The sequence below is a fragment of the Amblyomma maculatum genome, chromosome 1 (assembly GCF_055883805.1).
Source record: "Amblyomma maculatum isolate TAMU_Amacu chromosome 1, ASM5588380v1, whole genome shotgun sequence".
In the NCBI taxonomy this organism is placed as follows: Eukaryota; Metazoa; Arthropoda; class Arachnida; order Ixodida; family Ixodidae; genus Amblyomma; species Amblyomma maculatum.
The window spans coordinates 385602850-385674938 of record NC_139344.1 but is presented as its reverse complement, the minus strand read 5'-3'; the positions used below and the strand labels follow the sequence as shown (position 1 = coordinate 385674938).

The 72089-nt window shown below is 42.6% G+C and overlaps 1 protein-coding gene across 1 annotated transcript; it reads right to left on the bottom strand.

Annotated features, from left to right (window-relative positions):
• Positions 1-25196: 25196 nt before the first annotated feature.
• LOC146208428 (uncharacterized) lies at positions 25197-53852 on the bottom strand. The gene is made up of 12 exons (XM_084587271.1): positions 53774-53852; positions 51477-51583; positions 48243-48275; positions 47491-47511; positions 47369-47401; positions 46510-46650; positions 41924-42123; positions 40896-40972; positions 39925-40012; positions 36557-36721; positions 31388-31495; positions 25197-25446 (listed from the first exon to the last, which is right to left on the bottom strand). The coding sequence occupies exons 2-12, from the start codon at positions 51562-51564 to the stop codon at positions 25297-25299; spliced, it is 1104 nt and encodes a 367-aa protein (XP_084443397.1). The 5' UTR covers positions 51565-51583; positions 53774-53852; the 3' UTR covers positions 25197-25296.
• Between the last annotated feature and the right edge of the window lie 18237 nt (positions 53853-72089).

Below are 72089 nucleotides of genomic sequence, written 5' to 3'. Positions count from 1 at the left end.
GGTACGACTCCTACTCGTCCTTCCATATTGAAATTGATGAAGAATCCTACAGTAAGCTTGTTGAGCCTTCAATGTGGCCGATGGGCTGCATATACAAGGACTTTCGTGGGAAGCTTTACGACGATATGCTTCATCCCTCAGAACTGACGCAAAATTGCAGTGGCCCCTAATTTGGATATCTATTATCAAAACGCCCGAGGTCTTCGGACTAAGGGATCAGAATTTTTTTCTAGCGTCTTGTCCTCTTGTTATACCGCTGTTGTGGTTACCGAAACCTGGCTGTCAAGTGATATTCCTTCCAATGATTTCTTTCCAAATAATTACTCTGTTTTTCGTAGCGACCGCCCTGAAACAGGTCCCAAATCAAGAGGAGGTGGAGTGCTCATTGCTATTGACAGTTTTGTGAAGTGTGTTCGACGTTCCGATCCGGAAACTGTTGAAGAATGTGTGTAACTCGAGCTCACTTTAAATCGATATGAAAAACTTTTACTTGCAGCTTTCTACATTCCTCCGAATCTACCTCCTTCAGCCTATGATGATGTTCTGCTCTCAATCGAACATGTTATAACCCGTCATAGCAAACACAAACTTCTTATTTTAGGTGATTTTAATACTCCTGGTATCAACTGGAACCCACTTATTTCTTCTCACAACAATCATTACATATTAAGTAAGTGTAACGCTCTACTTGATTTTATAGCCTTTAACTCTTTGCAGCAACACAATTTCATTGAAAACTGTTGCGGTAATATTCTTGACATCTGTCTATCGAATTTTGAAAGTGTTCGAGTCTCGAGTTCAGACATACCGCTGTCTCGCTGTGACAAATTTCACCCTCCGCTTCTAGTTACTACTGCTGTCTCTGCCTCACCTTCTACTAATTCAGATCGGGTGGGGAATTCGCCCCGCTTCGCGTATGCACGTGGTGATTATGTCGGTCTTTTCAATTTCTTCTCTTCCGTCGACTGGTCCCATTTAAATGACAATAATGATTCAGATGGACAAGTCAGTCGCTTTACAGAAATAGTTCTTGATGGTATGCGTCGGTACATACCTTTGCATACTCCTATGCGTAGGAAGTTCCCTTCCTGGTTTTCAAGGGAACTAATAACGGCGTTAAAGCTCAAGGAACGGGCCCATCGAAAAGCGAAACGCCCTGGGTTTCACAATTGGGCAGATGAGTTTCGCCGTGTGCGTTCTCTTTGGAAACGCTTATACAAGCGGGACTACAATTCCTATCTTGAGTCTTTAGAGAGGAGTGCCTCAAATCGTCCTAGTCAGTTCTGGCGTTACGTTCGCAAGCGTTCCATTAAATCAGATTTAAGTATCAGCTTAGTTGACTCTCAGGGTTCGGAAATTCGGGATGTTGCCGACAGTTTTGCACAACATTTTTCCTCCGTTTACAAACATCCACATTGTGATTCCGTTTGCCTCCTATCTGGTGCACTATCTAATTCCATTCTCTTTGACGAGGAGTTGATAACTGAGAGTCTTAAGCGTCTGAGACCATCTTTGTCTCCTGGACCTGATGGCATTCCAGCTGCCATAATAAAAGCCTTCAGTTATATCTTCGTACCAGTACTGACTGCCATATTTAATAACTGTTTAAAAAATGCTGCCTTTCCTGGCATGTGGAAAATGGCACGCGTGTTTCCTGTCTTCAAGTCTGGAAACAAATCTGCAGTTTCCAATTATCGTCCGATTTCTCTTCTATGTGCAACCTCTAAGCTTTTCGAATCAGCTTTGCACAGCGTACTTTCCTTCCATCTCAAACATATCATAGTACCGAATCAACATGGCTTCATGTCGGGCCGCTCTACTTCTACCAACCTAGTCACGTTTATGACGTATGCCTCTGCAGCAGTCCTTCAGAGGGGTCAGGTTGACACTGTGTACTGTGATATGAGCAAAGCTTTCGACGTTGTTACTCACTCACTACTTCTTGAAAAACTTCTACTCTCTAGCGTTGAAGTCTCACTCGTAGCCCTCCTAGCAACTATCTCCTTGATCGCTTCCTCTTTGTCAGTGTCAATGGACAGACTTCTTTCGTTTACCCTGCAACGAGTGGAGTTCCTCAAGTTTGAGTACTAGGCCCGCTTCTCTTCTCCGTTTTTATTAATGATGTTTCGTCGGCGATAAAGAACTCCTCGTTTCTTCTTTATGCTGATGATATAAAAATATTCAAGGTAATACATTCTTTTCAAGATTGTGTGTTGTTGCAATCGGACATATCTGCTTTTTCTGATTGGTGTGCGATGAATCGACTTACCCTCAATTCTTCCAAAACTAGGGTTGTGTCCTTTACTCGTAAAACACATAGCTTTCTCTACCATTATTCTGTGAATTCTGTGCTGTTGGATAGGGTTGATGAAATTAATTACCTTGGTGTACTCTTTGACCGCACCCTCAGCTTCTCCTTTCACACTAACCGCATTGCTCAGCTGGCTATGCGCACACTCGGATTCGTTTGCAGACTTTCGAGAGAGTTCCATACTCCACTTCCGTTCCTAAAACTGTACCTGTCCATATGCCTGCCGGTCTTGGAGTATGCGTCGGTTGTTTGGAATGGCACTTGCAAATCGAACTTGGACAAGGTTGACAGAGTACAAAAAAAAATTTTACGGATATTTCATTATCGCTTTCCTTGCGCAACTTCCCCCTCTCGCTCCACCAGGAGCGCCCAACTGAATCTTCCTTCCCTTCACTGCCGTCGTATCAGACTTGATATCATATTTCTGTACAAACTCCTTCATGGCCACATTATGTGCCCTCAGCTCTTAGAGTACATCCTACTGCGCGTTCCGCGAAAGAGCATGAGGGAATTCAGACCATTTCAGGTTTCTCCTCTTCATTCCCACTCCCCTCTGGACAGGATGCAGTGGTTATTTAACTCTTTTTGTCCTCACCTTGACATCTTCCTAAACTCGCTCTGTTCATTTACATTGGATGTTCGTAGCGTTGTATTCTAAATAGTACTTTATCACATAAAACTCCCACTTTCTAGCCTTAAATTGTATTTACTTCACTTTTTGCTTTTTCTCCTGTTCAATGCTGTCTGTATCGTGAACTACTTTTTATCCGTTTCTTACTTATATTACTTTATATTCGAATCTTACTGTCCCTTGTTTAATTTTACTTCTTTATTGTATTATTCTGTATTTCTAGCCTGTGTTTTAAGTACCATGCACTTGTTGCGCCTGGAAGGGTTGTTTATTTTATGTATATTTCTATATTACTATAATCAATGTCAGTTATTTGTTGTTTTTTTTTTCTCTTCTATCTACCGTTCTTTTTTTTTTTTCTTTATTTCCTGGTGTGCTAAAAAATTCTCTCACTGTGTATATAAGTGATGCTACTCATTATTTGCTTACTTTCCGTGCTACTTTTCGTCTCAGTTTCATTTCATGTATTATTTATTTCTTTTTTTGTGTTCTCCCTGTGTGTGTAAACATGTTTGTGCTTTTTGATTTTTGTTTATTTTTTTATTTTTGCTGCAGCACAAAGACCACATGGTTGTTCCTGCGCACATTAAATAAAGGTTGATTGATTGATTGTTATTGTATTATTATTATTATTATTATTATTATTATTATTATTATTATTATTATTATTATTATTATTATTATTATTATTATTATTATTATTATTATTATTATTATTATTATTATTATTATTATTATTATTATTATTGAAGTGACGCAAAATTGCAGTGGTCCCTAATTTGTATATCTATTATCAAAACGCCCGAGGTCTTCGGACTAAGGGATCTGAACTTTTTTCTAGCGTCTTGTCCTCTTGTTATACCGCTGTTGTGGTTACCGAAACCTCGCTGTCAAGTGATATTCCTTCCAATGATTTCTGTCCAAATAATTACTCTGTTTTTCGTAGCGACCGCCCTGAAACAGGTCCCAAATCAAGAGGAGGTGGAGTGCTCATTGCTATTGACAGTTTTGTGAAGTGTGTTCGACGTTCCGATCTGGAAACTGTTGAAGAATGTGTGTGGCTCGAGCTCACTTTAAATCGACATGAAAAACTTTTACTTGCAGCTTTCTACATTCCTCCGAATCTTCCTCTTCCTGCCTATGATGATGTTCTGCTCTCAATCGAACATGTTATCACCCGTCATAGCAAACACAAACTTCTTATTTTAGGTGATTTTAATACTCCTGGTATCAACTGGAACTCATTTATTTCTTCTCACAACAATCATTACATATTAAGTAAGTGTAACGCTCTACTTGATTTTATAGCCTTTAACTCTTTGCAGCAACTCAATTGCATTGAAAACTGCTGTGGTAATATTCTTGACATCTGTCTATCGAATTTTGAAAGTGTTCGAGTCTCGTTTTCAGGCATACCGCTGACTCGCTGTGACAAATTTCACCCTCCGCTTCTAGTTACTACTGCTGTCTCTGCCTCACCTTCTACTAATTCAGATCGGGTGAGGAATTCGCCCCGTTTCGCATATGCACGTGGTGATTATGTCGGTCTTTTCAATTTCTTCTCTTCCGTCGACTGGTCCCTTATAAATGACATTAATGATTCAGATGGACAAGTCAGTCGCTTTACAGAAATAGTTCTTGATGGTATGCGTCGGTACATACCTTTACATACTCCTACGCGTAGGAAGTTCCCTTTCTGGTTTTCAATGGAACTAATAACGGCGTTAAAACTCAAGGAACTGGCCCATCGTAAAGCGAAACGCCCTTGGTTTCACAATTGGGCAGATGAGTTTCGCCGTGTGCGTTCTCTTTGCAAACGCTTATACAAGCGGGACTACGACTCCTATCTTGAGTATTTAGAGAGGAGTGCCTCAAATCGTCCTAGTCAGTTCTGGCGTTACGTTCGCAAGCGTTCAATTAAATCAGATTTAAGTATCAGCTTAGTTGACTCTCAGGGTTCGGAAATTCGGGATGTTGCCGACAGTTTTGCCCAACATTTTTCCTTCGTTTACAAACATTCACATTGTGATTCTGTCTGCCTCCCATCTGGTGCACTATCTAATTCCATTCTCTTTGACGAGGAGTTGATAACTGAGAGTCTTAAGCGTCTGAGACCATCTTTGTCTCCTGGACCTGATGGCATTCCAGCTGCCATAATAAAAGCCTTCAGTTATATCTTTGTACCAGTACTGACTGCCATATTTATTAACTGTTTAAAAAATGCTGCCTTTCCTCGCATGTGGAAAAGAGCACGCGTGTTTCCTGTCTTCAAGTCTGGAAACAAATCTGATGTTTCCAATTATCGTCCGGTTTCTCTTCTATGTGCAACCTCTAAGCTTTTCGAATTAGCTTTGCACAGCGTACTTTCCTTCCATCTCAAACATATCATAGTACCGAATCAACATGGCTTCATGTCGGGTCGCTTTTCTTCTACCAACCTAGTCACGTTTGTGACGTATGCCTCTGCAGCAGTCCTTCAGAGGGGTCTGTTTGACACTGTGTACTGTGATATGAGCAAAGCTTTCGACGTTGTTACTCTCTCACTACTTCTTGAAAAACTTCTACTCTCTGGCGTTGAAGTCTCACTTGTAGCCCTCCTAGCAACTATCTCCTTGATCGCTTCCTCTTTGTCAGTGTCAATGGATAGACTTCTTTCGTTTACCCTGCAACGAGTGGAGTTCCTCAAGTTTGAGTACTAGTCCCGCTTCTCTTCTCCGTTTTTATTAATGATGTTTCCTCGGCGATAAAGAACTCCTCGTTTCTTCTTTATGCTGATGATATAAAAATATTCAAGGTAATACATTCCTTTCAAGATTGCTTGTTGTTGCAATCGGACATATCTGCTTTTTCTGATTGATGTGCGAAGAATCGACTTACCCTCAATCCTTCCAAAACTAGGGTTGTGTCCTTTATTCGTAAAACACCTAGCTTTCTCTACCATTATTCTGTGAATTCTGTGCTGTTGGACAGGGTTGATGAAATTAATTACCTTGGTGTACTTTTTGACCGCACCCACAGCATCTCCTCTCACACTAAACACATTGCTCAGCGGGCTATGCGCACACTCGGATTCGTTTGCAGACTTTCGAGAGAGTTCCATACTTCACTTCCGTTCCTAAAACTGTACCTGTCCATATGCTTGCCGGTCTTGAAGTATGCGTCGGTTGTTTGGAATGGCACTTGCAAATCGAACTTGGACAAGGTTGACAGAGTACAAAAAAATTTTTACGGATATTTTATTATCGCTTTCCTTGCGCAACTTCCCCCTCTGGCTCCACCAGGAGCGCCCAACTGAATCTTCCTTCTCTTCACTGCCGTCGTATCAGACTTGATGTCATATTTCTGTACAAACTCCTTCATGGCCATATTATGTGCCCTCAGCTCTTAGAGTACATCCTACTGCGCGTTCCGCGAAAGAGCATGAGGGAATTCAGACCATTTCAGGTTTCTCCTCTTCATTCCCACTCCCCTCTGGACAGGATGCAGTGGTTATTTTACTCTTTTTGTCCTCACCTTGACATCTTCTAAAACTCGCTCTGTTCATTCACATTGGATGTTCGTAACGTTGTATTCTAAATAGTACTTTATCATGTATAACTCCCACTTTCTAGCCTTAATATTGCATTTACTTCACTTTTTGCTTTTTCTCCTGTTGAATGCTGTCTGTATCTTGAACTACCCGAGGTAGCACAAAGTGGGCTATGAAGGGCGGGCCCCGGTGGGTCCAATGTAGGCAATGCAGGACAGCCCCGGTGGGCTTAATGTGGGTGCTGCAAGAGGGGCCGACGTAGGCCTGAAGGGAGCTGTCGACAAAGCCCCGATGGGCCCTACTAGGGACAGATGCAGACAGCCCTTGCGGGGCTGCCCACATTTTTCCCGCAGTGCCAAAAGGGCACATCCCGCCAACTTCCCACGATGGTCCTACTTTGGACAGATTAGGGCCGCCGCTCTGGATGAACATTTTTTTATTTATTTCGGTTGGCCCCTCAGATAATGACATAGGACCGATGCGGGCTCTATAGCGCAAGCCGCACTTCGGCTTGCCCACATTATTCTCATAGGGGTCCGACGTAGGAAAATGATAAGCCCTTGTTCAAGTTTTCCCATTCATTATTTATGCATATAAATAAGTAATTATTTTATGCATGTCTGCCCTTTCTAAACAGCCACAATAATAAATTTTATAATAATTCTTAACATTAATCTAGCCTAAACGACTTCGTGTACATCTTACCCAGTCTATGGAGATGTCAGTTTTGAACGGTAATTTTGTGCCGAGTGCTGCAGGCTATCCTCAGCAACCACATTAGGAGCAACAGTTAGCAATCAGTATGTTTTCGTATCTTTAGCGAAATTTGCACGAGCGCGAGAACTAAAGCCACGTAATATTTCTAACCGACTAAACATGGCAACAACTGTTATACAAATCATCTATAATAGTAATATAAGGCAGCATCTAATACAGATAAAGGTTGGAAACAATGATTACGCAATTGCACGCACGCCTTCTAGCCCCATTACGGCCGATGTGGGACCTACAGCGGTTTTGTGTGGGCAGCCCCAATTGGGCTGGGAGTTGGTTTTGAACCTAAATCCCACTTGCTGTTGAGCGTGCCTTCCAGTTCCCCCAATATTGGTATCATGCGGGCCCTCCCGCCTTCCAGACCCATTACGGCCCATGTGGGATATAAAGTAGTTTTATGTGGGCAGCCCCAATTGGGCTGGACGTTGTTTTTGAACCTAGAGCCCACCTGCTGTTGCACGGGCCTTCAAAGTCCCCACAAAGGACCGATTTTGGTACCACGCGGGCACGCCCGCCTTCCAGTTCCATTACAGCCTATGTGGGACCTAAAGCGGTTTAGCTAAGGCTGCCTCATTTGGGCTTCACGAGAGCTTGTCCAAATTGAGCCCTTATTCGTATTTCACCTGCCCTCAAGTAACCTACAAGGGGCCGATTGGGGCAGCATGTGGGTATGTCTGTTTTCTTGCCCCACTACGGCCGATGTTGGTCCCACAAAGATTTAATGCGGGCGGCCTCATTTCAGTTCTATGAGGGCTTTCCCATAAAAAGCTCACATTTAGGTTGGATTGCCCTCAATTATCCGGCAAGGGACCCTTATGGTCTGGATGCAGAAATGTGCTCTGCATTAGCCCAAGAAACGCCGCTATGGGACCCATGCAGGAGGAGCAGGGGCAAGCCCAAACGGGGCTTGCCCACTTTTTCCCCATCGGGGACCGATGCAGGTTTTATGATGGTTGCCCCAGCCCCACTTGCCTACATCGGACCTACTGGGGCCCCACATTCTGTGCTACCTGAGACTTTTTATCCGTTTCTTACTTATATTACTTTATATTCGAATCTTACTGTCCCTTGTTCAATTTTACTTCTTTATTGTATTATTCTGTATTTCTAGCCTGTGTTTTAAGTACCATGCACTTGTTGCGCCTGGAATGGTTGTTTATTTTATGTATATTTCTATATTACTATAATCAATGTCAGTTATTTGTTTTTTTTTTTTTCTCTTCTATCTAGCGTTCTTTTTTTTTCTTTCCTGGTGTGCTCAAAAATTCTCTCACTGTTTATGTAAGTGATGCTACTCATTGATTCCTTACTTTACGTGATACTTTTCGTCTCAGTTTCATTTCATGTATTATTTATTTCTTTTTTTGTGTTCTCTCTGTGTGTGTAAACAAGTTTGTGCTTTTTCATTTTTATTTCTTTTTTTTTGTTTGTGCTGCCACACAAAGACCACATGGTTGTTCCTGCGCACATTAAAAAGATTGACTTATTGATTGATTAATTGATTGATGATTATTATTATTATTATCCCTTTGTTTGCACCATATTACATGACATGGGAGACCGGCAGTAAAAGCTGCCGCACTGGACAGATTGACAAGTCCGACGGCTCCCCTATACACTTCACAGCAAGGCATGGCACATCACCTAAAGATAAAGCAACTGCAGCAACCAACAAATAACTATATGAAAGAAATGAAAGTTTTTACACAAGAATACATCACTGAGTTCAATTTCTGATAATTTATCTTAACGTAACCTGTCTTTGAAACACCAAAAGGTCGCTCCAGGAGGATAAATAGCACCAAGCAGAAATGCAATGGTGATTTGTTAGATAATAGATAAAATAAATTATGCTCATTAATTTTCTTGGAATAATTCAAAGAAATGAGTAAATATAGAAAGAGAAACACAAAATGAAAACATGCAAATCACAGAGAGGCTTCGTACTGTGAAATCAAATAATTGCGAAGTTCTTTAAATGTAACCTTCTGAAACTGAATATGTGCGCGACATAACCTATTTAAAAATCTGGGTAGCTTATTTTGCAGTTTGTAGGGCACGTGTTGTTTTAAAGGCTCTGTCTTTCTAAATCGCAGTGTGGTGGCTCGGCGTGTGGCGTCATTTTTGTGTATCCTGGCTAGATGATGCGAGCGTGAAGAATATTTGCATTTTCATCTTTAAAAGCCTTGCAGAGAACTCAATCAAAAGCGAAGCAATGTAGCAATATAGAAGACCAGCTACTCCACACCGATTGTCGCAAACTAATCTGCATGGGGTTTGATTTGCCGGTACTGTTCTTGCATTCACTTACCATGCTTTAGCTTCTAAAACAATAGTCCATTTACGATGCCAGAAATTGTGGCACACATTTTAAAGTTGGTAACTGATATTCTGTAATAAATTATTTAGTAATAATAGGCGAATAAGCTTTCGTGATACACATATATGTGTCGAGTACAACTATAACGAATAAAAGATAAAATCGCGATCTCTCTTTACTTACTTGATTACATGCTTCACGCCGAGGAGAATGGCACAGTGCTAGCTGCATTCAAGGAGTGCCGCACTGATTACACCTTTGCTTGCGTTGTCTTATTGTCGGAAAATTTTAATGTTATGTCGATGTCTAGCAGTATATATAGGCGTCAGAGCCAATTTCTTCAGTGACATCTGGAGGCAAGCCAGATGAAATGTCTTTTAGTGTACTATCCTGATGGTCTTCCACCCGATCCAGAATTTCGAAACTTCATTCTAGGTGCATTCTCACCACCTCCGACGAAAGCGCAATAGCTTGGTTTTCTGCTTTGTTTCATAATTCAACAATTACCGCCAACAACTGCATTGCTTGTAAGCCAGTAACTGTACATTAACTATCCGGTAGTCGTAAGGAAACTGAAGTAGTTGAAACAAAATGTATCTGCAGTTTAGTATTACTAAATCGCACGTAAGAGACCTGTGAGATTATTCATATGTTGACAGCGTATGCTGGGAAAGACGTTTTGGAGATAATCATATAACGAGGACTTTAGGACATTTTGTGGCATGAATTTTAGAAATATCATCTGTCGGACTATACCGCCTGCAGAATGAAGGTCTCTCCAATTTTTTTTCCCATTAACCCGGTCTTGTCCTAGTTACATCCACTTGATCCCGTGAACTGTTAACCTCATACACCCATCTAATTATTTGCCGAATCCAGCTACGCTTACCTTCCCTTGGAATCCAATCGGTTTTTCTTAGAGACCATCGGTTATCCTCACATTGAAATACATGTCCTGCACAAGCCCAATCCTTCTGTTTATTTTTGTCAGTAACTTGAGTTATTTCTCCGGCCCTCTTTATACGCTTCAATTATATTAACGTTGCATCTACTAGTTTCTTTTCTATGGCTCGCAGCGTTGTCCTCAACTTAAGTAGAACCCTTTTCGTTAATCTCCATGTTTCAACCCCATAGGCGAGCACCCGTAGGATGCAACTGTTATACTTTCATTCATAAAAAGACTAGCGCATTTCACACGGACACAGACATAGAAGAAGACAGGACAAGCGCTAAACATAAACTGAACATTGACTTTAAAAAAAAAGTACATAAAGCACTTTTATAATAGAGGCACACACTATGTCAAAACCAACAAGCAAATACTAATCAAAAGGTGGCAAGCTGTTCTTTAGGTACACTTTTCCTTCCTGCACAAAGTGATTGAAGGCGCACTGACACAGTTATCGCCTTCCCTACTAATGTGATATGTTTCAGTAATTCACGCCCTAACCTTGTGCCTCCCCTAGCAAGCACACACGTGGCATTAAACCCCAGGTATCGCACCGGCTGAAAAAGGTTGCAGAGAAGTGTGGTGTGGACGTTTTGTTCACTGTCCCCGAAAAGCTGGTGCGCATGTGCAAAGCCGTTATTACATACATACATACATACATACATACATACATACATACATACATACATACATACATACATACATACATACATACATACATACATACATACATACATACATACATACATACATACATACATACATACATACATACATACATACATACATACATACATACATACATACATACATACATACATACATACATACATACATACATACATACATACATACATACATACATACATACATACATACATAATTTTATTACCATTCATCAATACAGATTACATTCTCGTGCCCGCAGAAGCGCAGGAGCGCTTGTGGGCGGGCGACGGAAGACGGTCTGCACCATAAAACACGAACGCAAGTGTATCCTGCATTGCCGGCGTCGTTTACTGCATACCTCTCTCCTGCGGTAGACGCTATGAGGGGCAGTCTGGTCGCTGCCTAAATGACCGACTACGAGAGCACTGTACGCCGGTAGATTCATCGGCGGGGGCAGGCCATTTGGACAATCATCCTAAGCGTTGCGGGTGTGTGCCGTCGTTTTTATGCCATATGTGTGCTTGGTAAGGGAGGAACCAGGTTAGGGCGTGAGTTAGTGATAAATATCACATTAGCAGGGAAGGCGATAAGTGTGTCAGTGCGCCTTCAATCACCTTGTCCAGGAAGGAACAGTGTACCTAAAAAACAGTTTGCCACATTTTGATTAGTATTTGCTTGTTGGTTTTGACATATTGTGGAAGAAGGCCTGGTCGAGACGGCAAGGTCGAGACGGCAAGGCAAGGGATGCCGTGCCTGGCCTTTATTCCGATGGACAAAACCCAAGCGCGTGCCGGAGCCGACGCCGCGGGACGATGATGATGGTATGTACAAGAGGAAGAAGAAGATCATGGTATGTACAAATGAAAGAAGATCCGCGGAGGGCTCACACAATCTGCCCGGGGGGTCTGAAGCGGCGAAGGCGTTTCGAAGGCGTCGTAACCACGGCGCTCGTTCTGAAGGCGGCGGCGACAGAAGCGGGATATGTGTCCTCTAATGCCACAGTAGTAGCAGACGTGTCGGGAGGGGCGCCAATGTGCGTAATAGGGGGATGCAGGTTGAGCCGTCGCCATTGCATTGATGTGATTGTAGGGCGGTGCAAGTTGGGGCGGCGGAACAAAAGGAGGGGGGATGCTGCGACGTGCGCGTAAGGCGGGGTGCAGGAGGGTCGGACGCCATAGGTCGGGTGATTGTTGCCAGCTCATCTTTAATTATGTTGCGGAGACCGGCGTCATTAGAAGGTACAGAAGAATGATCGCACCCGTGTCGACAGACAGGCTTGAGGGCTTGGAGCTCCTCCCGGATGATGGCTCGAATCAGTGCCCGCCGATCCAGGTCAGCAGAGGTCGGGCCAGTACCAATGCCGGGCTGCAATCGGGAGGACTGCTAATGATCGATGCGCTGGGAGGTCGCAATAATGGCGTCAACAGTAGAAGGTGTCTGGGAAATTAGGGTGTTATAAGCCACAGAATTAATTCCTTTCAAGATGTGGTGTACGCGTTCAGGTTCCGGCATAGTGGGACTAATACGCCGGCAAAGTGCAAGTATGGCCTCTGTGTAAGACGCGTACGACTCATCGGGACCTTGGAGGCGAGAGGCGAGCTTGTTCTTCGCGACCTCAGTCCGAACTGCTGGGTCCGCGAAATATTTGCGGAACTGCTGCTTGAATGTGGTCCAGTTAGTGGTGTGGGGTTCGCGGTTAATAAACCAGGTTCTGGCGACCTGAATGAGGTAGAAAGAAACATTTAGAAGTTTTAGAGCATCGTCCCACCGGTTGTAGCTACTGCAGCGTTCATAGGTGTCCAGCCAGTCATCGACGTCTTCATCGCGACGACCAGCGAACAGCGGCGGGTCGCGTTGTCGTGTGGGCACAGTCGGAGGGGGTGGTGCAGCTGAGGTAGAGGGTCCTGCCGATTCGTGGGTACTCTCGGTAGACATAACGATGGTGGCAGGCGGTAAACAGCGACCGGAACGTAGCTCCAGCGAGAGGCAGGGCACAAAACTGCAAGGGGATCAAGTCTCACCTTCACCACTTGCGGAAGAAGGCCAGGTCGAGACGGCAAGGTCGAGATGGCAAGGCAAGGGATGCCGTGTCTGGCGTTTATTCCGATGGACAAAACCCAAGCCCGTACCGGAGACGGTGCCGCGGGACGATGATGATGGTATGTACAAGAGGAAGAAGGTCATGGTATGTACAAATGAAAGAAGGGCTCACACTATAGTGTGTGCTTCCACCATAAAATGGCTTTTATGTACCTTTTTTTTAAGTAAATCCTCAATTGAAGTTTAGTGCTCGTCCTGTCTTCTTCTATGTCTGTGTCCGTGCTAAATGCGCTAGTCTTTTTATTAATGGTGACACGCGAACTAGCCCAGCTTTCTGCCTTGACTTCATTGGTTATATTTTTCTCCTGAGTATATTGGTAAGGTGCTAATCATAATGTTTGAACACCTTCCAAATGCGCTCCATCCCAATCTTATTCTCTTTTGTAAATCTCTTTCGTGGTCCGGATCTGCGGTCAGTATACCTGTCTTAAGTAGACATAATCGACTACCACTTCCAACGCTTCGCTACCTATTCTTAACTGCTGTTCCTTTACCAGGATATTCGCATCACCTTAGTCTTCTGCCTAATAATCTTTAGGCCTACCTTTTTGCTTCTCCTTTCTAGATCCTTTATCATTAGTTGCAGTTGGTCCCCTGGATTATTTAACAAGTTAATGTAATCAGCGAATCGCAGGCACCATCGATCCTGATTCCAAACTGCTTCCATTTTATGTCTTTGATCACACCATCTAGGCAAACATAAAATAGCCCTAGGAGAATTATGCCTCCTGGCTTAACACCTTTCTTAATAAGAATTTTAGGACTTTCTTTACACACATCTATGGTTCCTGTGCAGCCACTATAGATATATTTCAGTACCTTCACACATGGCTCACCTATAGCCTGATCTCGCAACTCCTGCATGACTGGCTGAGGTTTCGACCGAGTGAAATGCTTTCTCGTATGCAATGAATGCTATGTATACAGGCTGGTTATATTTCAAGCACTTTTCTATCCCCTAGATGAGAGTCTGGATACGATCGATAGTAGAGTACTCTTTTTGAAATCCTGATGTCCTTCGGTTGATAACGTATAAGGTTCTCCTGATCCTATTAGGGATTACCTTAGTAACTATCTTGTTCGTAACGGATAGCAAGCTGATTGGTCTGTACTTTCTCAGTCATTGGCGTCGCCTTTCTTATGAACTAAGGTTCCGATAATTTCGACTTCATCAGGCAGTATACAGAGTGGCCAATTTTTCTAGCACAATATCCCCTTCGTCCTTCAACAAATCTGTAGTTACCTTTTCTGCTTTCTTCCTTTTCATGGTATCTAAGGTTTTCTAAACTTTGTCTTTTGTTACTGGCGGAACGTTTGATTTCCCTTCACTACAGCCACTGTCATATTTATCATGACTACTTTGGTGACTGTAGATGCCTATATATGACTCCTAGGTTACGTTGATTATCTTGTCCAAGTAAGTATGACATTATTCGTCTTATCTCTCAGTGCATACGTCTGATTGTTGCGTATGCCTAATGTCCTTTTTACCGCTATTAGTCTACGACAGTACTTTAGAGCATGCTCAATTTTCTCCATGTTGTAATACCTTATGTCAGTCACTTAGCGCTTATTGATTAGCTTTTTTCATATCACTGCCAATTCTATCCTGTCTGTTCGGTTGGAGGCTTTCCTACATTGGCATTTCTTAATCAAAACTATCGCCTTCTTAGATAATTTGCCTGTATTCTCTCTAACTATTTCCCCGACTACTTCTAGAGCGTACTTAGTAATGATGTCTAAAATTAATATTCGTTGCTTTTAGGCTAAGGTCGTCTTCCTCGGTTAGCTGCGAATATCTATTCTTGCGGTGAGAGCCTGATTTCTTCTATGTTTCCCTTCATCGTTAATTATCTGATGGACTTTTTCCTAGCTAATCTGTTCCGTTCCCCCTTGAAATCTAGATTAACTCAAGACCTTATCATTCTGTAGTCACTGTATCGAACAATTCTTTTTACCTCTACATCCTGCACAATTCCAGGATTACAACACCATATGAAGTCAATTTCATTCTTAGTCTCCTTGTTAGGCTTTTTCATCCTTCGGGTTTTTCCATTTGCTTCAGAAGAGGTTCATGATTCGGAAGGTATTGCTTTCCTCAAAGTCAACTAATCCCTTCCCTTTCTATTCCTTACACTACAGCCATAGTTTCCCACTGCTTGGTCTACTTAGTTTCTGCTTAATCTGACAGTGAAGTTGCCCATCAGTACAGTATACTGTGTTTTTACTTTCTCCATTGGCGATTCTAAGCCTTCGTTGAAGCTTTAGACTGCCTGATCATCGGGACTACGAGTAGGCGTGTATGCCTGTACAACCAACAGTTTATACTGCTTTTTAAGCTTAACTACAATGCCCGCCACCCTCTTATTAATGTTATAGAATTCATCTATATTACCACCTACATGCTCATTGACAAGGAAACCTACTCCTAGGTTTGTCGCTCTGGTAAACGGCATAATATATGCCCCATGCAGCATCCTAACCTCACTAAGCTCTATATCATCCTAATTCATATTTTGCACTACATCTAACAGCCTTAGGACCTGGTTTCTAGTATTAAACGTTGTCAGTGTCAGTTTACAATGCCGGCCTGTCCGGACCCAGAAATTCTTAGCACCCTCCGCTGAGCCACAGGTCTGACCGCCGCCGTGGTTAGTTACTGCGCAGTCGCTGGTGCCTGAGGACTGAGGTTTTACGAGAATATTTATGGGACGTTTTCCTGGGTTAAAATGGGAGGAACTTAGGTTTTAACATACTGTATAACTTTATATAACGATCACATTGTATATCCTTAGACCTTTCCTCAGCAGGCGTCTTGTGTTTTTTTTTTCGAATATTTTCAAAATATTCACAGCATGTATTTTCAATGGTGACCAATGTACTCATTATAAGCGTAGGACAAACTTTTAAACGCAAAATCCGCATGCTACTATAGGAAGGCTATAGGCCATTTTGATAACATGTCCACAAAACTATCTTGCAAAATGCACAGTTTCCTTAGAAATATTGACGAAAACGCGGGCTATTGATTTTTCTTTTAGTTTTACTTACCCACGAGGAACACAAAATGTTCAAAAAGGAAAAGTTTCCGCGCATCGGAGGCTTAGACCACTCCAATCAACATGATGCGTGGCTGTCCCTTACAGTAAACCAGAATTGTGCATCGCAGTTAAAAAGTGTCCTGTATCCTGGATTTCCATTTAAGTTCCATTGCATTTCCTGCCGAGCAGTCAGAAGTGACGAAATTTCACACCAAGAAGAAGAGATAGAAATCGGGTTCTTGCGAGTTAACATATACTGAAAATTCAACTACATAGATACACCGGAAATCAAGACATTTGCGGAATGCACAGGGGCCCATGAGGACGGACGAAAAATGCCCAATTACTGGTGTCTTCTCAAGAAAAACAAACGATTTCTTGCTAAATATAGGGTGCTCTACATTCGATCTCTATTATGGTGGCATGTACTAAAATGCGCTCATGGCAGGCGCACTAGCGTATTTGAGAGCTAGAGCTAAGCGAGTTGAAAGTTGTATGGACATCGTTACTGTGAAGGAAGGAAGCTTGAAAAGGAATCTATTTAGATGCCGACAATTGTTTAATATCGTTTTTGTTGGTGACACCATTGTAACAGTTTACTGAGCTGGCGGAAGGGAGAGAGAAATTGTTGCAAAAGATTTAGATCTTATAGATGAATGGCAAACGCAAGCCTATCTTTCTAGGCCGCATATCATCTACACGTGTGAGACTGCAGGTTAACCGTACGGCAGGAAACCTGAAATAGTGATTCATATTGGTTGAAAAGCTCTGGTAGCTAGTGCACACCTCCGTTTAGTGAAGCATGGCTTTTGTTGTCGGCAGCGGTAGCGGAATGTAGTGACTCAAAGGTAGCCGAGCACATGGTGCCTGAAACGTGGAGTTAATTCACGCTCAAGAGGAAGTCGCTGATGTCATCGATCTATTTTGCGGAATACCTGAAAAACTACACTAAAATTAAACCAAGAGTACAAAGCAGCGAATGCTTGCGAACCTTTGGTCGTTTTCAATTATATTTCATGCATCTTTGGCAGCGGAAGGAGTCGACAAAGCGGGAGGATGCGCTTATTGTTTTGCTCTTTTGCTGTGTCGGTGAAACAGCGCTTGCTCAGTCGAGTTCGGTGTTAATATGGTACAGCCAGGGGCAGGAAACTTCCATAAACTGTAATTGTCCTCGGTTTAATACGCTAGCACCAATTCAATTCATAGCGGCCAGAGTAGAGCCCATTGAAGCGTTTCTCTAATACTTCGTTTTGCAGCGTGATTCTAGCCCCCATCGGCGAAAAAGGAGTACCGGTGCGGACAAAAGTAAACGGAGCACGCTATTTCCTTCTAACATTTTTCACGTGTTGCTTAATTGAAATTGGCAATCATGATATGTATCAACTGGTAGTAGACACTCATGCGCTTTCACTTGGGCAAATATAATTTTCTTACCTCCAGTGCACAAAGCGAAATTTTAGCTTAACGGAAAAGTGTGCTTTGTTTACTTATGTCGACACCTGTACGTCCCGATGCCTTTGATTCAGTCAACTCGGCCACCACTGCATCTTAACAGAAAATAATTCCTTGCAAACTTTATTTTCCTTTAATAGCTAGGTACACTGAAGCAGTTGAAACGGAAATTAGTAGGAGTTTTCTACCTCTGGTGCGGCTGAAAACTGGCTCGTGCAAACTTTATTGAGTCGAATGCTCATTGCCGAAACCAAGGGTGACTTAATAATCCGAAAGTTTTTGACGAATTGTGCAAATTGCTGCCTACTGTTTGAAGCTAGGCTGCCCAAGCAGGGAGAAAGGCTGTGCTCTCTGCGATAACCGCAGCGCACTTGAAAAAGTAGAGTTGCTGATTGGGACAAAACATGGCAAACTTCCAACGAGAGCAGAGAAACCTACCATTTTCCTTAATCTTGAGGTCCCGGAAGATTAACAATACTGTAAGATTGGTGTTCCTGCCGAATGTTGTGTACATAGCGGAATACTCGGGGCTCGCTGTTTTTTGCTGCGGCGCTACCACATAGGCTCGAGTTCAGCAGGTGTCAGGCTTCTGGTCGTTCGCAGGAATATTTAGAGTATGCATTTGAGTATTTTGCCTTGGTAGAAGCAGGATAATATGAGGAGAGGGAAGGTAGCGGCAGCTGCTTGGCTGACTCACAAAGTGGGCTGCCCTGCCACGCCGCATGACGTGGAGGAGTCAAAACAGTTGGGTTTTATGCGCCGCCCTTTTTTTCATTGGGGTCATAAGGAAAATTATATATATATATATATATATATATATATATATATATATATATATATATATATATATATATATATATACACCTATGAGTGATCAAAGAAATGCGCCAGTTCCACTCCCCACGGCTCTCCCCTTACAATTGCACAGTTGCACAGTCTCGTGGTTCTCGCCTAGCGCTTAAAGGAACAACTCTGATGTAGTTTGAAGGGAGTGGCGTTATCTTGCAAAAACTAGTTTTATAAAGTATCTTCGCACGATTGTCTTTCCAGGTCGGGAAAGCATGTAATTTTTAGACACATGTCTCAGTGGTTGTGGAATTGCTACGTGAACACACCGTCGTCAGTTTTTTCGCTCCCGTTTTGCTTGGTGTTTTCGTATTTCTTCATGAAACTTTCGATGTTTCGGGTTGAGACGAATAATGAGCAACATCATACAGAAACGTTTCAGGTGCTCATGTTTTGCTTTCCACAGATAAGCACACACGTTTAGTGAAACATATAGGTTTATCTCGGTTGCTTTCTATTAGGAAGAACACAACATAACTACTGGGGCATGACAATGGCGCAGTGGAGTGTTGTTTAGAATAACCGTCTCTATTCAGGCTACAACATTATCTGCTAGGCATTGTAGCACTGCTGATATCGAATCTTGAACAACTTCTTTACCAGCAAATCTCTAGAAGGTCTTCTATTACACCTGCAACCGATCAGCACGAAATGTGGGCCCCAGTTTACGTCTACAAGTACCGAATGGTATGGTGCTTGCAGGAACACATTACTTGTCGCTTCGAAGATATGACCCCCCACTCTCTGGGCAGTTGATGGCGGTAGGTGGATGACAGTGTGGTCCTAGTATACGCTCGCGGGGCAGGAACATGGTTACAGCTTTTTAGATGTTGACGGCTTCCATTTCCAGCGATCTGACTTTCTAACCGGAAGCACAATATGATAAATATCGACAATAACAGATAAAAAAAAGTCTTCAAAGGAAAGTTTTCAAAGCCAAGGACGTGCTCAATGTCTATATGGCTGAATATTCCTTGTTCTTTTCCTATGCCGTTTGAGCCGATGACTCGAACGGCTGCCGCCATATACGCCTCCTTTTCAGAGGTGGTGGGAGAGGCTGCCCTCGCTCTTGCAATGACAACTGCCCGACACTGCCACCATTATAAGGGATTCTTAATCATCATCATCATCATCACCATCAGCCTGATTATACCCACTGCAAGGCGAAGGCCTCTCCCATATTTCTCCACTTAACCCGGTTCTGTGCTAGCTGCATCCACTTGACCCCTGCGAACTTCTTAATCTCATCCGCCCACCCAACTTTCTGCCGCCCCCTGCTACGCTTTCCTTCCCTTGGAATCCAGTTTGTTACCCTCAGCGACCATCGTTTATCCTCTCTTCGCACTACATGTCCTGCCCATGTCCATTTCTTCTTAATTTCCACTAGAATGTCGGTAATTTGAGTTATTTCTCTGACCCACTCATATTTCTCTGAATCAGTTATCCATAATTTCTAAGTGTGTCGGATATCCCGTCCAGCATTATTTCGCCAACAAAGCACTCTTTAAACCACCCTATCATGTTTCTTTGGACCCCCGCACAAGCGGCCGTTCGTGGTAACCAGGGGCTCACACCTGCGCCCGAGATTTCACTGTCCAGCCGCAGGCAATGCAGCCCCCTTTCAGCCACGTGGCCCCGCTTACTGCGTGGAACCACCTCCTCTATTTTCATGACGGGAGCGATATCAGCTAGAAGTCGACTGTAAAGCTTCACGCGCTACAATTTATCGCCTTTAAAACCATGCACAATGACAGCTTTGAAATCTTTCTATTGCAAAATTGCGCTGTTCCATAGCGCCACTTTGTCACCGTCGTACAGTGCACCTTACGCCTTGGAAGCATCTTGAGTGACGCCAATACTGCTTTTCTGTGGATGGTCGGATATAGCGCTACTATGCCGTATTGCACTACGCGAACAAACCAGCTTCAGCGGATGCCTCACGTGTCTTCGCCAAGGCAACTTTGATGATGTCCTTCCCTGCTTTCCGTTGAGTTTTCATTGTCCAGAATATTGGCGTCTGAGAGTATTGCTTTGCTGAAACCGGCATTCTCGTTGAGCGTGACTCGACTACAGGATATACGCGCATTCCAGGCGCGTGAGTTATAGTCCTGTCTCGGAGGTAACTCGGGGGAAACACGCGAGTTTGGAAAGCTCCACTCGGAAATCTTGGCTTGAGCCCCAGCAGCATTGACCGCTGCTTAAAGCTTCGCCAGACGTTAAAGTGACGCAACATAATGATACAGCACCTTTATTGAGTATTGAAATAGTGTAGCGCTGCCTCTGCTACCAGTTAGACGAATAATAACATCTGCAAAACCAGGTGGCGGCGCTCACTCGCTCAGAGTCAATGAGCAAGTACCCTGCTTTCCCGCGCGGCTCGTATAGAAAGTTAGATTGTAGACAGCGTTCACACATGCAGGTATTCCATTGAATTTCAACGGCCCCTTCTGGTCCGTATGGTAAGTTACGTCGGTGACCAACTTAATGAGGTTATGGCGAAGCAGTAGTTCTCTCAGTTCACATGCTGCCTTTGGCAAATATTTATAATAAGCAGAATTTCCTTGTTCTATTCAGCATTCCGATATGTCATCTGCTTATGACTGAACCAAAGGTTGCTTGAGAATGAGAGAATGACTGGGCCCGTTGTGTAACCCGAGTACCGGTGTAATACATGAACACAATTGAAAGAGGAGGACACACGTTAACTCTCTATGCTCTAGACGTGCAGAAGCAGGAAAGTTTCATCACTTCTTCGCTATCGCTGTACACGGTGGGACACAGCTGTTCACACGTATATACGCAAAGTAATATTCCGGATAAATCGTTTCACATCAGTTAGGCGCACAGTCTTAAAGGCCACGTCACAAAGGGAGGCTCTGCCCCGCGAAAATGGTTTGTCTGGAATAAATGCCGTCCTAGTTTATCTAGCGGTTGTAGCCTTCCTTCGCAGACGAACTAAAATATAAAAATACAAACTGTGCTAAAGCGTATTTAGTGCCCATCTTGTACGCATAAAACGCGTGTAAGGCACTCAAGAGCTCGTAATAAAAGCGCGCTGGAAATATTTCGTGTATTAATCACCCGCATAAGTTATGCCCTTGGTGGTACGATAAACATGCACCAAAGGTGTAGTCAAGTTATGTTACTCTGTCGACTGCCAAAGAAATCCATAAAATGATGCCGAAGTGCCGATAGCCCAAGAGTGACATTGGGTAAGCGAAATAAATTAGAAGGTGTCCCAAGGATTGAATCTCATGTCTTGACAGCAATATTTCGTCATCTGAAGGCATCGTCAGAACTAGCCGACATCCCATGTTTAGCCAAACTCCGAACATTCTGCACAGCGGCTTAAATTAAAAGCACAAATTAATTTGAATCGATATAACTTTTATGGTCATTACCTTTGATTCAGAGCTTAACATGTGAATCAAATCTAAGCATTCTCTGGCTTTCGCTTGGAAGTCCTGTCCAGGTGTCGTGCAGCCTCCATAACAGTCTTTGCTGGCACAGGGAAGAAGGAAAACCTTTTTGTTATGTTAACAAGTCGGAAACTGGCGCTGGAAAATGAACTGAAAACATCGACAAGAACCAAACTCTTTCGACTGTATGGTTTTATATTTCCGCCGTGTTTGCTTGTATTCCTCTTCCATTGGGTACACAGCGCTTAAGTTTAATGGCGTGCTCACACGAAGGATTTTTCTGGTCAGAATATAAAGATATAAAATCGCGCCTTCGTGCTGCGCTGTTCAAATTCTTTGCAGTTATGCTTGACTTCGAACTCCGTAATAAGGGGCACCAGCGCGATCACCAAAATTGAACTACAGAGCGTGAAGGTGTTGAGGTGCATGGATTTCCTTTGATGGTGATAGCATGAATCGTGACCGTGGAGCCTTTGCACCGCCGGGGTGGCGCACTGGTTACGGCGCTCGACTACTGTTCCCAAGAATGCGAGATCAAATCCCGGCCTCGGCAGCCTCTTTTCAATGGAGGCGAAAAGCAAAGCACCTGTGTGCTTAGCGGTGTCAGTGCACGTCAAAGAACCCCAGGTGGTCGAAATTTCCAGAGTCCGCCACTACGGCATCTCTCATAGCCTGAGTCGCTTTGGGACGTTAAACCCCACAAGCCAAACCAAACCAACCGTAGAGCCTTTCGTCGTGGCTCAGGGTAAATCCAAACCGGTGGAAGCCCATTTTCAAAACGTTTAAATATTTTAGTCATTTACGCTGCCTAAAAACACTGAGGCTCCGTCAACTCGCCTAACGAGCAGTTCGTGGCTTTTCATAACCAACGCTGTATGTTAATTTTCTGTGCTGGTTAATTTTGACATTGGGAGAAAGGCTTTGATGTCGGTCATGAATTGAATGTTTTAGAGGACCTCGTGAATTTTTTCATTAACATACTTGTGTGGCAACGAACTTGCTGCTAAATTCACTCTATTTAATGCTCGATTACTATGTATGCCCTAGAGCTTTCTGAAGGTCCAAATACAGGCAAGAAAGTTAAGCGAACTGACCACGGAAGATCGAGTGGGTCCCCTTCTGACGTGTTTGCTTCGTTGAAGCTGGCGACGTAAGAGCCCATGAGGAAACGGCTACCCAGGAAAGGCGTCTGCCACGTCAGCGCGTCAAGTAGCACAGGCGAATTTTTGCAGATGTGTTTATTTCTCAATTTCCGATGGATTTCATCACGATATCATGACGCCAAATTGTGGTCTTGATTCACACAGTACTGCTTGGCAAAGACGGCGTTTGCTAGGCCAACAGGCTGTTTTTCATGTTATATGAATTATGTGCGCAATTTCGGAAAGTAAAGGTTATTTTAACTCAGAGCGGTCGCGATGTGACATACTGGACAACATTACTCGAACCGAATATCTAGAGGACAGACAGCGCTCTCAGCAGGAGGAGGGAATGAGAAGCGGAATGGGTTCCACTTTGCCTCTGATTTTCATTACTCTTATCTTGCCAACAATGTTGCTGCCATATTTTCTTTGTTTCTGATTACTAATATTTCGATATTTGTAAGGATAAAGTTATTTCAGACGACGTGATGGAATAAACTATTTTTAAAAAGCTTCATATTAAAATTCACTCGACTATAATTTCCTAATCAGCAACTGCTGGAAGTTTTGTGTAGTATGCGATTAAACGCAGAAAATAAGCTAAAGTGCCCTTAAGAGTCTTGTAGCGCGTTGCCTTATCAGAGCTATTTTAGAATGCTGCACCTTTCTTTGGCTTTCCTGCGAATAATCTACATTGAAAGCTATCTTTAAAATGTGCACCATTGTTTACGCTATCTGACAAAGATAAAGGGCTCAATTAAAGACACAATAGTATTAGGTGCTTGAGTCATATTCTGGCCTCTAATCGAATCTGGCAGTGACACAAGAACCAGCCAACAAAGTTTTGTGCAATTTCTCTTGTCATTTTTTGGTATCGTCACTACCGCAGAGATGCTCCAAAAAACTCTATACAGCCGCACAAAACTAGCTCTGATTTTTAGATGCAAATTTATCAAAGCTGTCTGTGTGAAATGAGGAGTATCAACACAAGAAATAAAAATAAATCTTGCCGAGATAAGATATCACGCGAACCAAACAAAAAGAAGCATTACCACAAAAGGGCTGTCACTTCACTGCTCCCGAGATCCGGATAGTGAAATTGTTCTTACGCAGTTTAGAAATGCATGATCGATTGTACTGTACTTCATTGTTGCCACTTGTTGGAAGGCATTGAGTGGACACCCTTTGAGTGGTAATGGTAATATTTCTGCGGAGACTAACATGTGATTGAAGGAAGGAAGCCTTCCCTGCAACGTGCTGTCCTCCCCCTGGTTAAAACACACGTCAGCCTTATAAGGTGGCACATTTCCAAATATTTTTAGATTTAGTTACACTTCACTGCCTTCATCGGATGTGGCCATCGACAAGTGGATAAACTGAGGGGTAAAAACAATCAGATTCTATATATGAAGTAAACCATAGGACACTTCAGCTTACCTATCAGCGTTCAGTCTTTTTTTGTGTGTGAGAAAGAACAGCGGTGCAATATAACAGGAATCAGATTATGTTGCAATGCGCGGATTTTCGCTTTTCTCTATTTGAAATTATGGTGTCATTCGAAATGTGCGTAGATGAAGGCAAGTATTCAAGCAGAGGAATTCCGCAGGCAGTCAAAGAAATGGCCAGAATATTCAGGTATACATTAAAAACTGGATCATGGTATACTCTGCATCCACAGTAGTTTTCAAGAACTCTCGCTATTTGTCTCCAAAAGAACAAAAGCATAAAATGTAGTGATGAGAGTCTGGTTACAAAAACGTGAGAATTTGGTATCCCGTACTGTATGTTTACAACGTTTAGGGAAGTATACCACTTAAGTGTAAGTACGCTAGCGATGTGGAGATGGTAATTACCAATATTTGGGTAAAATTCAAACACACAATGAATTCAGTGCAATATTTGAACCTGTACGTAAGTACCTGCAAAATCGGAATAAAATAACAGATATTGAAATGACGCTTCGCGCCCTTTCACAAGGATATGGGGATGTAATGCGGCCTATAATATGCGCTGTATTGCATCGCTCTTAATAAACGCTAAATAATAAATGCGCATAAGCGGCTGACGACAGCAGTGCCTGCAGCTCTCCTCTGATCGTGGAAATGAGCAGTCCTCAGTGGAGATGACTTGTGTTTCCCCAGAGGACTCGACGAGTGGCGCGCAGCAGCTTGAAGTTTTTGTTGTCGCACTTGCAGTCATGGTAGTCGTAGTAAAGATCATCCAGGAGGACACACGGCCTGCTTAGCTTAGTGGCCAATTTTACCTGCAGGTGGCACATTGAAATATAAATGAAGAATGTCCGATCTATGTTTCGAAGCAAGAGAGCAATATAAAAGTCGTAGCAAAACAGCACTGCCGACGATTTGTACTAAATTTGCTTCTTGACATGCATAGAAGGAAAAGCAGAAAGGAAAGCAAATAAAGAATAGCGATGTTAGAAGTGAAGGGTTCTACTTATAGAATCGACACTTGCGGGTAAAAACACCGACTATTTGAAGAAAGTAGATTAGCTGTGAGAACTTCAAATGCAATTTTGCTTCAGAATTGCTTATCAGAGGGAAGCTGAAGAATTTAACCGGTTATTTGAAGTCATGTCCGACAGGATGTGTTATTGAATGTGACTGGATAATTACACTATAGTCTTCGCGAATATAAGGCTCCTTTAAAAAGCACTGCTTGCAACATTTTTTTTTTAATTTGTAGGATACAATCTGCTTGTGCCGGCCGCTATGTTTAAAGTAGGCTACACTTTGCTTGTAACAGGTGTTATGCGTTGCAAGCATCATAATAACATATATGCGGCCGCCTGCTTCTCAATGACGACAATGAGGATACGTGTCGTGACATCCGATTTTGTAATTCCTACTGTCCTGCTAAAACGTCTGCTGAATTAGTGTCTTTGCTTATGCATTTCTGGGGATTCTTTGCATCTCCTTCCGGAGAGTTACGCTGTTGTTCGTGAGTACGAGGCTTTTAGGAAAAAAAGAAGAAACAAGCATGAATGCGGCTCACACAGCAAGGAAAAGAGAAAGGCCTTGAGGAAAAAAATGACGACATTTCAGTCATGGGCATTTCAGAAAAAGCGATAGGCCCGTCAATTTGTTTTACAAGTGGGCTGTTTTGCAAAGCGGAAATTATGGTCACAGTACATAATAATGCCATTACTGCGGCACTTAAAATTACTGATAAATTTTCAGTCAGTAGATAATGACACACCTTGGCAGCGAAGAATACCTCCTGCAGTTTCACAACGACGGATATCACCTACGAGACGGGACACAGATGATAGCAACATCATTGACATTTCTAAATCTCTAAGCGATAATGATAAACAGATTCTAAGGCGAGGCCTGACCTTCTGCCCAACGAATAATAGCTTTAATGAATATGAACTTCACCGAGATATAACTGAATTCGCAAGAAGAATGCGTATTAAAGAATTCTTCGCTGAAAATCTAAACAAGGTACCGGAAGCTTCCAACCTACTCAGAGCCCCCAGCACATGGTTTCCCGATGCAGAGCGCAGCCCCGAACTAGACCTATACATTAAATCCGTCTCAAAAGAAATTATTGAAAAAACAAAGCTAGCTCGAAAGCCCAAAAACCTCTCTATAACTGAAAGAGCAACTCTTGACAACCTAGCCTCTAGAACTGACTTAGTTATCAAGCCTGCAGACAAAGGTGGTACATAGTTATTCTCCCTGTTGAAAATTACAAAAAAGAGGCATATAGACAGCTTAACAACTCTTTCCACTACGAAAAGTTGAATACCGACCCGACAGAACAGTTCAGTGAAGTCATTCTGAATAAAATAAGAGATCTATTAGCCAGGGAACTAATTACCGAGATGGACTATAAATTTCTTCAGCCGTCAAACAAACAAGCAGGTCGATTTTACCTACTACCCAAGATCCATAAGGTTTCCGCAGAAGCATTGTTTACCGCAGACATACCAGGAAGACCAATTGTGTCCAACAATAATACGCCCACAGAAAACCTCTCAATATTCCTAAATCACCACCTAGCAGACCTCCCGACCCAGCTTCCTTCGTTTGTGCAGGACACACCTCACTTTCTCCGAATTATTGAGCGTATTAATAACACCACCAATCTGGCAGATGATTGTATACTTGTCACACTTGACGTCGCGGCACTCTACACTAATATTCCTATCAATGAAGGTATCGACGCCCTCTCCCAAGTACTAATCAACAACCACCATCCGCATGCCTCTGAAGTTTATCTCTCGCTCCTTAAACTAGTCCTAACTTTAAATTATTTCGAGTTCGATTCATCCTATTATTTGCAGATATTTGGAACCAGCATGGGTACTGCATTCGCGCCGACTTACGCGAATATATTCATGGGAGTTCTAGAATCCAATATACTAAATTCATTCCCGGAAAAGCCACTTATATACCTTCGCTATATTGACGACATTTTCATGATATGGCAGCACGGATCAGAATCACTTCAGTCTTTCGTCTCGCATCTTAATAGTCATCACACTAGAATTAAATTCTCTTGCCAGTCGTCGCAATTAAAAGTAGACTTTCTCGACACCACGGTGTCAGTGGAAAATGGAAAACTTAAAACTTCTTTGTACAGAAAGCCAACGGATAAGCAACAATATCTAGATTTTACGAGTCATCATCCGAGACATTGTAAACAAGGAATATTTGTAGGACAGGCGACACGGCTTAGAAGAATATGCAGCGATGATAGTGACTACCTAAACGAACTACATTCATTGAAAGCAACACTAATCCAGAGGAACTATCCCGGTAACTCCCTTAATACGGCCCTCGAAAAAGCAAGCACTTTAAACCGCAACGATGTGCTCACGAAACGACCAAAGACCAAAACCGAACTACAGCCTTCTTTTGTAACTAAATACTCCAATGCCCTCCCAAACATAAACAATATTCTGCGGAAATACCATTCCATGTTAACGTGTAATGAACGCCTCAAGAAAATATTTCCGGAGGCACCAAGGGTGACATACAAACGTAACGCGAACCTCAGAGATATTCTAGTACATTCTAAACTCGACAACAAGCATCCAACACAACCACACCCTTGCTCTCGACCTAGATGTAAGACGTGCAGTCATATACAAAAAGACACCACGGTTAAAAGCAATGCAAGCGATTTCACTTTTCACATAAAATCAGGCTTTAACTGCACATCTTCAAACGTTATCTACCTTTTAGAATGCTCCTTTTGTCATAAACAGTACATCGGAGAGACAGGACAACCAATGAACATGCGGCTTAATGGACATCGGGCAGACGTAGGTAAAAACCTCCCGAAAGCAGTTTCCCAGCATTTCAATCAGAAAGACCATAAGTTCGAAGAAATTAAATTATATATTCTCCAGTCAGGCTTTAAATCTGCAAGGGACAGAAAATATAGAGAGGCGTATCTAATTCATAAATTTAGAACATTGGAACCAGCAGGAATAAATATATCTAAGGGAACGCTAGAATCCCTTAGGTATATTCCCTCTCCATCATAACTATTCGGAAAAACAATCTCACATAGCCTTAATTGTACAGTTTATTCACAACGCAATTACACCTTATTCCCTTCCGCAATAGCACAACCCTACACGTTCCTTTAAACACATTTCATCCTTATCACTTGTTGCTTGAATTTGTCCTGATTTTTTTTTTATTATCATTATTATTTTTCTCTCTCGTTTTTTTTTCTTTTTTTTTATTTCATTTTTTTTTCTCTCATGTCAGTGTTGGTTCCCAGTGCGCTTATTATCCTGTGACTGTATCCCCCCCCCTCCCCCCCTCTTTGCAGAAAGTTTTTTAAGAATTGTCCTCCATAGATATATGCCTTATCAGGGCCCTTCGCAAACCCTCCCTTTGTAAGGTGTATCCGCACCAAACCCGCCTAAGTGGTCACTAATCATCTACCCGGTACTATGTATTTTTTTTTTCCTGGTACTGCCGTTTTTACTTCTTTTGTAGACCACAGGATCTCCGGTTCCAGATTGAGATACACACTTAAGGTTATTATTATTTTTCACTATGTGGTTATTATCCTGTGACTATGTACTCCCCGCCCTACCCCCTCCATTTAAGAATTGTCCACCTAGATACATGCCTTATCAGGGCCCTTTGCATAGCCTCCCTTTGTAAGGTGTATCTTCACCAAACCGTCTTTAGTGGTGACTAATCACCTAACCGGCATAGTAGTCCTTTTTTTTTTTTTTTTCCTGGTACTGCCGCTTTTACTTCTTTTGCAGGCTACAGAATCCCTGGTTCCATGGCTGATAAGTACATACTCAAGATGTTTTTTTTTCACTACATGACCCACTTTCTTCTCACCCATCTTCTCCTCCCCACTCTTTCGCACCCACTTTCCCCTCCCCAGCTTTTCTTCTTCGGAAGCAAAAGCGTATTTAAACCCCTGCCATTGATGATCACTATGCCCAGACGAAGACAAGTCCACTTGTCGAAACGTTGGCTCATCTGCGACCTGAGGCGTACCCTATTTACCCTTGTTCGGTTCTTCTTTTTTATATATGATACATTTTGTGTTCGTTTTAGGTGCCATGTTGTAACGCAAAATACAAGCAGTTAGCATCAAATATCTGCCCCATTTTTATTTGTCTGCTCAGGAACGTAGATTTTGGTTGTAGTATTGGCTTAACTGTCAAGTAGTCTAGATCCGCTACTAATTCCAGAGGCTCTAAGTGGTATCTGTCTCGATTGTCGCCGTCTTTCAAATGCGCCCCGACTATCGCACCTCTCCCTATGTACCATATAGATAGTGACTAGTGCTGCAGGGCGACGCTGACCGAGTTGAATCGCTAATGGTGGATCCGAGCTAAGGCACGTGCACAGAAAAAGTAAGGGAAAGTGCTCTGTTAATATGGCTGTTGTGGTTAATTGAGGATGGAAGCAACTCGTTTCCCTCAAGACTTCAATTATACGCATAACGATCGAGCCGTGCCTTGACTCGAGAGGTGAACCATTCACGCCAGCTATAGCCACCTACTCGCTTGTTCCTCCCCACAGCTAGAAGTATAGAGGTGAAATTTTCTCTCCACCTGGCCAGCCGTAAGTTGTGGCAGGTGGCTGATTAAGCACGTACCTACGCCCGAAGGCGCCGAATTCTTTTTTGAAGGTGGGGCTCTGATATTGAGGCATTACGAGCTGAAAAAACGAAATTAATAAATGAATTAAAATGCATGAGCAAAGATAGAGGGAGGGGGGGGGGCAATGATAAGGAAAAGCGCGCAGCGCACCACTCATTACATCAGCCACTAGTGTGCACTAAAATAGCCGAGAGATCTTATGGAATCGTGCGATGTATATAATTTGAAAGATAGATCTTATGGAATCGAGCGATGTATATAATTTGAAAAAGTTTTTGCAAAATTGTTGAGAAAACCCACGTCTTCTCTGTAATAATAAGCATTTGGTCCCCTTTTTTGCACGAGCTTTATAAGTCGTTGCCTGTCCATCTAAGAGCAAGTCTCAAGAGCCCCAAGATATGCTTCTAGAACATATATTTGCTAAGTTTTCTTCAGAGGATAACTGCGAACCTATGCGTCAAGCCATGGCGACAAGCTCTAGATTCCCTCACTGTTCGCTTACACATATGAAAGAATAGAGAACATATTTAATCATCAGAAAGTAAGAAGGGAGTATTGCAAACGGTTATTTCGCATAAATCAAATTTTGCGATGGCGCCTCTGGGCAAATCATGGCAAAATTGACACTCGTTGGGTTATTTCGCACAAATCAAATTTTGCGATGGCGCCTCTGGGCAAATCATGGCAAAATTGACACTCATTGTTGCGTTAGTGAATAGATTAACTTTCATAAAAGCAGCTGTTTTTGCAGCTGAAAAAAATAAAACCAATATCGCCAAACTCCTCACCTGCAGATCAAAACAGAAAAACAGACAATCATTTCTAAATAGGGAGAGGCATAGAGAGAGAGAGAGAGAGAGAGAGAGAATGATAGTTTTCTTCCCTAAGTTGGGTACCAGATATTTGCTCGTCCGCTGCGAATATAATTGCCGATTTTGAGTCCAACATTCGAAGATATATATTAGCGTATATGACTAATAATTTTAAAGCTTTTAAGCAGCGATGACCTTGCGTTACAAGACTTGCTTCCAATTAAGCTGATGACATTGTACTCAAGAGCAAAACAGTAATGTCGACCTCTAGACATTACCTTGCTTCCAAACTCTTTTTCTTTCTCGAATACAACGACGCCTTGTGTGGACGATTTAATGTAGTATGACTCATCGTCCTTAACCTTCTCAGCCTTTTCACGGTCGAACTGAAAACGAACAAATATGTAGAGTGAGAAAAAGGGGTGTCAAACTCAGAACTTTAGTGTCTAAAACACTCAATGTCATACAACGCACAAAGCCAGTTTCACTTACACCAATATTCAGTTATGCTATGTTTCATGCATGGCGACCAAGAGCATCTAGCAATTAGTTTCAGTGATGCCGAATTGTTTTTCTTAACTAGAGTGAAAGTGAAGAAAACCCTTCTGTCTTGATGCATACCGTCTGTCAGCTCCTACTGAACATGGGAAAATTACGTTTGGTCTCAATCCATATTGCATCCTTTTTTCACTCTTTCGCATTTCAAAATACAAACTACACCTTTAATAACTGTCATACACCGTTTCATCAAGACACAAGAAAACCACGTAGGCAAGTATAAATATTAACTTTAAACATCAGTGACGTGTAACCTTTAGATTTTATTGCAAAATGACAGTGTTGTTTACATTTGTGTTTGGTACGGGGTGCTATTTATCTGTTACAACATACGAGACATTGCAATTCCCGAAACTAATAGGGATATATCAGTCCTGAGTCACCAATTAACATACCCAGAAATCATAGCGTGACATGTTATAAATGTTTGTTTGGTTTCCGTGCTGGGTTAAACATCCCAAAGCGACTCAGGCTATGAGAGACGCACGTGTCAGAAAAGCAACACAAGAATAGTTCCTATCTTGTTGTAAAGATCTATTAACCACTTCAGAAAATAGCAATCGTACAAATAAACACAGGACATGTGCTAATTGTATTGCTATACACAGGTTTCCATGACTCTGATTCCATTTTTCATATTTAAATTATCTTTAGTTAAACCCTCTGACTCAATTTTTAGAGCAGTTGAGCTCTTCATGACTGACTGCGTGCCTCTGTAGTTTTTTTGTGCAAAGTATATGTCACTCCTTATGTTGAAGATCCATGTTATAACGAGAGAAAGAAGATGGGTACATGCTATGAAAGAGCGCTAGAGGGGGAAGCCTCAGTTCGCAAGTCGAGCCAAAGTTTCGACAAGTGGACTTGCCTTCGTATGCGCAGAGCGATAATCACTGGCAAGGGCTCAAATACGCTTTTGCTTCCAAAGAAGAAAAGCTAGGGAGGACGAAGGAAGGAGGGTGTGGAGAAGAAAGTAGGTCAAGGAGTGAAAAAATATTTCGCAAACGCACTCGCATATACCCTGGCTTCTTCGGTGAAAACAAACGCTTTCGTATACGACATTACGAGTATCCCCGAAATGCTTGTCAAACTTCTCCTTGACGAACTGGTATTTTTTGGAGTTGTCCATCGACAAGGCAAATGTTTGTAGTGTTGTTCCCTCTTGTCTTCCCATGATGTAAAGAAGAGTCCGAACTTGAGCTTCCTCTGTACGTACGATCAATCCCGAAGCGAATCGGTAGTCGTGGAATTCTTGCGACCACGCTCGTCACTCGGACACTCTTTCAAAGTTGAACTGGGATGGCGGCTAGGTGACGAACTTTCCGGGGGAAAACGGTTTTGACTCGTCACCTGACATGCTGATGTCATATGTCTTTGCAGAGAGGCACACAGCGATGAACGGCGTCAGGTTTTTGGAACTTTTCGTAGCGGCAAGAGTTATTAAGCTGTCTATAGGCCCAATGTTTCCAATTTTCGAATGGGAAAATAACTACACTGCCACCTTTGTTTTCAGGATTGATAAATAAGTTCTATAGAAGCTAGGAGGTCAAGAGTGGCTAAATATGACAGTTCTAGAGATGTGTTCAGGATTTTTGTTCTTCAGTGATGTCTTGTGAGACATATTAATATATAGCGGCAGTTCGCGGCTGCGCTCTGTATCAGAAAACCATGTGCTGGGGGCTCTGAGTAGGTTGGGTGTAGGTAAAACCGTTCCCGCAAACTTCCGCCCCAAAAGCAATGTCACAGGAAGAAAGGACTCTTGAGAAAGTGGCGGCTAGGAGAAAACGTCCTCAAGGCGAAATTTTGTCCAGAAAATATAACTTTCCAAGCCAACTTGGAAATAATATGAAAAGCTTATTGCATTATGTGCCGACGTTGATAATAGATGTTACCATTCTATAGGGTGCGGGTCTTCTGGATGCATGACTAGTAGCCTTGAGTAGCCGCTAACAAGAGCGCGCTACTCAAACATCGCAGATCATTCAGTGACGGGGCCAACCATTCCGGTGATAAGGTCTGCATAACATTGGATGATATGAAAATTAGGATGGCTGCCCTGCCGGAACATTTCCAGCGTCCGTAAATACGAGCCCGCTGTCGGAATACCAGATCGTACCACGATCATGCAGTCAGCTCAAGCCGACGCTTCGATCAGTGAACGTCGTTGAAGCGCAGTATGATTCAGATACGGAATTGCCCTTTGTCACTAGTGATTTTCTGCTGCCGTCATCTATTTTTTGCTGTTGTGAACACCCTGCATTCCTTATGACGACTTTTCAGAGTACCTGTCCTCATTCAATAAAGGTGTGTTTGCACTGAACCTGCTTTAGGTGCTGTCTAAGCATCCACCCAGCATTGTAGGTTTCCTGTTGCTGCCATGTTTGTTTTTAAGGCCACAGGATCCCCCCTTTCAAGCTGAGAAATACATACCGAAGAAACATTTTTTTCACTTCTTCAACTACTTTCTACTCCCACACCTCCTTTCTCCCGCTACTTATCTTTTCTACTTTGGAAGAAAAAGCGTATTTAAACCTTTGACAGTGATTATCGGGCCGCCCATATAAAGACAAGTCCCCTTGTCGAAACGTTGGCTGGACATGCGAACTGAGGCTCCCTCTACACCCTTCTTCAGTGCTGTTTCATTCCTTACGTTGACGTAGTTTACATAATCTTCCTTTTCTTTCGGTCAGTGTTAACAATGATCTACTTCTTGCACTGTTCTCTCATTATGGTCTCCGCTAGAAAAATTTCTTTTTGAAGCAAAATTAAGCGAAACTCAATTCCCTGTAGTACGTACAGCTGAAGAAACATATTGCTGTCAGTTCCTTCGCCCTGCCTCCCACATATCTGCTCGCGTAGACCATCCATTTAAAATCAACCCCGTACATGCGCGTACAAATCTGTTTAAATATTCACCACTGCTACTTGCTATTTCACAATGGAACAGTTTGCCAGCAGATGTCGCTACCCTACCTGACCATAGTTCATTCCTCAAGGCTTTGGAGGGAATTGAATGTTAAACTGACTTAACTTTCTTAATAATATTTTGCAATGCTCATTACTTTTTTTTCCTTGATGTGTAGTGCTGTGTTATTTCTTGTTCATTTCAGCCTACTGCTTGGTATTAAGCGCGCGCATACCTCGTTTCTTCAGTGCATGTAAAATTGCTGAGGTCATATAACTACTGTATAAAAAAAGGAAAAAATAGCGACCTGAATGATTTTTTTTTTCTCTCCTCTCTGATCCTTAAGTGCAATTGTTACTTATGTGCCTGTTATAACCAACTTTGTTCATGTGACTCCTCCCCCCCTATGTAATGCCTGAGAGGGCCTTTAGGGTATATAAATAAATAAATACTGATGGTGGTGTGCTGCGAGTCAAACATCATCAGAGCCAAGGATTTTAATGCAACATTATTAAAGGCTTCATTGTCCAGAAAATCTGGTGTTTGCTGCGGTGCCATCCTTCTAAGTGAAAGATCGCGAAGATGCCTCCGAATGAATGGCTGGCAGTTGACATAGCTTGCAAAACATTGGTCCGAGAGAGAGTTAAGCGGCTCCACGAGGTCACATTTGATGGCCGAGTTAGTAGGCGTTGACACCTTGTCCCCCTCCTTTTAATGGCAAGGTTAGATTGGAACCGAACCCTAAGGTACCCTTGGAATCCTAGTGTGAAACGCTACCTTTAGGCCACGCAAGGATGTTCGTGCGGCTTAGCTGACACGGAGTTTCATAAGTATGTCAGGTAGTCTACATACTATGGTAAAGCTGACGGTCGTCCTCTAATGTGTGTGTGAGGCATTATAAAGGAAGACTCTAATGAGAGTCTAATGGTTAAGCGCGTACTATATTTCACGTAGAGGGTGAAGTTCAGCAAGGAGAGCAATATCACGGAAGATATTGACGCTATCACGCAATTTTTACGCTTTTTCAAAAACATAAGCGAAGGTAAAACACCTGACTGAATTATCAATATAGAAAAAATTGCATTGCTCGGTTGCAAAAAAAAAAAAAATATACGCATTATACCGTCGTTGGCCAAATGTGCCCAAAACATTACAACCCAACACGTTCCTATATAACTAACGGTTTTGGATGTCCGCCATTTCTGCTTTTTGAAGCAATGTCGGAGTCAGTGTAGACTGCATAACTATTAATTGCAATTCGAATCGCAAGCGCTCCTGATTCTATAAATTACTTTATAGACCATTTTACGACCCTTGGAGAAACCGGTTTGACGGGGCTGTTAAGAGGGAAAGTCTTCAACACTTTCCTGTGCTACAATAGCAGCCCAGTTCCCCAATATCGCAGAACCCTTCACCCCTTTGTAAAATCATGCATAAGCTTTTACATAACGCAGAAGCTGTGATAGGAAAGTAAGGGAAACGTATTCTCCGATTTCCCAACACATAAATTCAGGTTAGCCGCCCTATTTCTGATTAAATGTACCGCTAATACATTACTAAAGGTGAGTGAAATACGCAGTAATGAATAAAACGTGTTAAACATATGATATTGATTCAACAGATTAGGTTCAGGTTAGAACAAAAACTCTGAGTCTTACAGCGAAGGCATCCGACTAAGTACTCAATTGACAACAAAATTAGTTGTGGATTTTACTGACACCGTTGTTTTTTTGGGGCAACCACCTATATTATGCCGACAAAGCAGCGACGCCTTGCAGTCAGTTGGAGAATAACCTCATCACCGTTTGAGCCCCTCTTATATTTAATAAGGAATTCGGTAACGAACTGACTTCTCTTTATAAGAGCAGCCCAATATGAAACTTTATTCTTCTTTTCTTTTTGAGATACTCCAGAGAGAACGTGCTGTTATGCCTCGCAATGCTTCTTGAGTACCACTGCGATGTCCCAAGAGAACATGCCACCATACCTCGCAATACTCTAGCTTCTTGATTCCCACTGCGATGTCCCCGATATACTCGGAGGCCTCGAACGAGACGGCTGCAAGACTGAAGGCGAAGCACTGCCATGCACTGAGAGCTCTCTGCGAGCCACTTCCTTTTAGCGCCGCCCTGTATTCGTCGACGGAATTTTCCTGCAGAAAAAATCGTGGTTATTTGTGTCGCCTTCAGAAGAAGACTTATTTAACCATTTTAATGAGTCACATATCTATGTGACTCCTGAAACATCCGAGATATATCTGCAGGCATACATAATGCCAGATAATACCCAATTAGAGTTGCGCAGTTATCGTATTTACTTGTGTGTGCTGGCTCCAAATACTACGTATATGGTTTAGACGCGTTGTTCACTTGTATTAAATTGTTCAGCATTACTTTTGAAGCGGGAAAAAGTGCCTGTCAAGTACAGTAACGGAACTAAAACATAATCAGGTGCAGCTCACGTTCAACATAAAGCAAAACGCACTTTTCAACGCGTTTTCTGCGATTGGAAGTAGAGTGAACAAGTTCTGCCTAAAACCATGGGCTATGCTACTTGGTGACGGACATCCTATATTATATTGTAAGCTTTTTATTCGAACTTCAGAACGGTAGGAAATGGCTGATGACTGCGTCGCTCGAATCAGCTCTACGGTGTCAACCTGCAGGATTCCGGATTGACATCATCGACTTCTTCGATGGAACGCGTGAGGTGTGTCGGTTGTACTCATTACAATAAATACATATAACAAAAATGAAGAAAATGAGATGTCATCGAAAGAAAAATTGAAAAGATCAATATCATATATATCCTTTGTACACACGAAGGACTTCATTCATTTGTTGCAAACACTTAGATAGAAGTGCCTTTTACCCTCCTTTCTTTCTGTCGAGCGGTATATAAGCTTCATCCCTTGGTGAGAATCTCTGTCTCCCTATGACACACAGTCATTCAAGACCAGCCTGATTTTTGCCCGGCACGACTGCTGTTGTGCCCACGGCTCACGAGGCTGACCTGCTACTTTTTCACACTGGTCAAGCAAAATTACTGCTGCCATCGTATTGGAACCGCATGCACTCACGCTGTCCTCCGCCTCCTTTGACGTACCACTGCCTGTTAGATCCCGTATGAAATCATTGCATTCTATTGCCCTTTAATGATAGCAGTGAGCTCTTTCTGTGCCGTCGCTACCGTCCTGCTCTGCTGCAATGACTTACAGCCGCGTCTGCCTCAGCCTACCTATCACTGTTGTTGCTGTCTTCATTCAGTTCCGTCATGCCTACGCGCACTATGAGTGTAGCTTCTATTCGCTGCGGATGATTGACATCAAGAATTGCATATCCCATGGATGTCAGCGTGCTTTTCGCCGCACCGAGAAGTGCAGTGTCAACCATGTTTACATCTGTTTCAGTTGCGTCGTCAGAACGAAACATTTAAGCATTCACAACTGCTTCCTCCTTATCGCCATCGGCCTCATTACCGCCTTCTGAATCTACCATTCCGCGGTCTAAACTTCCCGCTCTCTGACCTCCGAAATTCTCGACTATGCTCATCCCTTTTTCTGGACTCACCGCTTTTTCCTTTTCTGCCGCCGCTGTCCTGACAGGTTTCTCGTACTCGAAATTCGCTGCCAAAAATTCCGTTTCTACAATTTTTAGTTTCAGTTTCCCCTGCGCTATCTCATCATAAAATGACAAACCTGAGCCTCCGCTGACGCCACCAACATTTGCGCTCGACGCAAGCTGCATCTGCTGATGTCCTGCGACCCGCTGCCCTCTTTCTCCGCTGCGGCCCCACAGACTTCCTCATAGTTATCATTGTGCGCTGCGAAAGAGGGACCTACTAGACGCGAACCTGCTGCGTGCTCCGGAGACGGCTTGGCCAGCTAGTCAGAGCTCGAATTTCAATGCTCAGCCTGGTTCTTTTGTTGTTTCGCCTCCGTTGAGTCCGATGGCCCGTCCGCTTCAAATCGAGAGCTCTCTGCCGAATGCGCCAGTTAAACTTGCAAAAGGTACCTCTTTCTTATTTCTTTCAAATTTCACTCACTATTCTCCCGTAACACACGCGCACGAATCTGTACCACAAACATTTGTTCTTCCGCACCGGCTGCGCGGAGAAATGTTCCACCTGCCAACAACACCGACCTACACTACATCATTCCGTTTGGGTCTGCCCATAGCAACCCGGTAGCATTTCACTCATAACTCCCCCTAGCCTCTCCACTTGGGAAGATGTCTTGTACCGCACGGAGCCGACCGACGAACGCCGGTTAATCGAGCGGGCCGAGAGAATTGCAGTGGCCAATAGAATTATGGACTGATATGCATTTATTTCTTCCCGAGGCCGCTTCCATAGCACCAATCCGCAATAACAGCGACATCTGCTTTTGCGGGAGTGCAGGATCGAAGCGGGATATAGTGCCCTGGTCGGAAGGCTTCACCAAGGAAGATAAGGAAAATTTAATAAACGTTTTTCCTCCTCTTCCTTATCTTCCTTCTCCTTCTTCCCCGATTAACCGGGACCACTCCAATTACAGGATACAAAATTTATTTACACATATACATAAATTGTAGCTCAACCTTTTCTCAGTCAGCATGCGGCCTCTCATCCAGTCTCGGCCCCCGATATCGCTCCCTCTTTTGTCTCGCGTCTATCGGCTCGCTTCGAAGTTATTCTCTCCTTCGAAGTCCTCCTAACCATGCTCCCGGAAGACCCATCCTTCCTCTGTCCTTTCGCCGCAGCTCTTCGTGGCCGCTGTTGGTGTCTTGCATCGCCGTTACAACTGCCGAACTCCAGCGTCCGTAAACCTATCAGAAACCTACTCGCTGGCCTGGCTGAGAACGCTTTCGGCAGGATCAGGTTTCCTTTCGGGAGCGGAGCTTTTCTGTGGCCTTTGTTCTTCCGCTGGCCGTAAGTACGGCGTCCGCCAGCAGACCTTCACACATGTTGGGTCCATTAAGAGGGAGGAGGCGTCTTTCACGGCCGCGTCGTTTATACGCACACACACGAAAGCAATATATATATATATATATATACACGCAAATGGCAGTCTATTCAACCGTTATTTCTCCCCCTGATAAGGGCAATGCAGCCACACACTTAATACTGTCCGATGTTAGTGCCCGCTAAAGAACCTCATGCGGTAGAAATTTCCGGATACCTCCACTAATGCGTCTCACTAATCTGACTTTGGGAAGTTAAGCCTTATAAAGAAATATAAGAAAACTTATTCCACTTTCTGACTACTAACACTACTGCTAACTACTACTCGCACTTCTAGCACCAGGTAAATTATCAAACGTATAACTAAGAGCGCTTCAATTTCTTCAATTATGTCATAAAAGTTCATTAACTTACAATTTTTGTCTTGGATTGAATGGGAAGAGCCGAATAAGGTCCTTGAGAAAGCGGGGTGTAGACGCGGAATGAAGCAATATGGACAAGGCTGCCGAGAGAAAAGTGAAGAAAATAACATCCTCCCAGCATGCTCCGCATTGCTTTTAGTGCAAGTTTAGTTCTAGTAGTTTAGTGCTTTTTAGTACAAGCTTTAGTGCAACAAGTATATTGATCTGGGGCTTTTCCTTAAAGTTCAAATGCTTAATCCTTCCCTACATGTATGTTTTGTGAAAACGCATCCGGCCTACTAATAGGTTTTTTTAGTGTGTCATGATTTCCATCCTTTAAGATCAGGTTATTTTTGTCCCTGCAAGATGAAGAATTGTTGCAGTACGAAATCAAGCAATGGGTTCTCAATTGGTTATGAGAATTTTTGAAATGCACTATGAACCTGCATGAGAATTTCTCAGATGCGGATAGAGAAAAGCCACGAACGAGTGGTGCAAAGCCCGTGGATCGTCTCTCTTCTGAGAAATTCTGCTTGGCTCATAATATGCGTGGTTCGTGACTTACGCTCGGTTACACCAACAGCAACGGCTACGCGGCTGAATTGTCGAAATGGCGCATTTGAGATACGCACTAAAGTAACATTGAATTCAGCCAGCCTGCACTAAATGTGCTATTTCAGTAATTTTGAGCACAGTGTATAAACGACTGAATCAATGCATAATAATAGCAGAGACAGTATATATTCGGTATTTTCTGGAGATTACGTTTTTGTTTTAATTGCTTTCTCTATTTTGCTTGGAAATCAGTTTTCGTTTTCGCAAAATACGACTAGTTGGTGAAAACGAAGATATTCAACAATAAATAAATAAAGGCGCTCATGATATAAGACTAGTTTTATATCCCATCTCAAGATCCACTCCTAAGAATTACAATGCATTTTATAGGAGCTCAGTCGAAAACAAAGCCAGGATATGATTTTTTACCTCAACTCAACCTTGTTGGGATGGTCGAAAACAGCATGGATAAGATAGCCGTTTTTATCAGCAAGTGTCCGGAGCTCCTGCAAGAACAAAGTGAAAAGGGAAATTAGTGCCGTGTGTGCAATACGTGGAACCAATTAGCCCATATGCATTTCCTGTATGCGTCGAACATCACGAAAAAGCAACAAGTTGGGCGTGCTTGACTGCCAAATTAACACTGCACAGTAAGTCTGGGCGACATAATTAAATTAGTTTCAACAAAAATCACCACAAAAAAAAGAAACCAACACTAATGCTTCACTCTCGGTGAGGATGAGTGTTGCCGTGTTGTGCACTTCATTTGCAAATAAATGCCCGAAGAGTGGTGACGACGCAGTCATGAGGCAAAGATAAAGCGAGGCACAGCGGAAAGCGCGAGTGCTCTTCTAAGTACCACAATTCTTGCAAATCAGTTCTTAATAGCTCTCTTGTTTGTCTCGCTTCTCCCTACGCGGAGGCAGCACATAGATTGAAAACACCACGACATTATAATCACGTTTTGTTTGCTTTTTCCTGTCGAAAAATATACATGAATGTCCCCGTAATCAGCAGAGAATTTCAGTGATATTTTGGGCAGTCAGCTTCTAGTGGCAACAGATATGCATGGTAACATCCAAATGGTGAGCAGGTGCCAGAGAAATAGAAAGGAATTTTACCTTACATCTTTGCACGACACGTCGATGTAACCACCATGAACTACGTGCCTTAATTCAGTTAGCACAAGCCGTTACTCGCTATCTTGCACAGGAGCACTGAGCAACGTGTTTACATGTAGGCTTCCTCAAGAACTGTACCTGGGTTATGGCAGCAAAAGATGAGTCAACACTCACGCATTCCGGTTACACAATAATCTAGGCGTAGTACCGATTAGGCCGCTATTTGTTTATTAAAACAAGAATATTATAAAAATATAGGTGCCGAAAATTTTACCGTTTCGGTAGGTATTGAGATTTAATTTGGTTGATCAAGCTTACATCCACGCTTCTCCTTACCGTCAGAACATTCAGCCAGTGGGTATCACCCGGCGTGTAGCGGATGTCCATGCCGTTGAATACAACGTCTCTGGCTGCGTTGAACGCAGTGTCCAGCGCATCTGAGGTCAATGACGAGATGTCATCGAAACGAAAAGAAAGCAGTTTTTTCACCCCACCAGGTTTTGTCATAGCTTTGAAGTGCTGGAATTGCTGGGCAGCTGCAAGGCAAGCGTGAAAGCAGCAAGGAGATGAGCTGAGAAACAAAAATTGTGGAATGTTTAACGGAAGACTAGGACGCCAGGATTTTGAAAACTTCATGTATGTCTGACTGGACCAGTAGACTAGAATATCTGCTTCCTTGAATAGGCCAGAAACCACTGGTAGTAATTCTTCAGCGCACGCCTTAATTTGGTTGCCACGTGACGTATAATATATATGGAAAACACGTTTGTTATATTTGTATCAGTAGTGGTTCAGGAAGACATTATAAGTGTTAAAACTTTGGGTTCCTTCACTAATTGCAGGAATAAAATGAATATATAATGGCAGGTATCAGGAGACCCGTTTAAGACTGGAGAAAGATTCGCTTGAACTTTTATTTATATATATATAATCGCTGGTACAAAACATATATTTGTAAATTTTGAGGCTGGGAACGTTTTTGTGTATTGTTTTGTACACTTAATTATCAGGTCTATACAGGCACGGTTAATTATTTGTTAGGGAGGTCCACTGCTAAACGCACGGAGGCGCGATGAAAACTGGGCCATTGTATCCGCTTTGCGGAGGTCAAGCGCAAGGCGCTAGCGTGATTGTAGTGTATGTTATTGAATCCGAGGTAGTAGAAGTTTCCAGCGCCCTGAACTAGAATAACCTGAGCCATTTTGGGACATTAAACACTATTTACAAGACAACAAAAACAAACACTTTTCTGATTACAGCTTGTTGGAACCATAAGCTTGTTATACGAGTAGATCTGACAGTACTACAGTGCAATGTAAGCGCTTTACACACCGCAGTAAGTGATTCTCATGGAAGTGCGATAAAAGTAGCACAGAGCAGTTCGTCCCCGCTTATATAGGGTAATAAAGCCTCAGCTTGATATGATTTCGTCATCTGTGAGCGGTGGCGGGCTTTAAAATCACATGTTCGACCTGAGAACGAAATAAAACAACCTCTCAGTTTGTAACGTTCCTATTCTTGCTACTGAGTTTGGTTCACCGGTTATCAGTACAGATGACTGGGGATTGTAATCAAGACAATGAATGAAATCATAAGAAAGTGCGGCAGCTGCACGTTTTCTATAATAACTTTGCTACATCTGCCTTTGTTGCATTGAAATATGGAGTAACCTATCGCCCCCAAGTAAACTTACCCTCTCTTACTGCGTTGTAGTAGGTGCGGCAGTTACTCAGTGTAGTGAGATATTCGCCTTCCCAGCTGAGTAGGTTTGAAGCATGCCTATATGACGCATATATTTATTTTACTCTTTTACGCTGCACTCGCCATAACAAGTGAACCTGTGTATAGTTGAAAGAAGTGCTGGTTTCTGCAATGCCTTGTGAATATTAGGCATATGCGGTATATTTAAGGCACCCTTATGCACAAGTTTATGAAACTGGGCTTAGCTTCCGAACCATGTTTCATTGCAAGTGAGTAGTTCAAACCTTCTTATCAAACCCTAGGATGCGTTTCTTGGTATTCATTTAGGGAACTGTGAAGTATTGCCAGCGAACTGTAATGAAAATATTGACAGGCACAGTTTGCGCTTCGCGCGCACAGAAAATATTTGCTTTAGGAACTTATATTGGGCTCACAAACAATATTTAAGACTGCATTTGAAAATCAACGTGAAATTATTTATATAGTTTAGAGGCAACTCTGCATTTAGGTATGGTCTTTTTATAAACATGTTCAAGGAAACAATCTAAGCATCTTAAGTGTGTAAAATGTGGATCTGAAGTTTGTCTTGAGATAGAACCCTATTAGTCAGACTATACGGTACAGAAAGCCAGTGTATTGAGATCTATGAAAGAGAAAAACCTAGCAAGCTCAAAAATGAAGACCCAGGAATACGTCGATTGTGATTGTGAGTAAGGTTTTGCAATATGTAAAAATATATAGTTTTGTAAAGGCTTTCACAGAAAATATTCCATATTTCTGGGTATGTGAGGCGAAGCATTTTTCTACCGTTTTATCGCGATACTGAACAAGGTTTTTCTTCAGTCTTGGTTATCATATTAGAATGTAAATTCTTCACAAAAGAATAATACATAGTAGTGCACCTCGTAAATGAGGTACGAAGTGCACAGAATAAATGCACTACGTGGAGGAGCAGGTGTTAACAAGAGATTGCCGGCGTTTTATTTAAAGTTAAACGTACCATGTAAAACTCATTGCTGTCACCGAACAGCACAATCGCTAATGAATAGCATTTTTTGCTATCTACAATAACGCCCTTATAATCGCCAAGCTTATATTGTTTCCCTGCATGGAAACAAAAATACTTATTTCACGTGCATACAATGCTTACGCCAAAAAATATCCATTGCATTTGGCTGCACTGACGCGTCCCACTGACGCGCCGCACTGTGCTCTTCATGTCTGAGAATTCGCAGTGGGTGAGAGTTGTATAGCGCATGGCATCAAATGAAGGACGCGGTATCGATGTTACAGAACAAACATACACTGGCATAGTTAATTTAGGGTATCAGAAGGTACAAATATATGAATGCTTGGCCTTAGGTGGTAAGTCTAACTGGGGACGACTGCGCAAACTGTGATTAAGGTCCGTGCTGATCATACACCCTAACACATGGATTAGAGAGAAGCCAACCAACTCGCCCAAACTGCCGTTCTACTAGTAGGAGACCTATGTTCCTCAGTTAATGCGTAGTGCTTTCTCCATGTCACTGGCATTATCTCGCAGGCAGCTGCACTGTCCAGGTTGCGCTGCATTTGTACTACTTCGCGACTACAAACTGCTGCTTTCCGACGCTCAGGTAGTCGAAAACGCGTAAATTTATAAAAATGTTTAGAAGCTTGACTTATAACTTGGAAACGTTTAGCTCGTGAGGCTTGGGCGGTTTGAAGAGTTTGGCTCACACACTATTTCACTACGGCTACCGACGTAGCCCAGTTTGGCGATGCACATAGCTTGTGGCTTCAACAGACCGCCCTATAGATGATGCCTCCTAACATATAAGCGCAGGCAGAGAAAGTGAAAAGCACTATAGAAGTGTACAAAATTTCAGAGCGTTATGAACCACCGTCCTCCGTCAAAACCGCAGGTGGAATTTGTCAGCCTGATGCTCACCGTAGAGGAGACGTGGACAAGCAACTCTACCGAGTGAGGCTCACGCCTCCTGAGCTTTCGAATCTGCTCTGGCTCTTCTGGTGTCCGAAGCATACAGAAGTATTAAGTGAATACAGAAATATTATTAGCACCTCTCTACAGTGGGTTGCCTACAGAGCACAGAGCACTACTGAAGTTACTTTGGGCCATTAAAAACAAATAAAAATAACGTTTCCCAGGTCGCACTGGGAAAATCACTAAGGGCTTAAACAAACCTAAGATAAAAAATAGATACAAAAGAAAAATTTTTATGCAGAAAAGAAAAAGGAACAAAAAAAAGAATCACAAAGGAATTTATGACAAAGCTACCAACAGCTGAAGGGTGCGGGGCTGCTCAGCGGAATTACTTTAGAAATGTGTACAATTATTGGGCGAGGAACTCTCTAGTTCTTAGCATAGAAGGTATTAGCATGCACTGCTTGAATCTTGACGGACATTGTTTTCTTGACTCAGAACAGTTTTTCTCACAATGCTATCTTGAAACACATTACGGTTCTCGAGTGCTTGATGTACATGCGGGATTGCACGTGATTATATGTAGGTTAATTTGATTTCTGCGCTATTATCTTGGTCGGATAGTAGAGGCTGGTTTCTGGTATTCAGCTACTATATATGTGCTGTGTCTGAGCCTGCTGATAATCTAAGGCAGTTTGATCATTTACTCTGTTGAACTAAGACATCAAAGAAATAAACCTCTGCCGGCGTCTTCTTTTTTTTTTTTTTTTCATTGGAGATCGAAAATATACAAAAGGGGGCCCCATAGGGGAGTGCCTGAATAGACATTGTGGAAGCGGTCATATGGCCAATGTCTGATAAAGCAATGAGAAATTCACTTGAAGGCCTGCTAATGTATGACAACTATAACAGAAAGCTGATAATGCGCGAGACAAAAAGATTGTAAAGAACGATAATATATTCTCGCAGTCATACTAAGCCCAGTAAGCCCACACCGACATTCTATACTGCAGGAATTCTTTTGACTAGATAAAGGATTGCCGTGGGTGATGAGTATACTGCGTCAGAGTTTTACATTTGTGTCGCAAAGAGCCGCCATGAATAGACATATTTATCCTTTACTATGATTAGGTGGCCATTTGCCATTTAGCGGATCAAAACGTTATTACTATAAATATTGCTGTAAACTCAGTCACAACATTGTAGATAGGTAAACTAGTGTGAGTCAATCGCTATTGCGCGTTGAAATGTAGACAGGCATCTATTATAGCGCCTGTATTATGACTGCCCTCACCTCCAGGAAGGGGCACAGCTGTTTGCTTCGTCGTGTCAACGATGGCCGAAAGAAAGATGATGTAGGAGCACATGTGGACTGGAAACTCGTATTCCTTGGTACCATCGAAGGAGCACAGCAGTGGAGGCTCCTCTTTGGTCGCTGAAGCAGGCAAAACATTCAGTGACTAAAAATGTGCTTAGATGGTTGCAGCAAACAATGGCAGAATATGATTGCTCTAATAAATGCTCTTTGGTTTCGTCCATTGGTATAATATTAAAAAAAGAAGGCGATATGCTTACGCGTCCAGGTGAGATTATTACCTGTGATAAAGAAACGCTCAGTGTAGCTAAAGTCGGCTTGCTAAGGAACCGAAGACAAATACTCTTTCCCTGCATTTAAAGCAAAAACGTTTTCTGTCTTCGTTTCACCACACACTAAGGCATTAAAATTACCACGCTGTTTATTCTAGCAAAGAAGGTACAAAATAGTAACTCTGGTAGTAAACGTTTCTTATGTGTGACGTGTACTAAATATGTCGAAAACAAAACGAGATTGGCGGTGAGCAGACTGAAATGTTTCGGAATAGAAGCAAAAATTCGGTCAGTGGTCATTGTGTTTTGGGAAAAACTTCAATGAACGTGGCCGCAACAGTTAGCGCATCGCTTAAGTCATACTGACTAACATTTCTTACACTATATTTTGTCATAATTCTTAACGGCAGTTTGCAAAATCCAGTACTTGTAATTAGAGCCAATGACATAAGATACGATTGACATTTCTCTCTTTAGGAAAGCTTAGAAAATAGAAAGCAAATATATTTAGCACCATTTTCTTACTCTGTGTATGGCAAGAATATAAAGTGACTGCGCTTACTTACACGTCTCAAACGATACGACTGTCGTGGTTTCTTCTGAAGAAAAAGAGACAGATAGTGTAGACCGAATGGCTTACGAAATATAATTGCCAAGCATAGCACATTTCTAGACATTTCTTGATTACCTGCGTCAATGGGGATGGGGCCTGTATGGAGTAAAAAACATGTCATGCGTAAGTGAGTATTATCCAATTTCGTTTCAAATTTTCAAGAGTGGTACGTGCATGCAGATTATAGATACCAGCACCAAAATTTGTTACATGCGAGTGAGGTCATTTTTCCTACAATAAGGGTAAAATTCGCGTCAACAAAAATAACTGCAATGCAAAAATATTGAATTGCAGTGAAGGAAGCAGCTAACAAATCTGGTTGCAAAAACTAGCTTTCGCACATACACGTACAAAAAAAGCCATGAAACTATAAGGAAGTTAAGTTATGGAGGCACTAACAACTGGGAGTGCATTTTAGTACAGAAAAGCCCACTCTGGATACCCTCAATATAATCGAGATATGTAAAAAGAAAAAAAAAAAAGGAACGATTCTCGGTCAAGAAACGTGCATAGTTAGTGGTGTGTAGTCAAAGTAAGTAAGACTAATTTTTGACGGCTTCCAATTTGAACTCTTCACCGGCATATGGCTCTGCGGTTGGTTATGCACAAATAATTACTTAGCGTGCTGCTCCAACAGCTATACTACAGTCACGTCTGAAGCTTTGTGCACTCAGTGAACGCCAGTGTACACAGAATCAGCATATCGGTATAGAGTTGCAGCGAAGCAGCGCGTAATGTTACACTGTTTTATCTGATAAAGAACAGTGGGTACTATTTTCTTTCAACTCGAAAACGCTTCAATTTTTATGGCGAGTGATTGTTCTTACCTTGTGTTACAAGGCTGCGGAATCCTCGACAGTCTGGCTCAAAGGTAAATATTTGGCGCAGATAAAATTTATTTAGACAATTTGACAAATTAATCACGCTTATGGATGTACTGCAAGCGCGCATATTAATTATTAAACAGTTTAGAGCAGTAATTCACTGTAGACAGATTGGTGTCAGCACTGAAGAATATGAATCCTCAGTTTCCGACGATGCAAAGACATATAATGTCTGTTGCTTTGAAACAAGATGTTAAGTCTTAAAGGACTATAGGCACCTCATTTCTGGGTTCGTGTTATATCATTTGTAATGATGCCTAGGACATTACTGTACATGGATTACCACGTCACATTCGCCTATGAATACTGAATAATTTATAATCGAATTTCTTTTCTCACCTGTTTCGATTTCGATTTCAACAGCCGATCGATGGCTGTGACGTCACAGTCAAGTTTAGCACGCGAAGGATGAAAATACAGCGATATCATTGGTGTGTCACTTCAATTCACTACAATAGTAAAGCCAGCCTGCCTCAAGAATAGGAGTCATTGCAAGTGAAAATTGAGTGATTATATCGCTGTTTTTTCATGCCGCGTATCAAGAGATGATTGTGACGTCACAGCCATCTCTCGGATAACGAAACCAAAACTGGTGAGAATAGAAAATTCAGTTATAAATTATTTATTGGTCGTAAGCGAAAACTGTGTGGGGATTGATATACAGTAATGACTTCCGCATCATTAACAAGAAGAAAAATTGCACCAAAATTTGGTGTCCATAGTTATTTAACGAGTTGACAGCACAGGATTGAAACCAGACTAGCTTACGCAGGGATCCTAGGCACCCTGCAGAATGAGGCACTAAAATATCAGGGCATCTGTAAACGACAGAGTGAAAGCTTATTGCATGTTAAATGACATTAGCAGTAAAGGAATCAACGAACTATTTAGTTATTGACGACAGCGTACAAGCTTGTAAACAACTATACACAGTTACATTTCTGAATGAAACCGTTTCGTTGAATACTACTTTGCGCGCTACTAAGAGCGCTGATTGCGAATTTGGAACACGGTTTTCTGAAAGGCGACCCTAGTAAGCCGAAAATGAAAGCGCAGCAAACATCTTTCCTGAGGGCTCACGCTACTACCTGGCAAAACACCACACGCAACACCTGTCTCATGTCACGAAACGATATGCGGTGACTGCTGCGAAGTTATTCGCAATCACGCAGGCTGACAAGAAAACGTGAATGCAAATGTCCCGAACCTCGATGAAGAACAAAGAGTTTCTGTGAGCACGTTTGCTATCAGTAACTAATCTGTGTGTTTTCGATGTCAAGAAGTACGCTGAATGCAGCCGATAAAAAATTTACCAATTCGCCAGTTAATTTGCGAAGAAAAACAAACAACTTTCCATTCATATATGTTGGAATTATCGTTTAATCATGCAGAGTTTGGGTAAGGAAACGGCTGTGTTTTTTCTGTCTCTTTTCTTGCGGATTAGATATTCGAAAACATTTGGATAATTGGGAAGGCATGGAGAAACAAACATATGTAAAGAGCGGAAATTTGAGCCGTTTTGTGGCTGAATGGGTACTGGTCAGATCACCCGCTAGGCGGTTTACAGATGTGCGCTTCGACTTCAGCTCACGGATAGATAGCTTACCACACATATTCCGAGTTTCATCTAAGCGTCCCGTTTTCATATAAACGGTGCGGCGCCGGTCATGTGCCGTCGGATACGCCCACCTCCCCGCGCCTTTCAACGCGGCGCCTCGTTTTTGCGGATAGCTTAGTTTATTTTATCTGTAGAACTGATTTTTGTGCTTCTTGAGCTAAGAAAGCTGTTAGCAGGTCGTTTGTAGTGCTGCGTGTATGCATTTTGTACGTGTAACATGGAATAACGAGCCGTGACGCACTTTACCCGTGCAACCACTGTTTTTAGGTCGTGTGTTTCTGAACAACATGTGCATTACTTCCAATGCGTAAATTTATAAAGTCAGTCGCAACACTTACGCTTTAGAACAAAGCATTTATGCGTGGCTCACCTATACCATAACCCAAACATTTATTCGGCACGACAAGAACAGTGTATTGCGCATTTGGGATTGTTTTGCGAATTATGTTTGCCTTATACTGTACAGGCACGATGCCAGATCGTAGGCACAATTTTTACATGCTGTGTTTTTTGTCGCGGCTAAAACATTCTGGTTGCGGTAGCCAAAGCGCTGCTGCCCGTCCGTGGCCTGCATTTTGAGGACATCTACTGCTATTAGTCGCGCACAGTATACACCCGTATCACCTGTGTCACAGGTGCAGCAGCCAGTTTTGATCACGACCCTACTTATCATGTGTTCAGTGTGTTGTGTTAAAATTTCTGAACAGACTATTGCTTAAGGCTGATGTTGTGTAGAAATTCCGCGCGGGTTGCATGTGCATTTTTCCGCGTTGTGTCTAGCCGCTGAGAACCCCTTTTGTGTTGTTCCCACGGGTGATGTTTTAGAAGCAATACACGGAGCGGGTGTGCACGATTTTCTTTTTTACTTTTCCCCTTGACACTCTGCTACGTGATTTACCATAGCTTTTTTCTTGCTATTTTTGTAATTTAAGGCATTTTCTTATTATTATTTCTGTCCAATTCAAAATGTAAGCGAGAAAATAAACATTTCTTATAGAAGCACAGCCACTGCCACTGTGCCATATAGAAAACAGCTCCTGTTGCATTATTCCGATCTGAATGAACTACGAAAGTCGTACCTTGGTTCTGGAGAAGCTGGACGGTATTTACAGTACACGCCACTTTATTACGACTGCATGCATTGCATGCTTAGAAAGAAGTATTAAATCCATTGCGCAACACTATAGACGACGTAGCTGATTGTTTTAATAGCCAAATCTAAATTAGAATCGAAAGCTTTACGATCGAAACCGAAACTTAAACAGAGCTAGAACAGGCGCCTAAAATCTCAGAGGATAAAATTAGCGGTCTGACCTACCGCTCAGGGCGCTGGCGGCAGTTTTAGTAGCTTGGCTGCAGAGCCCTAGGGTAGTTTCCGCTCCTTACGTAATATGTTTCCCTATGGTGAAAGCGAGGTCAACATTTGCTTGTACAACAGGCAAACATTACCCTCGTGGAATCTCCAATGTGATGAAACAAGGTTCAAATGGACGCTATTGTTACCTCCTCTCGGTAGCTTCTGGGCGACAACTGACTCAGAAGAAAGAATTATTGCGCACCTTTGCCTTTGATGAAGGCAAGGTAGATGCCGTAAGAGAACACCACAATGATAAGAACGCAGACAGTGCATAAGGTGCAGAAGTGCATCGGGTTGCCTTCTTGGCCTCTGGAAAAGCAAAAAAATCTCATCTGAACCCAGCACTGCTTCTTATTGCAATAACAAAAATGATAATAAGTAGTAAGTGCACCCAACATATATTTTATTGTTATTGTCATGTTATTGTCGTCAGCAAAAGTCTCCCGCTTTTGCTGCGGCTCTGAATGGTCGAGACTGGATGACGTCGTGCAATCACAGAGCACCACCACAGTATGCGCGAATGCGTGCCTTATATGGCCATATGCCAATCACTTATCAATACTAAGTTATAGTTTAAATAATGAATTACTAAGCGATAAATACTAATTACTGCTTAACAATCACTAATTATCAATTATTTTCAACCTACAAATTGGTTAATAATTATTTATAATGAATACCTAATCAATGCCTACTAAAATATTCACTAATTAGTGTTATTTGGAAATTATTGCTAATTAATGCCGCGCACCCGGTAAAATCAACCACATAACAGTAAACGTAGAACTTCGAAGATGCAAGGAGTGGTATTTCGCCGCTGTCAAGCAGAATGCACTTGCAGAATGTTAAAGTAGCCGCTCGCTTTACTCGTAGCAGGATTCATCGCTACATGCGCAACAGTCGCGTAGCAGAATGCGGCACTCAGGCTTTCGGCTTTCATCACTTTAGTCGCCAAAGTGTCCACGAATTTTGCTGATTACACTCAGATGGATCTTCTTATATATCGACTCAAGAACAAAAGAGCCTGTATAGGGGTGAAGCTAATTTCACGGAAGGGATCATTGCAAATCTCTTTGAAATTACAGTCGTGATATGTTTATTTTGAGGAGTTCGTTAAAGTCACGGGCTCATAGGCTATGAATAATGTTGGGTAAGGAAATCAAATGTAATATCTCAGCCTTTCTAGCTTCATTCTGTGTACGCATGAGGGTTCATCGTTGCTGCAAGGTTACTTTGAAGATAAAAAGGAGAAATTGGAGTGCCGATGTTTTTTTTTTTCCTTACGGAATATAAGCGACAGCAGCTTTGTGTAATAGTAGCCTCTATTATAAAAAGATACGAATTTAGTTTCAGGCTTGTTTGCCGCCACGTTCCAGTGCAACTCTTTCGTAGTTTGAATAATAGAAAATAATTTTCGACTTCATGGCACCAAGTGGAGAAGATAGACTAGTGATCGCAAATTTAGCAGTTCGCCCTAGAGTCCCAAGAAGTTTTAGACACGTTGGCTGGTAAAAAAATACACAAACGTGTTTTGTTATCTCTACCTTTTGTAAACAGCGAATCTTTCTTTTGAAATTTTCTCGAGTAGTAAGAATACGTTGGTCGCTTCTCTTATTACAACGTTCTGAAATAAAAAAACGATGCTTGAGAAATAATATGCTCATTGGTATTGATTATAACGATTATAACATATTATTACGACGGCGGTAAGACGTCGGAGCGCTGAACAACAAGACGATAGGGCAGGGAGCTCAGCTGGTCAACGGCAGCGCGTCCGGCACGAGAGTCTTTTTCCAACGTCTTTCTCCTTCACTTGTGTTCTAAACTTCATCTTCTTCTGTGCTGTTACATTATCTTTCCATACTTTTATGAGAGAGTTTTGTGATCTGTATGCAATCTGGTGGTACAATATTCCTAATTCTTTGCGCGAAATAGGGAAGTAGAATGACTAGGAACCACACGTTTCTTATTGGAGCTATAATGTGCTGCGCGGGAAACTTCTATACTGGCATACTGTTAGAAAACGTAAAGGCACCGAAAAGCAGGCAGCCGAATGTTTTCCGGAACTCCCTACGCGCCACAAGTCCTGCTGTGCAGGCATTTATGCAACATGTGGCAGTATAGAAGCGTAGCGTCTCAATAATTGTAAGGTTGAAATTAGAAGAGGTGGGCTTGTACATTCTACACGACATGGCAAAGCTAGATTATTTATTTTCTCTCCAGCAATAAATTCTAGCGTCTCTTTTTTTTTTCTCTTTAAACATACGTGTTAATTTACTGTTTATGATAACAGGTATACACTTAAATGTGCTTTTTATCTCTATCACCTTTATAGAACCTTATATATTGTGAATACCTTCCAGAAAAAGAGAGCACGTATGCCTGTAAAGGTAATTTGGTCGCCGAGCGTTCTCTTGTCTCTCCGCAATAAACTTTCCCAACGGTGCTAAGTTAGAAGCCTACAAAACTTATATGGCTCGATCAAAATGCAGTCTTCACCTTGTCTGCGAGACGATCAGTACGAGGTTTAAGGAATCCACAACTGTACTGCTGTTATTTCCTCTTCCTCGAACCTCTACTTTCAGACAGGTTTTGCGCAGGCTTATTCACTGCTCATAAATATTCACTGGCTGGAAAGTCAAACGCACACCATTTACGCAGCTGTATTGCATTGCTTTAGGAGAAGGTGAAAGAGCATTCAGGCGGAGCGTACAAAGTCAAAAATCTCCTAAAATACATAAAATATGACCTCAAGGCATGGTTATAACGTAGTCTTACAGCTAGCTGTGTGTGCACTTACTCATTTAGACCTAAGGATAGTTGACTAATAGTTAGTTTATACTATTTTATGCAATTTTTATCTGATCAGCTGGCTCAGGTACTTAAAAAATAAGTAGATTTTTGCTTACACCGACTCCTCTATGCCAATCCTTGATAGACCAGATCGCATCATGGACCGCATCATCACCGATGGAAGCACAGAAAGCTCAGCCATGGTGTGCGATATTTTAATGGGCCGATCTTCCTCCGCAAGCGATCGTGCTGGAAGGAAATAAAGAAGCATAAATTTTGTAAACAATATTCGTCCCACATGTTTCCAGGTACACTAAAAGGCAAATTGAGGCAAGGAGAAAGCATTTGTTGTGTGAACCTCATGCGACTACATAAACAAAAAATGATCTCATAAACTCAATTACACGTCATAAAGCTCCTTAAATGAGCTATCTTAAACAAATAGTAATTTCTAGGGATAATAGGTGTTTTCTTGCCAGCCCTTTCTACGGTCAGTCCTTGGTAATATGTGTTCTTGTCAAGAAACAAAATCAAAAGTTGCGCTAAGGGTCAATATTCGATGAAGTTTTGTGGTTAATCATTTACTGAAATATTTTTTTTTTCAGAACATTTCAAACGGAACGACCACACTAGCACAAAGTGCAGAATCGATGAAAGTTGAAAATACGGGGAATTTCGAACAAAAAACATGCATCAGGCAATCCATTTGACACAATATATTTATGTAGTAATTAACTTAAGCTTCGAAATGCACTTTAAATCTGGAAATAAACTTCATGAAATTCAAGATATTAACTCTTCGTATTTACCCCTGCGCTCTTTCCTGCCCCTGGTTCCTTGTTGTCATACCATTTCCCACTACTGTAATCAAGGGTTGCAAATAGATTGATTTTGACGCGCTCCCCTGCGTTTTTGAATGTACTGCTAAATGTCTGCTGACAAATTTACAAAAGCTACGCCGACATCATTATACCGGGTGCCTTTAGATTTCTATTTGGATAGCGTATTACGAGAGAGACTGTTGTGGGTTACATATAGCAGAAAAGCCAGCACATTTCTTGTAACGTAGATAAAATCCGTATTAAAGGCACACATGGAATAAAAATAAGTAGAAATCATATAGAGAATCAATAATAGAGATTAAAATCATTTAACATGAATCAAACCTCATTGTCATATGTGATATTATGACGTGGTGGTGACAATGCCATTGGCGACGAATGAGAAGGCTTGAGATTTACTGGAACCAATTATTTATTTGGGCTGACTTGTGCCCGCAAAAGAACTAATCAATCGGCGGCGGCGATAGCAATAACATTCTAGGAGGTCGTCGTTCTGCGAATGCCCGTTTTGCGCATCAGCGCCCGTTTTAAAGGGCACGAAGAAAGATCGAGATAAAACTGCAACGGGTAACTAGCATACACTGGAACATTGTAGAAACACACGCGAATGTCTGGAATCTTCGAGATACATCTGGGCGCATCTTTCGTGAGAAATAGCACGATAAGGCTACTTGTCGCGACAAATTAAATGAATAAAACAAAGAATACAAATAGATTCGTGCGCTGTAATCGCAGTGTTAAGGCTGCATGCTGGCGGCTGCAGGAAAAAATAAGAAATAAAGTTTTGAATGGTTAGTGGCAATATGTCAATGTGTAGCACTAAAAAGAAAATTGGGATAATTAGAATTCGAACTTATGACAGTCGGTTGGTGAGTCAGTTCCGTTACCCCTGTGAAAGCGTTGGTCGTTATTTCGCCTTGGCTCAAGAGAGAGCTTCTGTGCGGCTGAAAAAGCAGTTAAAGGCGTTATGCCGCTGATATAGCACATAAATGTCTCCTGAATTCTAGTGCGGACGCTATATGCAAGCACCAATCTTGGATATTTTTTGTCCTAATTTTTGCCAATGATCCAGGCCAGAGTCCACATGTTCTCGCTGATACATTTAAAACAGCTGTCGTACGATAGGTCCACCTGTTAACAAAGGATATCTTTTGTCAGTTAGTTCACTTCACGGCGGTGAACTTCAGTTCGTTCTTGGTATTCATCTCTACCTGAAAGAACAAGCTTGAGTTCGCAAATATTTAGTACAAACTGACATTTAGGATTAGAGAAGTAATAGAGCAGTGACCAATCATTGCGGTCTTTCATTTCGAAAAGATCTACTTAACATTTGCCGTAAGTACTAAACAAGTTCAGTATAGTTAGAAATACCGTAATATTACAGCTCATATTTACTATCCATGAATACTCAATACATTTATTTCAGTTCAGTTCAGTCATTCAGTCATGTCCGGCTCTCATTGACCCTATGGACCATAGCAGGCCACGCTTTCCGGTCTCTCATTATCTTCTTAACATCACATATTTTCATCTGCAGTGCCTCGAGGATGTCATCTAACCATCGCGTTTGCTGTCTACCCCTTCTCCGGTGACCCTCAACCTTTCCCAACATCAAATCTTTCTCCAGCGACTCCTCTCTTCTCATCAGATGACCGAAGTAGCTGAGCTTTAACTTTAGAATTTGACCTTCCAATGAGCAGTCAGGGTTTATGGTCGACAGTATCGACTGATTTAACTTCTGGATGTCCAAGGAACTCTCAAGAGTCTCCGCCAGCACCACATTTCATACGAGTAAATTCTTCGGCGGTCAGCCTTCTTCTGCAGACCAACTCTCGCATCCATACATCACTACTGGATGGACCACAGCACGAGTTATACGGATCTTGGTTGGCAGCCGAATGTCTCTGCTTTTTACTAGGCGGTCAAGGCTAGCCATGGTTCTTTCCCAGAAGCAGGCGGCTCCTAATTTTATGGCTGCAGTCTCCTTCCGGGGTAATCTTGGAGCCCAAGAAGAGAAAATCTGTCACAGCTTCCACTTCTTGTCCCTTGATGCTCCAGGACTTGATAGGGCAAGTCGCCACGATCTTTGTCTTCTTGGTGTTCAGTTTAAGCCCAAACTTCTCCCTCTCTTCTTGTACGCGCATCAGAAGTCTCTTGAGTTCCACTTCACTTTCTGCCATTAAAGGGGTATCATCCGCATATCTAAGGTTGTTGATACGTTTTCCGGCAATATTCACTCCAGCTGAAGACACGTCCAGGCCGGCCTTCCTCATGATGCACTCAGCATATAGGTTAAACAAGCAGGGCGACAGTATGCAGCCTTGTCTCATTCCTTTCTCAATCAAAAACCAATCAGTAAGACCATGCCCAGTTCTGACTGTGGTCTCTTGCCCTTCATTCAGGTTCCTGAGGATACAGATGAGGTGAATTGGAGCTCCCATCTCTTGGAGAGCTTGCCGCAATCTGCTGTGATCTACATAGTCAAACGCGTTCGCATAATCAATAAAGCAGAAGTAGATGGGTTTCTGGAACTCTCTTGCTTTTTCCATGATCCAGCAAAGGTTGACAATCTGGTCTCTGCCCTTCATCTGCCCTTCATCTTCCCTTGCGAAACTACATACTCCCTATCCACATACTGCACGTATATATCTCGAACTTGTAACTGACCGATAATGAAAAGCCTTGCGTGTAGAAGTTTCGCTCACCTAACACGATAACATATCTGGGGTTACTCGTGTTCACACTAGTGACGCAGTCAGTAGCATCAATAATTAACGCTCATTCCAAGCAGTAACTTCACAGGTTTCACTTTGTCCTTTATCGACTCCCATTAATGTAGAATCACTCAGTATAAATGATTTGTTTAAGAATGAGTCGATTTTGCAATGCATTTACGTGCTTTGCCCCGCCGGGGTGGCGCATTGGTTAGGGCGCTCGACTACTGTTCCCAAGAACGAGGGATCGAATACCGGCCTCGGCGGTCGCTTTTCGATGGAGGTGAATAGCAAGGCGCCCGTGTGCTGTGCGATGTCAGTGCACGTTAAAGAACCCCAGGTGGTCGAAATTGCCGCAGTCCTCCACTACGGCGTCTATCATAGCATGAGTCGATTTGGGACGTTGAACCCCACAAGCCAAACGAAACCAAACATTTACGTGTTCGCATAGCCTCAACCATGCGTATATTGGCGGACAGTAAAAAAAAAATATTTGGGGCCAGTTGTTTTGATCATGACTCCAAAGCTACGCCATCAAGAAATGTAAATTGTCGATTTCACATTTTTTTTATATAAAAAACGGCAATAACCCGACTTCTTACTTCACAACGAGCAATTTTTTTAATGAATCATTCAACTGGACCTTGAAGGCTTCACGGCAACAACGTTTTAGGAATAACAGTGGACCGCTACTTGGCTCTTAGGGTTAACATCTGTCAGCAGTGTTGGGCGCCACCGCTTTCGCGGTGCTAAACAGAAATGAAAACAAAACTGAGGGAAATACGCGGTGTATTTCCCATGGCTGATTGAAGCTTATTGTGCTACGCTTATTACGAAAGCTGCATTGGGATCTGTTTGTAGGGCGAGGGCAATTAGCAGTGTTTTACGCGTTTTGTGGGATCGGTTCCGAAGCAGAGACAGATAGCCAAATATTGAAGTGGCGAAAAGTTAGGACAACAGCAGGATAATGACATGCTCAGTACCAAACATTCAAGTTTTTCTTTTACTACCTTTCATTTCAACAATCATCTCATGTATATATTGCCCAAATTTCTTAGCTCCTTTCCTTCGCTCAACAAAAACAAATTATAACCTAAGTGCGTGGCGTAAATCATCCTTTTCTGTTAATTTCGAGCCCATTATGCACACTCTGGGACTATACAGCCTACGGGATTAAGGTTTGCACACTTTAGCGCAGAAATAGATCAGATGTTCATGCAACTGCACGCGCGGCAACGTTTCCTTTGGGATTCTGAAAAGAAAAGGCAGGTGACTGGCATCAGGTTGAGGTACCTCGATTTCACGGTTATTGTTGGCAGGTAGGCTAAAGCGCTTCGGTCAAACTGTCAGTCATTAGAAAGACAGTGCCATTCTGTTGGTATACTTTAAGCTAGTGGCCATTGAAGGGGTGTTGAGGCCTTACCCAGAAGTAATGCGCCCTTGTTATTTTATGCATAACCTGCAATGCTCCAAAAACGCTGAAGCTTCTTCTGCCTATAAAATGAGCTCACAGAAGGAAATGAGAATCACCTCATCACTGCAACTGCACTGCTTCAATGAAAGTGCACGCTAGCAAGAGCGTTTCTAAAAAAAATTACGATTAATTCTCCTAGAGTTAAGCGACGGATCCCAGAACAAAATAAAATATTTACCTCAAGTTTCGGCAGGCACCAGGAGAGGCAACAACGAAAAATGGTAGCGATGTGACGCCTTGAAGCACGTACAACGTATTCAAAGCTTCTTCTTCGCATTCTTCTTTATCATCTTCCCGCGCGTGGCCGCGGTTAGGAATTGTACTTGCTAGAAACGGTGCTTCTCAACATGGTGAAATTGGGTCAATATATTTATAACAAATTTGTGGATCAGAGAAAATATTTTGAGGTGGATCAATCGATAACTTTTTTTTTCGTTTTCATTATCGTACGTATATTCACATTAAATACAGATAAATGTTTTATCGATACTAAGATAGCACCAAAAACATATGTATGGCGATGCCACATTTTATACTATAACCACCAAGGACTTAAACGAAGAGCAGTAGGAGGCTCAGCTGTCGAGCCCCAGCCTGGATGATCACCGTAGTCTGGCCGACCGAACTCGGGGGACGGCTCGGGTCCCCGGCTTCCTGGACCGAGGAGGCTGCGCTATTAGTGCGAATATTTCACTCCTTCTCAGAATAAATGTTTCTCTCTCTTTCTCTCTCTGTCTCGATTGCAAGATTCATTGCGCTGGAAGAGTGAGTAAAGGATGTTCACCTGCATGTATCCAAGTAATATAAGCTTTGCTTCGTAATATATCTGAAAGCGCGGACCTTGAAGTCTTGGTGCAGCAATTGCATGGGTTCACAGGTAATATCGCGGCGATGCTCCAGTAGCATCAATAATTAATGTACAAACATCGATCAACTGATATCTGCAGACGTTAAGCACGATCAAAAAGCAACAACAAGCAGCCTTTCAGTGCAATATAGTATCATTGTGGTATAAGAACATACCAGCCTAGCGCAGTACGCCAACTGTTAGCCTACCGAAGTGATCCCTTTGTCTTAAAGCGTCAGGTGTCATTCAAAAGCTACTGGGTTCAAAAGCAGTTAAAACCCCGCAAATTCCAAAGGGTTTTGCTCAGTTTCAAGAGATTAGCATGCACATCTGCGAATTCGTCTTTCAGGAATGCAACAAAGCCTGCCTGGCTATCAGGGACGCATGGTGAGGACGCCAGAAACCATACTTTCGTTATTATGCTTTCACAACCCACAAAACACAGGCGCCTTGTTTTCGCTTACACTGAACAGCGGCCGCCGCGACCGGGATCGACCGCGCGCCTTGTGTTTAGCAGTCGAGGTTGCTATGATGACTGAGGCGATGCAGCGTTGCGGTTCCTAATCGGTAGAAACTTTCCCCCTGTCCGCTGCTCGGCTTTTCCGGGGAAAATGTTTTGGAAAGTTGTCTTGGATTAAACCGCAGCAGGCTGAGATGATCACCGTGGTTCTGGACTAAACTGATGTAGAGCTGCTCTTCCGTCTAGCAGTCGTGAGGCCTTCTCTAGTACCGAATGCAAAACATGCTGCCTCTTCAGCGCTTACTGCTTTTAAACTGTGGTGCAGCCTTCTCTGCAGATCAGGCTTTTGCACGTGCAGGAAATAGATTAGAACTAAAGCACTCCATAAGGAAAGTAACTGATTACAGTGGTCAATCCACAAAAAAGTAACGGAACAGCTGACACATAATCGAATATTATTAAATTACATTTCTTCCGAAGTCTACTTTATAAAGCAGATCAATACGTCGTACAATGTACTAATGCGGCTTAATTGCTGTTCAGATTTTGGACCGGATATTCTCCTTATTTCCTTCCTTATGCGCGCTTCTCATTCTCCGTGCACGATGACCTATCCGTGTCGGAGCATTTACCGTGCTGAAAAAGTGCGCGTCTTGCTCGTTGACCAACCGTTCTCCCAAGACCGCACAAAGGTTCGTTATGATGCAGCTCATGCTGCAGTAACTTACGAACCTAATGAATTGGTTTGGCTTTGGATGCCATTGCAACGCGGCAGACTGTAGCAAAAGTTCTTGCGGCAATACACCGGACCCTTTGTTGTTCTATGTTCGTTGAGTGAAGTAACCAACGTTTCGCTAAATTAACATCGACAGATCGCTGCAGGCAAAAAACTCAGCTGGCTCATGAGGCACGAATGAAACGCTGCTATTCCAAATCTTCTTGAATCTCTCGAAGACGAGGTTCCACTGCCCCGGGGACAACTGCTACGCCAATTACGTTGCTCCCTGCGGCGTTGCGCATGTAAAAAAGAAGGACGACGCGAATGCGCGCGCGCGCGCGAGAGAGAGAGAAAACTTTTAATGAGCATAATAATCAGTAAGAATTCGCAGGAGCTGGGTGGTCAGTGCCCCTGGTTCTGAGACTAGCCTTACTCAGACTGTTGCTGGCTTTCATGCATTGCTCGCATATTTTGTAATTAATAAACCCCTCCCCCGTAACAATATTTGTTTTAAGCTTGGCCTAAATAGGTGTTTGTTTCTAATTGTTCAAGGACTTCTTTACTGTAAGATAATAGCGGAAGATTTACAATTTCTGTCGTACTGAAATCAATGATGCAGGTGCTTGTCGCGTTTAAATTTGCAAGGTGCGAAAACACGTTAATCAGCCGCTACTTGAAAATCGTTCGCACAACCATGGCTGCGTTTGAGCGCTTACAATGCTTTCGCAGACTTTCATTGTAATAAAGCAAGGGTTCAAAAAAAAATCATAATGTTTATTTCAACACAAAATGTGTGAGTACTTGAAAAAGTGTACCCGAAGCAGCAAAATTCCATGGGGCATAGGCTAATATGGTCTCAACATTCATCTGTATGAGAACAATAGTGGAACATCACAGATTTAGTAAGTCAGGTTCTCAGCAATCACTGAGAATGCCTGTTGGAGACGTTTGGAAGCAAACATTGGAAAAAGCTCTTCGTTGTTGTTAGATTGCTATAAAGCTGCAGGAAGGACAGCATTAAGCAGTAATTTGCTTGCACAGTTCAGGAAAAGGCTTCAACGCTCAGTGGTACTTGTTCACTAGTGTCACTAACATTAGGTTCTCTCCCGTTGTCTTTGCCTGACAACTGCAAGAAAAAAGTTGCTCTATTATTGCCTCATTCCACTTGGACAAGCTTCAAATATTACTTTGGAATCGCGGCAGAAAGCCAGTGAAATGGTAACCACAGAGTTTGTCAAAATATACTCCGACCTCTATTGTTTCCTACTCAGCATGTCTCCGGTTACAAATGCCGTATTTTCTCTAGTACACAGTTCTGATTAACATGTACATCAGCAGCCTGCTAGCGTTTGTTACACTATTGAAGGACCTGCTGAAAGCTCTCGGTTGATTACTCTATTGTGGGGTGACCAGGCTAAATTTCTTCCTTACATCTCCATATCTGTATTGCTGACATCTGCAAAGCATGTCTCTGCCAAACGCATCAGCTCTCTCATTTTAGCACCCGCCGTCATGTCCGCGCACAAAAAAGTATGCAAATTACAGTCATATAGTGCCGCGATCTATAAATATTTACTTGTTCTTTTTTTTTTTTGACACCCGCCGGCATCCGGATTTATCAAGGGCTTTATCACTCGGTTTCTGGTACACGCATCAATTCAGTTTTCTTTATTTGTTCATACTCGTTGTCGCGAGGCCCCGCTTTATCAGTTTCTTGCGCGACATCTTTCTCGAAGAATCTTGCCACTCGCGTATGCTTCTGCAATGTTCAAGGTTCTGCTAGGCACAGTTTCCGGCTTTATCTAGATGTTTCCTCGCCGCCTTTAAATTGAGCGATTCTCGCTCTGACGGTATTCTTATTTAGACAGCCGAGTAGCATGATTGTTGTTGTGGCTGCCGCCGAATCGCTTAAATTATTTTGCGCTTGCAAGTCCGCCCAATAAAGAGTTTCAGACAGGTGCAACACCAGTTTCTTGATTAGTGGCTACCGGGCTTGTCACCATTTCGTCACAATATACGGTCTATCAAATCTAGTTAATGGTGTGATAAATAAAATAAGAAGGAAAGCATTAGCTGCGGGTGACCGAACGTTCCTTTTCTCTCTTTCTTCTTCCTCTTTGCTTCTTCTTCTTCGCGGCGGTTCAAGGTCATTCATGACTGCGGCCACGGACTACGCGACGGGCCGAAACCTGGTGTAGTATTGCTTTCGCAATAAAAAAATGCAACAGTTCCGGGGATATTTTTATTTGCAGAGACTGTGATAACAAACCAGTGCGATAGAATGCAACCACAAGGGACAGATACGTTGATTTTGTGTAGCTTGCCTTCGGCGTATAGAACAGGACTACCAGTCAAGTTTCTTACTTCGGAGCAAAGTTCATATTTTCCACATAAGTCACAAAACACTTTTTTGTTTCGAAAGAAAAACGCCAGCACAACAAGTAAATACGAAAGGTCACTTCCAGGTCCCGCTATGAATATGAAAGCATAAGAAACTTCTGCAGCGCTGCAAATTTCGCAACTCCAATAGGCCGCAGGGCTGAGGACTGCTTTTATTAGGTGTACAAATTCTAGCAAATGTGAAATTTTCTGGATGTGCGAACAAGCTTGAATGTGTGAACAAGCCACTTTGTTTAAGCGAGCCTGCATAGAAACTACAATTTTCGTCCACTTTATTTTACGCACTGAATCTAAAGAAGTTCATTTAATTTGGCTTTGACATGGATTGGATTGTGACACTGAGACGCAGATGAATAAACAAGCGGCCAACATCAACAGAGCCCGTAAGGGCACGGCGCCGCAGCTAGCCTTCATGCCATGCGCATAATGTTCCTATGAGTGACACGGATGATACTCGCGCAATCCCTACAAAGCATGACAAAGTCTGTGTGGCGTGAAGTAATAATTAGGGTGATGATGATGATGAAAACATTTATTGACATTGGCTTAGATTAAGGGAAGGCTGGTCGCGCCGTAGTCCGTGACACATTTGGTAAAAGCCAACGGTGTCCCGGACTATAGGGACCCGACCAGCCTATTAAACGTTTGTTAGGCATACCCGATGCGCCATCGTACTTCGTCATTTCGAGGTGTGGGTGCTCGGCACGTTGGGCGGCATGTAGGTAAGGCTTATTTATTCAGGTAAGTGGTATCGTGGGTGTATTTTTGACACAAAAAACGTAAGTCTTCTAGCTTGGATTAGAATATTAGGGTCAGCATTATTATCACACGACTAAATCATTCGAAACAATTATGTGTACATAAATTTCAATCTGGAAACCCTAGCTTGATGGCATTATTTTCTGCTATAAATAACTATGATTGGCGTCCTCATGTAAAGACGCATCATTAAACATCTCTGCCTATGCCACGAAGTCTAGTATTGGAGAAATATAGCCGGTATATGTAATGTCTATAACGTCTATAGTTTTTGTTTTTCGGGAGAGGTATGGGGATTTTTCTTGGAAAAGATACGCCGTCTTAGGAGGAGTTTTATATGTCCAGCTACACGACTACGAACAGCAAACTTTAGTGAACGCTTTTTTCTAAACTGTAAAGGCTATTGTTCAACATATTTTAGAACATCCCTACAGCATGTACTCATTTTGTCTCATGCCACATTGTTTCAATCCGAAAGGTAGCTTTATATTGTTCGACGTAAACGCTTGTTAAAAGACCCATGTGTGTCGATATTTACCATGTCCTTTGAAGTATGGCGTCCCTTATGGCCGAAGTTGGTTTCGGAAGCTTAAGCCTATAAACACAGCGAACAAGCTTCATGCTATCTTTTACATGTCTTTCAACCAATATCTCCATATATATGAAAGTCACTGCCATATCCACTCCACTTTCGTCCTATTAACCTTGCCAGTTTGTTCTAGGGGCTAGGATTAGTGGTAACTATCAGTCAAAAGAAATTTTTTTTTCTTGCTACTTTCCATACTTATCTGCCTATCGCAATCTTCAGTTACCTTCGGAAGTTGTTACAAAATTCATCAATTGTCTCCACATTAATTTGCAGCACCAACATTTTGTTCTGCCTTTACAAATCTATAATTAAGCTCTGCTATTAGTCCCTGATTCATCTAGCCTGGTAAAGCCATACACCAAGGGAGATTACTAAATCATAAAGCATTCTGCGTCAAATTACAACTAGATTCTGCCCACTCTCGGTACCTGAAAACTTCTTGTAAGCACCGGGCCGGCAAATATCAGTGCATATGCCGTGTTTCCGCATAACAAGCTTTCCTATTGGAATTGTATTACTTATCTACAAACAAATATTTCCACGCACTATTCAAGTCTTTCTTTGTTCTTTATGACAGCGCGGATATGCGGCCTCATCACTGTGATTACAGCCCGGAGCGCTTGTGTATTCTTCGTTAGCTGATGTTCGTTATCGCGAGACGACGCTTTATCATTTTCTTTGTCGCTAAAAATGCTTCGAGATTTATCTCGAAAGGTTCCAGCTACGGGCGTACGCTTCTATAATGTTCTAAGGTATGCTATAGTTAGCGTTCGCGGTTTTATCTAGATATTTCTTCGACATCTTTAAATTGAGTCATAAACGAGTGGAACTCCATTCTCAGTTCGAGGACCAGAGAACACGTTTGTTGCTATAGCCGCCGCCCAGTTGTTTAGTTATTTTGCAAGCGAAAGTCAGCCCAATGAAGAGTTCATTTCAGTACTATCACCCTTATGTCCTCTTTTGGTGCCTGCTGGGTTGATGAATGGTCAACACTAAGTAATAATATTATTGTGTGATATATATTTTATGCTACAAGGTTAAGGTCCCGGTTGTGCTAAAAACCCAGCAATGCTATTTCGGAGTCGTCAGCGGTGTGGCAGAAAACTGCGGATTGGTCGAAAAAGTGGCTGTTAGACACGTACAGAGGCGCATTTGAAAAACTAATAAAGCATCGTAAAAACTTGCGAATGCAAGAAAACAGCAGGATCCTAATGTGAGTAGCACATGTAAGTATGTGAAGCTATAATTTGCAGTGCAAAAAAATGTTATTGGTCAGGAATCGAAAACCTCGCACACGAACTTGCAAATGGTATGATAAAACCGGGACTTTATATGTACGTCATAATTTCTCTCTCTCTCTCTCTCTCTATATATATATATATATATATATATATATATATATATATATATATATTCACCGTTTTATATTTATATTTACTGTTTTATACTCTGGATCTATAATACTTGCTTAGCATCTTAGTTTTCCACTAGTTCGACGCTTTCGCTTTTACAATGAAAGCTGGCCTTCATGCTTTTTCCCTGTCGTGCATTGATTCATTTCGACGATTCGGATTGCTGAGTAGAGTGTATGAATGCAAGCCTGATAGTTTCAATGTATAATTTGTAATAGTGGTCTGGCTCTATTAAAATTTATTTTAGTAAACGACATCTAAGCAAAAGATTTCAGTCGGTTCGGGCTGTATTTCTTCAAGTGTTGGATGCTTCCTTTTTTAATGGTTTTGGATAGCGGTGCTGTATTTACGGGTCACACATTATCGATGTAATAAGGAACTAATTATTCAGTGCAGTCTCTAACCACATGTTTCCCATCCTATCATCTGGAAACACTTTTGCAGCTACTTGGTCTTCATGAGCTTAGCTTGAGTTGTTGCTGTGGCGGTAGGAAGAAGGAAAAGAAAATGCACGGGCCTGCTACTGGCTCTGTAGCTGAGCCACCTCCGCTGCCTGATTTTTTTTGCTGATTTATTTATAGGAAGGAAAAAGCGCGGTAACTGCCTCATTTCTTTTCTGTGGACACCGCAACCGCGCCGTAAGGGAAGGGAGGAAGATGGGAGTGAAAGTGAAAAGAGAGAAAGAAGAGCCATAGCGGAGGGCTACGGAGTAATTTCGACCACCTGGGGATCTATAACGTGCGCTGACATCGCACAGCACACGGACGCCTCTTCGTTTCGCCTCCATCGAAACGCAGCCGCCGAGGTCGGGTTACCTCCGCTGCTCTAGGCACTTCCGCTGCTTCGTGCAGACCGAAGAGAAAATAGAGAAGAAAGAAAAGGAAGAGGGAGAGAAAGACGCGCGCCAAAACAACAGCCATCGTCCACTGGCGGGTGCAATGACGGCCTACAACAGATAAAAATTCGGTGGCAAGCTAGCCCCCGCCGCAAGCAGTGGTGACCTACCTGTCCCAGCCCCATCAGGGGAGAAACCTTCACTCTGAGTAGCTGTCTTTACTATCGATGTTGCTACCGTGAGAAGCAGCACCACTGCTAGTCTAGTTTATGCCATGATTATTTCGGCTACTATATAATTCTGTGTATAACTCTGCGATTTTGGATTGAGAAAGGAGTGAGACAGGGCTGCATACTGTCGCTCTGCCTATTTAACCTATATGCTGAGTGCATCATGAAGAAGGCCGGTCTGGACGAGTCTTCAGCTGGAGTGAAGATTGCTGGAAAACGTATCCACGCATATGCGGATGATTCCACTTTAATGGCAGAAAGTGAGTGGAATTCAAGAGACTTCTGATGCGCGTACAAGAAGAGAGTGAGACGTTTAGGCTTAAATTGAGCATTAAAAAGACAAAGATCATGGCGTCTTGCCCTATCAAGTCATGGAACATCAATGGACAAGAAGTGGAAGCTGTGACTGATCTTCTCTTCTTGGGCTTCAAGATTACCCCGGAAGGAGACTGCAGCCATGAAATTAGGAGACGCCTACTTCTGGGAAAGCGAGCCATGGCTAGCCTTGACAGCCTAGTAAAGAGCAGAGACATTAGTCTGTCAACCAAGATCCGTATAACTCGTGCTATGGTATTTCCAGTTGCGATGTATAGATGCGAGAGTTGGACTGTGAAGAAGGCTGACCGCCGAAGAATTGACGCGTTTGAATTGTGGTGCTGGCGGAGAATCTTGAGAGTTCCTTGGACGGCCAGAAGATCAAATCAGTCGGTATTGTCGACCATAAACCCTGACTGCTCATTGGAGGGTCAAATTCTAAAGTTAAAGCTCAGCTACTTTGGTCATCTGATGAGAAGAGAGGAGTCGCTGGAGAAAGATTTGATGTTGGGAAAGGTTGGGAGTCACCGGAGAAGGGGTAGGTAGCGAACGCGATGGTTGGATGGCATCCTCGAGGCGCTGCAGATGAAGTTATCTGATGTTACGAAGATAGTGAGAGACCGGAAAGCGTGGCGTGATGTGGTCTATAGGGTCACGAAGAGTCGGACACGACTGAACGACTGAACTGAACTGAACTGAACTGAACTGAACTGAACTGATCTTCAGATTCGTTCCGCAGGACTCCTCTACCATACCACACTTTAGTTTCCGCTTTGTGTACCGGTTCGAAAAAGGGCGCCAACTGTTGTCAGTCAGAGACCTATTTAAATAATGAATGGCACTTCAACTTCTATAATTACATTCGAAGCGATGTTAATTCGTGCTTATCAAAAGATTGTGAAGAAAGGTTCAATTATGGATGATGATTATGCAAACATTATTTCATTGGCAAAAAGATTGATCTACGCAGAAGGACCGTCACCCCAGGGCTCCCAACGCGCCTTCGGCTGGTCTGGCACATTCTACCAGCCTCCGCTGGTCATCTCAGTATGCGAACTGGGCGGGCGGACATCACAGTGGGCGCTGGTAGGAGATCGCTGGTCTAGTTGGCGGACCCAGACATTATGCTACATGGAGAAGGAAGAGGGGGGGGGGGGGGAGGGCATTTGTTACAATTATGACATGAATTAGGATTAGGTATGGGTGTGCTTTGTGCAACAAAGTAGAAATGGGTGCAACATTGTATTATATTATAGTTGCACCAGACGAAAATCTGCTCTTACGTGAGTAGTTTACTGTGTCCTGGGCGTCTATTTGCCAAGTTCCGACTCTAATGCCAACGCAGCAGCTTTTGCACAGCAATTACTCCCTTAATGCGCGGCTTCGTTGGTTGCTTTTTGTGATAATGATAAAATCTGAGAAAAGTGCAACATGCCGTTCCTTGGTAAGACTTTGCTGTGGTGTGCCGAAGGGAATAACTTACGAACTAAAGTCACGCGGATTTATGTGTGACAGCACGTCGCAGTACAGCAACTACCGAGACTGGGATGAACACCTCCATAAAATAGTAAAATAGAAAGGGACATAAACATTGCACCAAGTGCGATGACCAAATTTTCTCCTTACTGACTGCTCTATGATTATGAGCCAAACTTCTCTACGGGAAATCTGAACGTGCTTGAAGAGAACCACGCTCACGAGTGCTTTTTTTTTTTTTTTTTATTTTCAAGAGCAATTTTTGTGGTGGGGCAGGGAATGGGGTCGGCCCCAGTTAAACTAAAATTGCTATATATATATATATATATATATATATATATATATATATATATATATATATATATATATATATATATATATATATATACGTGCAGGTGAAGTATAAACAAACCACGGCCGCAGGCGGAAATTGGGGTTTTACTAGGCGGAACACGAAATGCCAAAGGCGCTATTACTCACATTCTCCTTTGGCAGATTCCACGCTGTTCGTTGGTATACCGCTTACTGATAAACGCCATCAAGATCATGTTTGTTGAGCTAACGATGAAACGAACATTTCTCCATCTTTACTTCACAGGTTTCAACGTTGCAGCTTTCAACCTTGTGACGTTTCTCCATTCTGGACTAGTTTCTTCACAACATTGGTGACGTATCTTGGAGGATTAATTGCCAGCTTTCTCCTGGGTACGCCTTCTGTTCATTCACTCTCAGTATAGCAAGAGGTCGTCTTGTGAAGTATATCACACAAATATGTACTTTGGAAATTCAATAGAATATTTTGCCCTCTGTTGAATACTATTTGGGAAACCAACCAAGTTGAAGATTGCCCACCTTCCATAAAATCTGGTTTCCCAAGCTTTACTCAGGCATACTGCAAGATTTTGAAAAGACAAATCACTGGAATCAGTATTGAATGACCTAAAACACCTGTTTTAGTGTTCACTTCCACTAAGCTTATACACGGACAGTAATACACAAAGTGTTGCTACCTGAGTGCCGTCTAATTAAAGAAAAAGCTCGCAACACCGGTTAAATATTTATACCCAAACATTTTCTCTGAGAAAGTTAATGTAAAATAAGGTCTCAGTGACATTTTCTCAGGGAAGATACATTTTAGAAGCAGACTATGCTTCTTCCCGGAACTGGATGAGCGGAAGCAAAGTTCCTAGTTCCTATCATTGTTGCAAAAATAAAGCGTTCTTTAGTGGACGGTTTCCATGACTTCTTCCTTTATACGGGCAGTTTTAAGAAATTTATTGCCAGTGAGCATTGGTGGCGTTTATATATGTTACTTCTGTAAAGGTCTTCATGTGGTTACTTTGATAACATTGCGAGAAACTCTGAATGTTTACTTGTTACGCTCATCCCTTCATATCTCTAATCAATGAGCAATATCTGAAACTGAACTTGCAGGACGTAAGCAAAATTTAGTGATGGTGGTAGGCTCCGCGGAAAATTCGTTTTATTTTCTCACAGCTGCCAACACCTGTCCGACCTCCAAGACAAACCTAATAAGTCATCTACTTCTCCCGCTGTGGCAGCGGATGGGGTTTATGTTGCCTAGGCAACAAACGGTGAGTATTTATTCGTCTCTAGGCTATACAGTGTGTCCAAGCTAAAGTTAGCCAAAATTTAAGAAATATAACATTTGAGGTACACAAGGGAAAACACTGATGTACAGCTGCCAGCCATCTGGCGCACCACAGATATTTTGTTGTCGCGAAAACACCATTACGCCAGGTTTAGCCTCGTCGCGTAGCCGGTGGGCACGAATGACCGTGAACAGCAGTTGCCTAGCAACCGTTTCAGCCAAGCTCTGCCAGATGGCGCTGCGCCACTGCCGCTCGTTCCCACCAGATTTATTGCCTTGTTCTGTTGCGAAAGCAACACTCTGACAGCCAAAGTGAGACCTCGGGTAGCCGTAGCTATGCGTGGACATAAAGAGGCTTAACTACGGTCTGATCATAAAACAAAATTTGCCTCTCGCGGGAATGGAACCTCTATCCTTCGGATTCTCGGATTACTGGACCAGCGTTTTAACCAACTGAGCAACGTATGGGACATTTTTTTTTTCTTTATTGCATGGAAAAATTTCCGTAAAAAGGAACAACTCCACTTGCTTAAACATGTCCATGTCTAAAGTTACCGGGCTGCTTAATACGAGCCCGTCATATCCCCAGCCCGACAATGCACAATCATCAGAACATCAAAAGTCTGGGAGACATACACATGCGTCTAGATACGGCATCCAGTTTGGAGGTTCTTCACGTGCAGCATATACACTTCTCACCAAAGCACACTGCTCCCGAAACACGGATTTGGACGATCTTGTTAGCTCTGCATGCCTGTCGATCACGCGACTTTTCCAACGGCTGAACAGTCCCATCAACACAAATAGATCGTAAGGCACGACAGAGATTTTGTCAGGAGGCAAAAATCTAATTGTTTAAGGCGTAATTTCAATGTCCTTTTTAAGAGTTCTTTGTAGTATGTCCCAAAAGAACATAGCAACGTATGGGACCTTGTTTTAGGGTGGGACTGCAAAAAGCGCATCTTAATTCTGCTTCTCTAGCGTGACAGTGATAGTAGTGATGATGATGGGCTAGTCAGCGGCGTATTTTTTGCGAGTGTGTGCTCAGCAAGAGGGTTCAATCGGGCCTCTCCTTTCATGTGAAAGGGTGACATTAGAATTAGCCTGCCATGACATTTCAATTCACGTTACCCCTATGCCGCGGGCAGGAGCTGCCAACGCGGGTCGATCCTTTCACATGGGAGGGCGATATCAGAGTCAGCCTACTAGAAACATTTCCGTTCTCGTTACCCCTACTACACGCAGGCACGTCTATACGGCTTGGTTGAAGCGTGACTTTATATGGGGGCTGGTAGCTTGCGCTTTCGCGTCATACCCTTGAAGGATGAGCTTAGGTATG

Excerpts from the sequence above, each read along its gene's own strand:
- LOC146208428 (XM_084587271.1), bottom strand. The coding sequence starts at position 51,564 with ATGCACTTCTGCACCTTATGCACTGTCTGCGTTCTTATCATTGTGGTG. Across the intron at positions 47,512-48,242 it reads CCGCAGCCTTGTAACACAAG|GCCCCATCCCCATTGACGCA; the intron begins GTAAGAACAATC and ends TACTCCATACAG. Across the intron at positions 36,722-39,924 it reads TTCAATCCAAGACAAAAATT|GAAAATTCCGTCGACGAATA; the intron begins GTAAGTTAATGA and ends TTTTTTCTGCAG.